General features: G+C 29.8%; 8 protein-coding genes across 8 annotated transcripts; 2 read left to right on the top strand and 6 right to left on the bottom strand.

The window, feature by feature from the left end:
- Window positions 1-6345: 6345 nt before the first annotated feature.
- Window positions 6346-15248, bottom strand: LOC137826785 (phosphoinositide phospholipase C 2). The gene is made up of 9 exons (XM_068632922.1): window positions 14806-15248; window positions 13897-14093; window positions 9856-9991; window positions 9563-9769; window positions 9219-9406; window positions 8969-9086; window positions 8442-8585; window positions 8019-8105; window positions 6346-6889 (listed from the first exon to the last, which is right to left on the bottom strand). The coding sequence occupies exons 1-9, from the start codon at window positions 15139-15141 to the stop codon at window positions 6584-6586; spliced, it is 1719 nt and encodes a 572-aa protein (XP_068489023.1). The 5' UTR covers window positions 15142-15248; the 3' UTR covers window positions 6346-6583.
- Window positions 15249-18269: 3021 nt separating this feature from the next.
- On the bottom strand, window positions 18270-19461 carry LOC137826656 (protein ELF4-LIKE 1). Its single transcript, XM_090293437.1, is given in 4 exon segments — window positions 18270-18448; window positions 18488-18522; window positions 18525-18544; window positions 18873-19461. Coding segments are annotated over 4 exon segments (582 nt in total). The 5' UTR covers window positions 19319-19461; the 3' UTR covers window positions 18270-18367.
- Window positions 19462-20718: 1257 nt separating this feature from the next.
- On the bottom strand, window positions 20719-24600 carry LOC137826017 (elongator complex protein). Its single transcript, XM_068631855.1, has 9 exons — window positions 24232-24600; window positions 24061-24153; window positions 23762-23928; window positions 23535-23581; window positions 22546-22615; window positions 22125-22348; window positions 21945-22034; window positions 21442-21517; window positions 20719-21313 (listed from the first exon to the last, which is right to left on the bottom strand). Exons 1-9 carry the CDS (start codon window positions 24396-24398, stop codon window positions 21129-21131), a joined length of 1119 nt encoding a protein of 372 aa, XP_068487956.1. The 5' UTR covers window positions 24399-24600; the 3' UTR covers window positions 20719-21128.
- A 1569-nt stretch (window positions 24601-26169) lies between these two features.
- On the bottom strand, window positions 26170-30262 carry MIK (pfkB-like carbohydrate kinase family protein). Its single transcript, XM_068628948.2, has 2 exons — window positions 28976-30262; window positions 26170-26612 (listed from the first exon to the last, which is right to left on the bottom strand). Exons 1-2 carry the CDS (start codon window positions 29822-29824, stop codon window positions 26340-26342), a joined length of 1122 nt encoding a protein of 373 aa, XP_068485049.1. The 5' UTR covers window positions 29825-30262; the 3' UTR covers window positions 26170-26339.
- A 3718-nt stretch (window positions 30263-33980) lies between these two features.
- On the top strand, window positions 33981-37841 carry LOC137823711 (vacuolar cation/proton exchanger 3). Its single transcript, XM_068628947.1, has 11 exons — window positions 33981-34552; window positions 35089-35156; window positions 35255-35283; window positions 35382-35578; window positions 35748-35963; window positions 36112-36225; window positions 36365-36481; window positions 36574-36627; window positions 36717-36833; window positions 37383-37476; window positions 37567-37841. Exons 1-11 carry the CDS (start codon window positions 34286-34288, stop codon window positions 37599-37601), a joined length of 1308 nt encoding a protein of 435 aa, XP_068485048.1. The 5' UTR covers window positions 33981-34285; the 3' UTR covers window positions 37602-37841.
- A 2055-nt stretch (window positions 37842-39896) lies between these two features.
- LOC137826432 (ABC transporter G family member 31) lies at window positions 39897-52579 on the bottom strand. Its single transcript, XM_068632390.2, has 24 exons — window positions 52007-52579; window positions 51769-51889; window positions 51593-51681; window positions 51340-51424; window positions 50589-50751; window positions 50434-50510; window positions 50187-50331; window positions 49349-49650; window positions 48986-49267; window positions 46122-46438; window positions 45879-46039; window positions 45700-45803; window positions 45202-45358; window positions 44808-44864; window positions 44569-44705; window positions 44098-44430; window positions 43727-44017; window positions 43551-43634; window positions 42613-42746; window positions 42165-42392; window positions 41620-41791; window positions 41449-41536; window positions 40759-40925; window positions 39897-40417 (listed from the first exon to the last, which is right to left on the bottom strand). The coding sequence occupies exons 1-24, from the start codon at window positions 52336-52338 to the stop codon at window positions 40136-40138; spliced, it is 4308 nt and encodes a 1435-aa protein (XP_068488491.1). The 5' UTR covers window positions 52339-52579; the 3' UTR covers window positions 39897-40135.
- Window positions 52580-56366: 3787 nt separating this feature from the next.
- Window positions 56367-61176, bottom strand: DDB2 (damaged DNA binding 2). The gene is made up of 11 exons (XM_068628691.1): window positions 60740-61176; window positions 60545-60635; window positions 60163-60290; window positions 59467-59589; window positions 59280-59368; window positions 59026-59146; window positions 58542-58633; window positions 58110-58239; window positions 57746-57994; window positions 57457-57653; window positions 56367-56957 (listed from the first exon to the last, which is right to left on the bottom strand). Exons 1-11 carry the CDS (start codon window positions 61001-61003, stop codon window positions 56750-56752), a joined length of 1692 nt encoding a protein of 563 aa, XP_068484792.1. The 5' UTR covers window positions 61004-61176; the 3' UTR covers window positions 56367-56749.
- A 3779-nt stretch (window positions 61177-64955) lies between these two features.
- On the top strand, window positions 64956-69184 carry CPT4 (Undecaprenyl pyrophosphate synthetase family protein). The gene is made up of 3 exons (XM_068628692.2): window positions 64956-65475; window positions 65788-65855; window positions 68544-69184. The coding sequence occupies exons 1-3, from the start codon at window positions 65098-65100 to the stop codon at window positions 68989-68991; spliced, it is 894 nt and encodes a 297-aa protein (XP_068484793.1). The 5' UTR covers window positions 64956-65097; the 3' UTR covers window positions 68992-69184.
- The last annotated feature ends 2905 nt before the right edge of the window (window positions 69185-72089 follow it).

Genomic DNA, 72089 nt, shown 5'->3' on the forward strand with positions numbered 1-72089 from the left:
ATAATTCTGAACTGTTGTCTAATTGCTAAAAAAAATTGTTGTTTTTGACCTTTTTTACACTAGTGCCTAGATCAAGTCGACCTAAGACAAATCGGATTGGTCTAGTCTAGCTCAAGTTCAAGTAGGCTATGTCAAACTCAAGTCAAGTTTGAACTACATCAAATTGATCGTATAATATTTTGTTAAATTAGGTCTAACCAAATTCAAACTGAATTATGTTAATATAGATTAAATCTAATCCAAAATAAAAAAGGTTGAATTGAGTGAAACTCTGAATAAATTGAATCATATTAAACTAATCCTATGTTAGTTAGAACGAGTTTAATTAGACTTATCTTAAGTCAGATTAAATTTGATAAATCAAATTTATATTGAATTAAGTCAAAATAATCAAACAGAATTAAATTTAATATAATTTAGAGTAAATTGAAAAAATGAAATGGAATTTAATCTATATTTCATAGGAATCTATTTTGTTAGAGAAATCTGGATTAGATTTGAAAAAAAAAGCAGTAGATGATCGCCTTGAGAGAAATGAAGTATTGATTGGTTTAACGATAAGATATGTATCTGGGTCGATGCGAGTGATGTGACTCCCATTTTCAACATCACAAACACCTTTAATGGTTCCAAAATATCTCATAAAGAAAACGAAAACGAGCACATTCTTTTATCTCTTCTGCATCTATGCTCTGTGTTACACTGCAATTTTAACTATGCAATTTTAAATACATTTATAAATTTTAAACTAAATAAATCTACATTAACATATGTGCTTTTTATCTTCAAAAACTATTCTAACAACTTATAATTACTATTTTCTAAATGTATTTAATGTGGAATTTATTCAAAACTATTTTCAGTGAACTCCATATTCATAACTATTTCGCCAATTTTATTCACAAAAAATAAAATGAATATACCACTTTTTGAAATATTTTTACTTTTCAATAAATGATCTACAAGGAAAATAATTAATTTCAAAATAAATCAGAAAAAGCGTTAATATTTCATTAGAAAGGACAAATATTAATTATTTTTATTTTCTCATAAAGCTAAAAGTACATTCACTGTATCTCTCTGAAGAAGGGGAAAGAGAGATTGAAAAAAAAGGTATATAATAATTAGAAGAAGAAAAATAAAAATAGAGACTTCAGAATTTTTTTCTCGTATAAAAGAAGAGATTTTTGTAAATGTAAAATAAATACTTAATTATATTATAATAGTAACGTTACAATACGTCAAGACATAATTAATTATTATTACTTCTTTTATTATTTTAAAAATACTTAAAATAAAAAATAAATATAAATAAAACGTTAATAATACAAAATAGTTTATTTATTTCCTAATTCAAAAAAGTTAATTTTATACTGTTTTTTGTTTTTTGTTTTAATCCAAACACAATATTAAGGTATTTAAAAAAAATAACATTTTGCATAAAGAGATGAAATTTTCTTTTATTCCTGCAGTTCCATTCTTGTGTGGTAGGTTCTGGATAGGAATGTGAAATAGTGGGTTTCAAAAGATGAGTTGTAATTGTAATAATTAATTGGACCATGATAATAAAAATTTCGACAACTAAGATTTTTTTAAAATAAGCAAATATATAGAGTTTTAAAAAATAACCATTAGTTTAAAAATATTAAACTACAAGATATTTTAATTAAATTAGTGAAAGCCCTTTTTTATTTATTTTGCATGCCTGTTTTGTTTTAAAAAGTTAAATATGATACTGTGTACACATGTGTGTAATAATATATTGTAAATTTATTAATAGATAATAACATTTATTTATTTATATTTAAAAATGTAGGCATTGTACTTAGAAAAAAGTAAAATTCTTGGACAATAATTGTTAACAAGCATGAATTTGAAATGTAGTTTGTCAACTTCCTTATCATTTTCTTTTGTCATTATTGTTGGTGAGATGTGCACGTGGCACCTACTGGTTTGCTTCGTCCATGGAAATTCATTTCCTAATTATCTCCTACTATTCTAATATTGTAAGGATTGCTTTTTTGAATATAAATGAGATGATTCAAAATAAATGACAAATATATATATATATATATATATATATTAAAGTTAATTTATTTTTATTCAATTTTGAAAGCTCTATTTTAAATATTTTTTTACTTTCTTATATTATTATGAGATATATATTTATCATTTTTTAAATTTAAAATTTTATTCTTAATTATAAAGACTACATGAAAACTATCAATTAGATTTTCAATGAAAGTAAGTTTTTCAAAAGAAATTAAAATTATTTTGTGTTTTTTAATACATAAGGTTGAATTGTAAATGTATAAATAATCAAATTTTTAATCCATTTAAGTTTATAATTTAATTTTTGAGTCAACTTTATAAGAATGGGTTAGAATGTCTTAATTTTTGTTTATTTTAAAAGTATGTGTTGGTTTAACATGTGTTGGACGATCACTATCTAGTGTATAATTAATGATAAAAATGTTTAACATGTGTTAAACAATAACTATCTAATACACATTATATGAAAATTATCTAACATGTGTCTGACACATACCATTTAGTGTATAGAAGATGAAATCGTCTAATAATAGAAGATGAATAATTGTGAAATAATTTATCTTTACTTGATATACATGTTATTAAATAAAAACTCTTGAATATAAAAGTTTAAAATAATAATAGGTTAAAGAAATTGATTTATATAAGTGATTATATTGAAAATTGAATAAGATTTATATAAATTCTCTTATACAATATAGTTATTCTTTGAAAATAAATATATAGTATATAAATTCTGTATTCTGTTATTAAATATTTGAATCAATTGGATTAATAGATAGACGTTTTAAATTGTACTGAGGAAATACATATTTAGAAGAATTCAATTGAGAAAACAAATTAAGTTTGTATACTGTTTTTTTAGCACTCTATGAAATATAAATATGTATATATTATGGATGAGTTTGTGTTTTAATAATAAGATTATATAGATAAATATGTGAGATTTGATGATGAGCCTATATGTACTTTTAAAATCAAATTTATTTATTGCCAATAAATGCATCCTCTACCTTTATCTGGGAAAGGAGAATGTATAATTATCATCTTTCCCAAAATATGGATTTATTGAGGTATTTTGGTCAAAAGTTGTTGGAATAATGCAAGTTGGTTGAAAAACTTTTATATTTTGTCCCAAATAGGTGAAACAACGTGAAAAAGATGAAGAAGCAATGGAAAATAATACAATTTTTTAATTTGTTTGAAATAATTTAGAATTTTACATTTTTTTAGGGTTTTGGAATTTAGAATTTTACTTTTTTTTAGAATTTTACTTTATACCTACATTTTGAATATTTTGTATACTAAATTATTAATTATATTAAATTAGTGATTTGACCATTGTGGGTTGAATAATTGATTTGATTACTCAATGATAATTGATTTGATTACTACTATAATTTAATATGACCTTGAGAACGGTTGAAGTCTTCTTCTCCTTCCTTCGGTCGGTCAGGTGACTGGGTGGTGAACTGGGATTCTTCTCGTCCTCCTGCTTCTCCTTCGGCAATCAGTCTCGGTCAACACCGGATGGTGGGATACTTGCGAAGGCACTTCGACGCTCAAGTCAGTAAAGTGGGTGGTCAGCTCTCAGGTAGGTGAACAGTAATAAATGACATACCTTACTCCTTGGGATGCGTGCTATTTATATTATTCTAATGGGCCTACCTTGTTGGACCCGTTTATCGAGGGTGGATACCGCTTAGGGTTGCATTACCTAATTCCTAATGATAGATTAACTTCACTGATGTTGCTTTGAGCGTTAACTGTAATAGGGGTCGGCCGACGGCCAAATCATTATGGCATGGGTCGGCCATCGGTCATTTTCCAGTGGTCTTAATTGTCTCGGCCAAGCCTTCTAAGGTCTCGTCCTCTCGGCCAAGTCTTCTGAGGTGTCGGTCAGGTTACCTTGGTCTCGGTCAGGTGGACTCTTAATTGTCTCGGTCAAGCCTTCTAAGGTCTCGGCCTCTCGACCAAGTCTTCTGAAGTGTCGCCCAGGTTACCTTGATCTCGGTCAGGTGGACTCGGTCTCGCCCATACCGGTACATAATATAAAGACGAAATTATACTACAATTATGGAATTCCTATTTTCTTTATTTATTTGAAATTAAAAAAATTGAGAACAAGTAAGAACAAACACCAAAATAATGTTTTTTATTAGTGCAATAAATGAATTTAAAATTGCGTATGCTTTTAGTCATGTATGTTAGCACACCCCAAAGAAATAAGAAAATTTGTATTAAAAATAGTTTGAAATCCTTTTTCTTTTGTATTTTTTATATCAGGTTATTAAATTAAAAAAAATATTTGATTTACATTTATTATATAATTATTAAATTATCTTTATAATTGACTTTACATTACTAATAAAAATACATGTGCCACATGTTCTGTAGACGTGTAATCACATTAAAATATATAATTTTATTATTTTTATTAATAATTAACCAAAATAAACAATAATACAATTTCAAAATTATATAACTTTATTTTTAAAAAATAATTATTTAATTATTTTAGAATAAAGAAAAGTTACTTAATTATTTATTTTATTAAATAAAGAAAAGTTACTTAATTAATTGGACAACTTTAATTTAATAAAATATTATTTATTTGTTTATTTATTTATTTAACAAAATAAAAGATTTAGTAACTCTTTCTTATTTTAAAATAATTAAATAACTTATCTTATTTAAAAATAACGACTACATAATATTTTTAATACTATTTTTATAAAATTATATATATATATATATATATTTTAATTAATTACTGCACTCTCAAACTTATAAAAATACAAATAGGTTAATGTAAATACATAACAAAATTCGAAATAAAGAAAAAATTATAAAATTAAATACACTTGTATTTAAAACTAAACAAACTTTAATCCCTATACTTTTAGTATAATTAAGATTTTTTTATAATTGTTTATAATCCCTATACTTCATATCATAGTCCAAAAATCTTATCGTAAACCAAACCCACAGAAACGTCCAAAAATGTTATCGTAAACCCACTACATCCTCTTGAACTTCTTTATTCGAAGTTTGAACCTTAAACACAGAAGAAGAGTTCATAAAAGTTAAAAAAAAGGTTCTCATTGAAAAACAAATGACTTACTCTCTAATTTTGTTGTGGTGAAAACATTGAAGTTTCAACCGATTTCAACAAATTTAAATTTTATTTTCATAAGTTAAAATAATTTTATATATGAGTTAATTTATAAGAGTTTTCAACTTAATTCAAACACCTTTCTAAGATATGTCCCACAATATTTATTTCATGCCATCGTTTTAGCTTGCAACTTCTACTAATAATGATGACATTTCATATTGTAACTAGTTTTTCTCAATGTTATTATTTGCATTTCACCAATCATTCATCAAATATTATCAACCAATAATTCCCTTTCAAGTCCAAGAAACCAATATAACAATAATTGTAATAAATATGCTAATAATAATAACAACAATAAAATATTACTCTCATTATTCTAATAAAGAAAAATATATAATAGCATGAATACAAATTTTGTTTGGGAAGGAAGGAAATTTTAAAAAGATAAAAAAATAACCTTTTCATAAGTAATGTATGCATAAATTAATTTGTAGAAAGTTCTTCAAATAACTTCTCATAAATAAAATTTAATTTATAACAAAATATTTTTTTTCATATTTTCTGTTTTAGAAGTTATTGTGGGAACATTTGTTTAAATATGTCCTTAATATAAAATTTCATCAACACATGCAATGATGCAATAAATAGGGATCAAATAATTTGCTCTTTCAAATAACTAATTTTGAATCACTATTATTAAATTTGGATTTTTAAAAAGGCAAACTAAATTTGGAATAAAATTTAAGAACTAGGTGTTTAAAATTTTATTTCATTTTCTTCAACGATGCAATAAATTTTACATTTTCTTCATTATTATGTGTTGAACTAATACAACTGTATAACTCAATAGGAATGAATGATGTTGATTTTTGTTTGTAATATTGCTTATTTTTTTTATAACTATAGTGTCGTGTTATTCATTCTGAATGCAAATAAATTGTTAAAAAAAACAAAAAATTAGAATAAAATGCGCATATTAAATGCTTTAGATAAATTTCTAAAAAGAATAACATAATAAGTGCACATTTTTAAAAACTTAATTTAAAAAAGAAAACCCTAATTTTTTTTACAACTTAATTCAATTAGGCATGATGTTGTAGGAAGAAATAATAGTCTTGGAAATATAAAACTTCAAGAAGTACTAGTTTATGGAGATTCAACTAAAAATTAAAGAGAATTGAATATTATTTTCATATATTAATTGACATTGTTGATCTCATGCAACATTTTGGAATAAACTAAAGTTTGTGATTAGATTAAATAAGAGTCTTGTACAGTGAAACTCAAACCATGTAGTGTTATTATTATGAAGAACATAACATAAGCATTGATTGGTGAATCATAAGAATATAAAGAGGATTAGTTTTTGTGATTAAGGAAAATGGTTATGTGGCATTGGTATAGGGAAGTTTATAGAGTGTGATGATGGAACTGAAAATGGAGGAGAAGCTTAACAGAGTTGTAAAGTTCACCTTTGCGATTGCGCAAACGAACAGCACGAATGCCTTGTCTTAGTTGAGAGACAGGTAAACATGTCTGTCCACCAAAGTCATGTTTTCCAGAAAAATCACGTTCGACAACTTTGATGTATAGAAGAGCCAATTCAGGAACTGTGAGTCTAAAACTGAATTGCTGATTCCACACTGGTACCCAATCATCTTCAATTGTACTTGTGTATTTCATATCTTTATCAGCTTCCACACCATGAATACCAATCTGCACATATATACATATACAAGTAAACAATTTCAAGATGTTAAGTTAGTCCAAATCACTCTACATGAACACTACTGGTGAATAAAGAAAGTATCAATGTGAAAACAAATATTAAATTGTATGATTGTTTGTTTCCCGTGATTTTCTTTGGGTTAAGTTAGGAGAGTTCTATATAGACATACATGAGAGTAAGTCTAAGGTTATGTTCATGTATAAGGGTTGAACCACTCCTACGGGTGAATAAAGAAAGTATTGATGTGGCCTAAAATATTAAGTTGTATGATTGTTTGTCTCAGGTGACTTTTTCTGGGTTAAGTTATGTGAGTTTTATGGAAAATGATTGTTTGACACCCATTGTTTCACCCTACACCCCACTAAGTATTAATATTTTAATCATTTTTAATTTTAAAAATTATTTTAACATTTTACATTTTGTCTATATTTTCATTAAAGATATTTTTTAATTTCTTTAATTTTTTTTATTATAGATATTAATATTTTATTGTGGGTGTAAACTGGAGTAGGGTGTCAAAATATCATCACTCGAGTTTTATATAGGCATACATGAGAGTAAATCTAGTGAAGAAAGTTAAGGTTATGTTCATGTATAAGGGTTGGACCATCATAAAATGTTTCATATTTATTTATTTTTTATTGTTGATAAAAAAAAAACTTAATTAAGATATACACCTAAAATAATCATATACTATAATATTATTTTTAATATGTAAAAGGGTTTGATTTAATCAAATTTATCTTTTTGTTATTAAATAAATTAAAATGAATTTTTATTCAAAGGTTAAAAAATATTTATCCAAAATTTTAGAAATAAAAAGCATAATTAAATAATTTTTTAAGATTTTTAATTTGGAAGGAGATAACCAATATGAATTAATCAACTTTTTTTTTCATCATCCTAAAATTTAACTCAACTCTAAAATAGACATCATAGAACGAGATTAACTCTTTAATTAATATTATATATAGTATTTTAATAAGAATAAACTATAATTTTAGTCCATATAAAAATGTATATGATTACTGTATTAGTCCATATAAAAATTAAGAAAATTTGAAACAAGTCTGTAGAAAAATTTAGTTATTTAATTAATTTTTTTTAAAATATTACCTGTACACGGAAGTCAGGAGGAGAATAAAAGTCAAAATGCGTTGGGCCGAAATCGGAACGCCACCCATCACCCATGTATACCAAAACCTGCTTTATCAGAATTGGATAAGACATTAAAAAAGCCCATTTCTACCTGCACCCCATACTTTTCTCTCCCCACCTTCGTAATATATAAAAATAAACAATATACCAATATAACAACTTATATTTCATTTGAAACTATTGTTCAAATTACACATATAAAATATGTAATTTTAAATTTAGTTTTGCATTATAAAATTTAAAATATAATTGAAATTAGTGAAAATTACATTTACACAATTCACAATTATATTATGAATTAAAATAGAGAAGGATGATTGGAAAGTTAAATTAATGGTTTGATTTTTGAAATATAAATAATATGTCTGTTTCCTTGTTCACCTGAAGAGTTGTTTGGACTTGCCGAGATGCTTTTGGATCAAAAATGTCGTTTTGATTCAGCAATATGTCTGGTTTTTTAACGTAACCACAGCCACCATTGGCTCTGAACATTCCTTCCATGTACCTAAGATAGTGTCTTCCTCCCTTAATCAAAACAAAACAAGTTGCAAGCCAACATCAAAATCTCCATCATTTCTATTCATAATTCTAAATAATTCAAAGTAGAAACCCAATTTCTTGGCATAAGCAATAAGAATATCAAGAATACTAGTTTTATCTAATGCCATTTTAGACTTTTCTCCTTGTTGAAGATCCCACATCGACTAGGGATTAAGACATTTCATTGTATATAAGTGAGTGTAAACCTCAACCTTATGAGCCGGTTTTATGAAGTTGACTTAGATTTAAAGTTCACTTCATAATATGATATCAGAGCTATTTAAAGCCTATTCTAGGATAACTGGGTTTTTTTTGTATATTTAAAAAAAACTTATTTTTATTAAATTTAAGAAAAACGAAAATCTAACCTGCATATTAAATGCTACCATTTGAGCTCCATGCATCCACCCAAGCATGGGATCATAATTAGACGAATCAACACGAGTACCCTTTGGATATATTCTAAGCAAATTTCTTTGGGTGAATCTGTGTGATGGAACAATATCAACAAATTAAATCTTTTATAGACTCATTTAATTGAAACTGGTTGACAAATTTTATCTTAAGAATTTAAAAACATATTTATTGACTAAAACATGTTAAGGTTTGATTAATTACCTGACAATGTCAGTTCCATGTTTTTTTGAAAAATCTTCAAGTTCTTGCTCACTCAAGCTTAGGCGTCTAACTTGGTTATGATCAACCAAACATTTTTTTAACTTACCTTTAGGCTTCCCTGCACGAATGGAAATCAAATTCCCATATTTAGGAGTATCATCTAAACCATCAGAATCATCTGAATCATCCTGACTCAACAATACAACATAAAAAATCTTATTACAAAAGGATGATAACATATATTATGTGTTTTTTTTGTATCAATATGAACTAATTTAAATAAAATATTTTAACCAAAACTATTTATCATATTTAATGCCAAAAGTTATTAAATAAATTTTAACCTTGTAATTGACTCTAGATTTGTCATGATCTTCCTCAAGCCTCTGTGGTGTTTCCTCTAGTGTCTTTTGGTCCTTATTTTCAGGAGATTCAGGTGGTTTAGTTGAAATCAGAATTTTGTTCTTCAATTCTTCTGGAGAAGGGAATTCCCTCATTTGGTGTGGATTTTCAGGGCAAAATAACATCTCCCCAAATATGTCAATGAGCATCTATATTCACTAAAAATGTTATTAGGTTTTTCAAACCATGATAGTTAGACCTAACCTATATTTCATGTAACATGTGTTAGACGAACCTTAGCCACTTTGTCTTGAAGATGTGGAGTGATATGGTCTTCAAAAGTTATAACAACAGGATATGAAGAGGCAGAAAATGCATTGTCCTTAATGGCAATCAGACAAGGTCTCAGTTTCACTGAAGAAGTCAGAGTCCTACACTTCTAAAGAAAACCAATTACTTTCATACATATACGAGTAGGACCAGTACAATTAGTTCAGTTAAGTTCATCAATCTAAAGAAATACTGATTTGGTTTCCTTGAGGTTTTGCTTATAAAGGGGTTGTTGGAGATTATTAGTCAAAAAAATGTGCTATGAATAAAAAACATGAACATATAAAGATATTTGGAATGCGTTTTTTTTAATCAGTAAAGAATAAAAATAAATTAAAGAGATAGTTAAGGGGTATCCCAACCTTTATACAAATGTTTTGAATATGTTAATACAAATGTTTTTATACAGTTCTATATCTTTCCAATGTGCATTTTCTGTGTTTTTTTTTATCAGCAATAAACAATGAATAAATGTGAGTCACTTTAGGGGTGACCCAACCCTTATACAAAACATACGACCTTTAACATTTTCTACAACACACACCCCGCCAACTCCTAAAAACTTAAAAAAATCCGAAAAGAACCACCTACAACCCTCTATGCGCATTTTCTGTGTGGTAAACATTTTTTGTGAGGTCGTGAGGTTTAAGAAAATTGTGAACTCTACTTCACAAGGTAAGGTTAAGTTATTGGTTTGATGGTTAGTGCCAATGTAATTCTAATTAAAGTGTTTAATGTAATGTGTTGATCTCCTTTTTCATACTATGGCTGAATAATTCACACTAGTATCACTAATTAGATACTAATTTATAAATTTTATTAACAATAAAAACTACTTTAGATACTAATAACTTTTTTAGTCTCTAAAATAATATATAATTTAGTCCATACATTTACTAATTATTTTTTTTTTAAAATTAGTTTTTATTTAATGATTTTATTTGCTTTGACAATATTGACATTGACATTTTCATGTAATTGCATTATTTCATTCTTAGTGTATGTAATTAATTGACCCTAATATACTTAGAAAGTCACATGTTGCTCCACTATTTGGTCGGTGTTTTAGTTGTTAGTCATTCTCAAGTATCAATACTCAAATGCTACAAAAAGTTTGATACAAATAATTGTAAGCATTACATTGGAGTGCTTTCACCAATTCCACTATATTCATCTACACACTTTAGGGGATGAGTTTAGGGTTTAGGGACGAGTCATAAGTCACTATAAGAACAACAATCATGCACTTCTACAATGATGATAAATATTTCCTTTACATTGGATTCCATTATGATGTTGTCATCATGATTGGCAATATCCTTTACAATTAATTCTTAGAAAGATGATCTCTTGCATACAAAACCTTCTTTGAAATTGAGTTTTTATGTGCATGAGATTCTTGTAAAAATTGTCACTAAACAAATGCATGACCTTGTACCCGATTTTGTGTATCAACTTTCTTCTTTGTCTATCACTAGGGAAGTGTTGTTGGTACTCAAGTATTAACCTCATCACTTTTTCATAAGTTTTGTCTTTGAGTTTTTCATTTATGACTTGATTCAACATTGTGTCTTAATGGATGATTTCATCCATTGTATGAAAAATTGAATTGAAAGAATAATATTGTGGTGAGAATTTGATGACATTGCAAAACTATACATATTTATAATGATTTTTTTTTTATAATGGTTAGTTTTATAACAACTATTTTTTTGCAATAAATATTATATTTAAATAAATATTTGTTTCTACCTAATGTAGTCAAAATACTTTTCATGGTCTTTAGATTAGTTTTTATATATGTTGGGTATGTCTTTTGTGAGGATTCCAAATGCATTTCTTGTAACTTCTTTAACTCCATAAATTCATCTAATTTTTTGTTTTTTTCTTTATAGTACTTTTTACATATGACAAACATATCATCATGTGGATTAACGTTTTGAACTTACTTTTCCTTTACTCTTTCTTTTAGAGCCTTTTGTCCTATAGGGAGAGATATTAGTGAAGATGTGTCAAGTTTATCAACTTAAATCAATGTTTGTAGGTTAGAAGATGATGTATATGCACGTGAAGAAGAAACCATGGATCTTTTTGAAAAGTTATCCACAAATATTGAGTATCATTTTGACTTATCACTCCTTTGATTGACTACTTGTTTGTAATATGTGTTAAGTTTTTGAACTATAAGGTGTAGTTTGTTTTATCGAGATTTTAGTTAATTCATTGTCCTCTTTTTGAACATGTTATGATTGTCATTGTTGTATGCTACTTTGATCCTCTTCAAATTTATGACTCTTTCTGAACATGTTATGATTGTCATTGTTGTTGTTGTATGCTACTTTGATCCTCTTCGAATTTATGACTGATAAACTCTAATAAATGGATCTTTCGATACATTCAATTATGATTGAATTAGAATTGTGTTGGACCAAGAATGATAGATGAGATTTTGTTAGATAGAATTTCAATGCTCTCATCAAGTTAGATGGTATCAAAATTGATTGGTGATTTTGCTTGGTTGGAGGTAGATAAAGGAGGTTCTATATGTTAATGAAAGTGATATATTACTCATGTTTGACATGAGTTGAAATGGGAAAACATAAAAAAATTGAACATTGTGAAGAATGCCTCCTCTCATTATCCTGTTATTCTTCCTCTTTCCCCCTTCTCGCCCTTCTTTATAATTTTTTATTAATAATAAAAACTATTTTAGATACCAATAATTATTTTAGTTTATAAAATGGTATCTAATTTAATGAATATAGTAACTAATTATTTTGGTCTCTAAAATTAGTTTCTACTTAATAATTTTTTTGTAATGAATTGTGATTCCTCCATAGAAGTTATGACCTCTTTGCATCTTAGGTGAAAATCTAGGCGTTTTAGGTCTATTCGGTCATCGAATGAGGAGATTGTAGGTTCAAGGTTATTTTGTTAATTTTGTTGTTATTTATTTCATGTTTCATGCTTATACGTTATTCTTCATCTTTGTTGATTTATTTGATTGTTCATTCTTATTCTTCATTAGAAGACAAAGTTAATTTTTTTTATTAAAAAAAACTAATTAAATTAATTGGAATACTTTAAGAATATCTTAATTCTTATACAAAAGACTCCTACAAAACATACTTTCCAAACTTACAACTCAAAAAATTCATCTGGATATAAATTTTCCAAGATATCTATCAAAACACAAATCCTCTTATATTAGTATTTCTGAGAAAAGACGAATTAGAGTGAGAAAAGGCGTATTAGTTCATATATATTTGTTGAGTTAAGCTATCACAAAATGGATTATTACTCATAAGATGATGTTAATGATGAAAGATAATTTTGTGTTGTTTAATATTTTTTATATATTGTTGCAGTGGTACTTTTATTACTGTACTACACGTATTAATTTGTATATGATGGTTGTTTTACTAATGTATTATATTATTGATATTTATTTTTCAGTTTTTTAAAATTATACACATATAAATATTTTTTTTAATCTTTAAAATAATATTTAAATTAATTAATATATTTTTTATTTAATAATTTTCTAATAGTATCAACATTTTTTTAGTGTTTTTTATATCAATAAATTAATGGGATAAAACATAAAAAGAAAAAAGAGATCAAACTATATTGGATTCATTCATACATGAGTGAATAAGGGAAGAATATAAAGAAACCTAAAACATCAGAAAAAATTTAACTGATATAAAAAAAAAAAACCAGATATATCAATTGCCTAATACTCTTAGCTGGTAAGCAAAAAGAAAACCCTAAAAAGTAGTCTTAAATCATTAATTTTTATTTTTTAAACTTTGTTAGGGTATCTTCATGTGTTTAGGTAGAAAGCTAATAATATCCTTTACCTTAGGAGTAGGACAATGATTAGGTAAACATTTTGATGAAAACAATACTATTAAATGTGAAGATCTAACATTGCAGAATTTGTGTAGGCAATGGTAGAAAAATGAAGCAAAAATATAGTACTGAAAGTTATATAAATTCATACCCTCCATGATGAACTAGCACATCGTCGCCTCTGGAATTTGGCCATAAATCTAGCTCAATTACTCTCACTCCTTTCTTCAATGCCTTTATTATCGCAGAAGTGCTGCTAGCACTGCTAACTTGATTTCCAGTTAAATAGGAGTTGTGCCCTGTGTACAAGAAATAATGAGCCAAAGGAGCATTCATGTCATGCTGCACCTGCAGATCAAACACACACCACTATCAGAAAACTTCAAAGATATAAATTATGTACCACACAGACACTAATACGATACAGACATACACTGATAGAACACAGATACAGAAATACGTATATACACTACAAGAAAATCATGAAATAGAAACAAATTTTTAGATACCAAAATAATTAATTACAATAAGAACTAAAATAGAGAGCATTTTAGAAACTTAAAAAAAAAATTGGTTTATAAATTAATTTATATTATTTTCTATTATAACGTATAAGCATGAAACATGAAATAAATAACAACAAAATTAACAATTATGAATTAGTTTTTGCTACCAAATTTAGAAACTAAATAATTGGTAGTAAAAACCTTGGTTGCTAATTAGATACCAATTTAGAAACTATTTAACAATACTAGAAAATAATAGAAACTAATTTAAAAACCAAATTTCTTTTTAGTTTCTAAAATGGTCTCTAATTTAGTTACTATTGCAACTAATTATTTTGGTTTCTATTTCATAATTTATACAAATTGATTTCTATTTCATAATTTTCTTGTAGTGATAGTTGTGTTAGAATTATCAGAAATCCAACAACATTTTACCATTACGTATCCTACGAGTGTCGTGTCTAATACATATGTCCGACACTGACATGTCATTTAAAAGAAGTGTCCTAGTCTGATACGATATAAGATCATCATTTGAAGAGCATGAAAAATACCTGAGTAAGGGGACCATTAAGGTCACTTAAGAGGTAACGGAAGAAGGCATCAACATGAAAGCCTCTCCTTTGAAATATGTTGTGATGATGCTTGAGACTGTCAAAAATGGTCTGAGCACGTGTGGTGATACCTTCCTCTTCTTCTCCTTGATATTCAACCAAGAAATTGCACATATTATCCATGCTCATCACTCCATTATGTGAATACTCTTCAAAAATAGTCTTGATTTCATCTGGGGGTTCAGCCACTTTGAGCCTAAACATTCTCCTGAAACAGAAACAGACTTTGAAGTGCTCTTTAGACTTATGAGAAGGGTGTCTGATTGGGGTGGCCATTGTTGTTTTGGATAATGTCAAATTGAGGGGAGACACACAGAAAAGAAAGGTGCACCAGCTTTTGAAACTCACTGGGAATGGCTTCGACCCTAAGTTTGAATTTATACTCATACAATCTTCATAAGGAACAAGTACAAATTTAAATATGTTGTTTCTGCTAACTTTATCTCTGTAAAGAAGAAAGAGATTGCTTTAATTTATGCATTGTTCTTTCTTTTACTATACATTTCAATAACATCTCAATAATCTTATCAAACGTTAGGAATATTGACATGGATGTGTGGGAAAAGAAATGTATTAGAAAAAGCAAATTACATAACTTAATTTTAATGATAAAATATTAAGTTCAAATATTTTAATTAAAATATAAATTAAATTATTCATAAAAAATAATAAAATATAAATTCTATTAGTATTTGGATAGTAAATCTAATTCAAATTAAGAATATCTATATATAATTTAGATTTTTTTTATAAAAATATTTTCATGTTGGGAATCATTATACAACTTCACATCTCAACTAAGTTGACACCTTTAACAACAATTATCTGTCATCATATGAAAAAAATATTATTAAAAAAATAAAAAAGAAAGAAAATACAAAAATATGGAGGAATTAGACTAAAACTCACATATTAACAAAAACGATACGTAGGTAGAGTATACATATTCATGAAGAATTCTAATAATAAACTATATTGGAAGCCTATTATATCAATGATATGATTCTCTATGAATAAATTATAAATTAACCAACTTATCATCACACATATTTTTTTCTCTAGGAATATAAGTAACTCTAAACCTGATTTTTTCACATTAATTAAGATAAATATTTCATCGATTTCGAAGCATCCAAAAAACATTTGTTGTAACGATAAACACAACACAAACCAAAGCAGAATCACATTCCAATAAGACATAAGTCTCATCTTTTGAGCTTCTATGTATAATTTCATAAAATTCAACAACCAGAACAGTTTGATTTCTAATACATTATATTTTATTATGATAATTGAATATGTTGAATGTAATATAAATATTTGTGAATAATTCAACAATTATAAATGATAATAATTTAATAAATCTTTGTTTCTATAGTAGGGATAAGTGTTGGCTTATCATATTAAAAAGTTGTCTTTCTAAATCCAATTTAAGCTTATAAGATCTTGTAAATGTGAGATGCACCGCTATAATTTAATTTTATATCTGATTAATTTAAAATCTCTAATATGTTGATTGAATGGAAACAAATAGAAATCATTATAAAGCACTTAAAAAAGTATATATCATGATAATGTAGGTAACACAACTTAATTATTATATTGTAGTAACTTTTTAGTCTCACGATAACACCTAACAAGATAAAAACTCACAAAAACTTAGAAATGTTAGGGCTAGATCACTCAAATAAAAATGGTGCAATTTTCTTTACAAACTACATATATGCACAATTTTTAAGAAAATTAATTATGGTAATAAATAAGTCGTGATTCAAAAACTATTTTACAAAACAGATTTTATTCTCAATAATATTTTTTCATTTATTTTTTTATGTTAAAGTCTTATTTGTCATATGATTTTAATAAATTCTTTTAGAATTAATTTGAAATTTGTGTTACAAATCATGATTTAGTTATATATATATTTTTTAATTTGGGTGAAATCGTACTTGTAACTACAATTTAGTGTTTTTAAATTTACAGTAAACTTGTGCTTATAAACATAATTTTGAATTTTCATTTTAATTTACACTAAAGTTACATTTTAAAATTAAAAACATCCAATATTGATCAACATTAAAATCATTAAAAAAACATCCTAATTTTTTTAAAAAAACTAAAAAATACATTTTCAAACGAGTTCTAAATAAATTCGGAAATAAACTCGTGCGATAACCCACAACTTCAATATGAACATAAAAAAAGTGTTTTGTTTGACTTTTTTTAAAATTGTCATGTAATACTTATTCATTTATATAATTTAAAAAAAAAATATGTAGATAAGTATTATTTTTAGTAAAATTGTAACATTTTCATGTTTTGTGAGATGTTACAGGTTAAATATAAATAGAGATAACGATAACATACAAATTTTGTATGATTTTAAAACCAAATTATACATGGAAAAATAAAATTTAAGTATACAAATTTAGAAGAAGTCCGTGGGGGAATACTTATGACAGGTATTTATTTAAATTTTAGTATTATTTTTATTAGACTCAATTTAACTCCACGTCACTTGGAATTGTGTTAGGTTAATTGGTTTTTTTATTTTTTCTAAATGTGTCATTTTTAAATATTTTTTAACATAGATTGTATTGTTTAATATTAAATGATTTAATATTACACAAATAGATAATTAATTAATAAAATAATGAAATACTTTGAATTTTATTTAATAATTGATCATATATATATATATATATATGATAATATATAGTCATATAATTTCGATATCTATTTATTTATCTATCTATCACACATCATCTAATATCTTTTTGAATTAGATATCGAGATTATCAAGACTTTTAAATCATAAAGCTTTCTTCATTGTTTATTTGATTGTCATAAACTTTGTCACGTATCCACTTTCAAGTTTTGCTTAAAGCTTGTCAAGAATACATTTTTCCATAGACTTCTCCCAAAACTCCATAACCTAATTAACAATAACAATACTACACTATGCACATTTTTCATCATCACATTCTCTGAATGTTAAACTTCGAAGATATCATAACTTTTACTAGTTTGCTATGGTAAAATCTTATTTAACATAGAAATATAACAATAAAAAAGATGGTTGACTCTAAGAAGAATCTCTGTTATTATGGAAATAATTAAAGATTTGTTTGAATTTTTTTTACAATCCTATGCATCTAACTGGATTAGAATATAAGCAGTACAAGATGTGATAAGAAAAATTCTTCTATCATTAAAGTTTAAACATTGTTTTGGAATTAAAGCTCAGAAACAGATAATTTAAAACAAAGGCTATCATCATTCAGTTCACAGAAACTTCCCAGAAACAACTACTTTAGATTGCATTGAAGCTCTACTTACCTATTTGATGGCGAAAATCTGAATTTATATCCTCATAATCAACCAGTAACCTCAAGAACTATATATGGATCATCAACATAATGGAATAAAGAATAATAAGAATGATAACAAAAACATGAAACAATAAGCTAGTAGCTGACATTACTGGCCCTTACAATCTTTATCATGGTGAAAGCCGAAACACATGTTCAATCCCTGTCCTGTTCCCTTTCCCCTTCCCTGCTTCTCAGTTCCACAGGGCCTCCTTCAAACAAAAAATCAAAAATCAAAATCAAATAAATACCTCATATCTGCGGGTGGATCAAGTTCTATGCATTCCGGATCCATCAATTCAACCATCCTCACAACAAAGAAAAACAATAAGACACAATCAGGAATGAGGACACAAGACAGAGTTCTCAATATTCAAGTCACCACCTCCACCACAAACAAATCTAGAAAATGATCAAACTCAGCTCATTTTCTTTTCTCCAAATAGAATCACTGTAAAACTCATATTAACAAAAACCGAATCTCTCCATTCCAAATATCACAAACTACTTCACATGATAACAAAGATACTAGACAGTGAGCTAGTAGCTCAACAACAATATATAGCACATCACCCTACCCCAGGATTCATTGCACAATAACACTAATATAACATATATAAGGTAACAAATAGTTACTCCGCTTTCCCCTGCACGTGCTCAGAGGAATCGTCCTCCGAGTTTTCCGCCTCATCTTCATCCTCTTCACGGTCGCCATCGCGATTACCGTGGTTCACGGCGGCGACGCGGCGCTGGCCAACAATGTTGGAGAAACTCACAGATAAATCGGAGTAAATAGAGCGAACCTTGGAGATGTTGCCGTGGATTTGAGTCATGAGGCTGACATTCTTCACCATGCTGTCAGGATTCTTCAACTCGTGGTTTCTGTTCACTTCCTCGATCAACGCACGGTTTTCGTCCAGCACCGTCTGCGCCTGCCGGAAGCTCCGTGTGAGCATGTTCCAAACCTCGTCATCGGCGTCGAATTCCTCGTCGTCATCCTCATTGCCGAAGTCATCGGTTCTCTCTCCGGCTACCTTTGCGCGGTTGCTGAGCCAATCAGGCTTGGGGGCGGTTTCGTCCATCTCCGCGGAATCTTAATTTTCAAGTGCGATCAAACATTTGGGTGTTCACAGAAGAGTCTCTGGATTGGAGAAAAGTGTTTGAATGAAGTTTGTTATGGAGTTTCTTGCGACAGTGACAAGTTAGAGACCCAACCATCGCGGTTATCCTTATGAGTTTGGTAACTGATATTTTTTGGAATATTTTAAAGGAATAAAATATGCAGAAAAATAAATATCTTGGAGCTGCTGACGGATGGCACGAGAAAGTGTAATTAAAATAATTTTTAATGGGTTAAAATATGCAATTAAAATATGTAATTATTGGAGTAGTTTTTTTTATATGCAATTAAAATATATTTCTAATATTTTTTAAAATATTTTGTTTTTATTTTTCAAAAAGAACTTTTGTTTTATTACTTTAACTATCAAAATTAAGTTAATGATGTAAATTGAAACACTGATATTTTTTTTTCTATTTTGAATCATTGTTTTGATTATTTTTTATTGATTCAAGATTGATACCAGTGGTATGAAATTTAACTAAATACATGAAAAGTGAATATTGGGGACATTTAGAAACTAGAAAAAAAATTAAAAAATCCTCTTTTGACTGGGATAAGACTATTTTTTAAGCCATTCAACCATGTATTTATGACCCTTTCTCGAACATTAATTGGATTTCATAATTTTATGTAGGTGAATTTTATTAAATAAATTTCACGGTTATATTAAATAAAAAAAATCAAAATTACACCCTAATTAAAAATAATCATTTTTAAGAGAATAATCAAATTTGAGAATTAAAAACCAAAAGAAAACTTTTGAAGATAAAGAACAAAGCAACGATAAGAGAAAGCGAAAAATAATCTTTATTACAAGTCGCTTCTTGTTTTTTATTGCTTCCTTTGTCAATATGTATCTAGAATACATCACATAAAAAAAAGTTTAGTGTTGCTTTCCCGAGACAAATTTTCTACATATATTTAAAAGTTTTAAGAAATAATAGAGAAAATAATTTTTATTAATTTTATCATTTTGAATTTAAGTATTTTGAATTTTTATACTTTTGAAAATAAACAATATATAACACTTTTAAAACATGAAGTATGTATAAAGCGTTTATAATTTGTAAAGTATAAATATATCTTTATAAAAAAAAAGTTTCCTCATTATAAATCATGTCAATTTATACATAGTATCTTAGGGACAAGTGTAGAAGAACTACATAATCAAGCTGTTGAGTTATATTTTAGAATACTTCTTAATTTGTCTAATCATAAACTACCTACATCCCCCTTTTAAGTGAAATTTTAGAGAGAAAAACTATTTTTTATTTATCGATTTAAAATATCTTTCTTTAATATTTCAGATTACATAATTCCAAAATCTTTTTTTAAATTCGTAATTAACTTCTAGATTAATTAATACAATAAATATAGATTGCCTTCCAGAATATATAATCCAAAATATATCTAAATTACATCATCCATAAACTTATCTCCAATCCAAAAAAGACTTCTGGATTTTATAAATCTAAAGAACACTTCAAGATCCGAAAACATCTTCCAGATTATGTATGGAGGTTCAGGAAGAAGCAGTCCTGATTAAGTTATATCCAAAAGGCCCTTTAGTCAAGTTCCAGTTGGCTGTACAATACGATGGAATACGATAGACTGAGCATTTCACTTTTCTTCAACTAAACAGTAATGGCATTTCACTTCTCTTCAACTAAACAATAATGACATTTCCTTCACATTTTGTTGTCATAAAACCTAATCTGTCCTTCAAGTCAACTAGGGGATACACACACATGTTACCAACTAGAGTGCTTTCATATATCTAGATCGTCATCCGGGTCCTCATCAGAATCTGGCATCTCGTCATCTGAATCACGAAAATATATAATCTCACCCATGGCAGAATCCTCCTTTTTACCACTTGAAATGGGATTTGCCTCACTGTTGCTCTCTTCAAGGGATCTTCTACCATCATAAATTTGTATTGGTCTACCGTTTCCTTAAAGCATAAAGAGCTTAAGTATAAGAATTTATATGTTTCCTTAAAGAATAAAGAGCTTAAGTATAAAAATTTATATATAACTGAAACGATGTAAAAAAATGAACAAATACAGATCAATTTCATACCCTGGTGTTCAAAAGGAAGCACAACATTTGACCGATCAATTCTCTCCTTCTCTGACAGCTGGAGATTGAATTGTACCTATTAAAACACATCAGGATTCTTAGTATTATTTATTTACAATCAACAAAAGGGAAGCAACTCCATATCACAACGCATTTGTCACTTGGTCACTTCTGGTAGTTTCCAAATAGGGTTTTTTCTGACTTTAGTTATGTATATAACATATCCTCTGTTTCGAGTAGGTGTACAAAGTCCTTGGCATGTATATTCATTTCTTCCATTGAAGTTAATGTCTATACCTATGTGACACGTCTGTGTACGTGATAATTGAAATTATACATGTATTCTGCTTTCAGGGACAAAAATGACACCACCACACACTTTGCTTTCAAAAATTAAAATACCTAATTACAAACAGGTTGTTGGTACTTTGGCTTTTGCTTCTAGTGACACGGACATAACATCATGGTACCACTTTTCCATCTACAGGAAACAATAGACTAACCTTTGGCAGTAGGCCCGCAATGGCTGTTCCATCCACTGATGAAACAGACGCAAAGCTGATTCCTCCAGGCTCAACTTTAAGTTCTTCACACTGGATAAAAGAAGAGAGATATTATATCAGTGAATCAAACTTGTAAAATTGTCATTCCGGATAGCTTCTAAACAGGAAGAAAGAGATCACCGTTACTCTAACTCGTCCATTTCTACGTTTGGACCTGACATTAAACTTTCCCTTGGTAAGGTTTTGCTGAGAAAAGGAATCGCCTAAAAATCCTTTCTGACCATCTGCAGAATGATGATATGGGTCCACACTGGCCACCATGGAGGACATGTACTCGAGAGCAGCCACAGCCCTCTCCTCATGAAGGTCAGAATGCAATAATCCAAAAATATTTGAAACTTGATCTGCAACAATAGGACAGAAACCAGTGTAATGAAGAAATCGTTGATGCATCAAGTCAATCCACGCCATAAATTTTAGTTGCTGAAATAATCAACTATCCCACTTGTTCAGACAGTGTTAAAAATTTACTCAACTAAATAACACCTGATTACACAATACAATGAAATAAACTTCACTAAAATAGTTCAGGAGGGAATACCATGGCCACGCAGATCACTAAGAAGTCCTGCAACTGACTGCAAAGATGCATGCCTCAACAGTACACTAAGCTGATCAAATCCGACAAGAATTCATTAGGATTACAATTTACAAGTACACAAACTAATAATACAAGAGAAACCAACAAACCATAAAGTCTTTAAATAGAATATTCCACAAATCCTTAAGCAGGAAGTACTTTGTTTTTCTTAATGACATGTTAAAGTTCACTCTGGAAGTCACTGTATAATCTTCTTGCACAAGAAATTAGGAGTAAAAGGAAAACGTACGCACACAAACAGGTTAGATTATTAGATGCAGACTACTGGGAAAAAAGGTTTTAATACAATAGCTATATAACTGCTTAACAGTTCATTTATTTCCAAGAAAAATTTAAAGAACAAGATAAATTGATGCATTCCATCCATGATTTTCCTGTTTTTCCCACGCCTTTTTAACTTTCAGGAAGCCAACTTTAGAATTCAAATCATCTTGTAGCTAAGATTACCATGCAAAACGAACTGAATAGAATATTAAAATATCCAAGAGCTCTAAAGTCCATGTCACCCTTTGATGTGGCCAAAGTTAACAAGTTCCTATCAGCTGAATTAATAACTATTGAAGCAGTATAAATCTTAGAAGGTAAGCCCACCGACTCCATGCAGTGAAATGAGAACCTATTATTCAAAATTGGTATAGAAGTCATAGATAAAATGCTTTTATGGCCATTTCAAGAATAGCTGTGCTTGTTCCAAGGTTATTTATTTCCATTAGCGGGGAAATGAAACAAAAGAAAAAAAAGAATTCTCTTAAGTTTCAATAAAAAAGTATTCAGGAACTTATTCATGCAACATGTCCAGATTTGAGGCACAAAGAATATTCATTCCCAAGACACCATCAAACTAAATTAACTTCATTTAAAGTCGTGGCCATGGTATTTGCTTTGTATATCTTTTATCTTATTTTGACATTCACATAATGAGTACTTACCGAATCTATGGCAACACAGAAGCGGGCTTTATTTTCTCCAACCAAACCTGAACGAATATGAATAACAAATATATTCAAAAGAGAAATAGCTTTGTAAAAAAACCGTAAGAATTAAATCCATCAACTGATGCAAAAACGTTTACTTAGTAAAATAAACAAGACAAATTATACGCTAACTTTAGCTGCATAACAATAACTTTAACTACATAACAATTTATCTGCAATACCTCTACCCAATTCAGTGATTACCGAAAACAACTTATCCACATCCTTCACGGTTTTAAAAGAAGTAGTAGGAAGTGAAATTTGGGGAGAACAATCTGTAGCATTCACAGATTTTCTTGTCTTATCCTTCCAACCAAGAGGATCAGTATAACAATCCAAAATGTGAATCCTGCAAAATAACATTCCATTCTGAATTCAACAAATCCAAAAATTATCCAAGATTGAAAAAAAAAACCAAAAAAATAAAAATGCAGTTAAAACAACAAAGAGACATTTTAAACATTAGGTTCAAAACATTTACCATTTGTTAGAAGCAGCAACATCCACTCCATTCATGTTTAACAAAGCAGCATAGAACGATGGACTCCGAGAAAGTGCAACAATTACTATGCCCCTATATAAAAGAATACCCAGCTTTGAGGTTAAAAATACGAAGCGTTAGATAAAAAAAATTGGGGGATAGTAAACTGACTGTGACTGGGATTTTTGAGCGATGACGTGTGAGGAGAGTTGAAGGAGAATGTGAGAGAATACATGGAAGGCAAAAGGCGAAGCGAGAGAGTCTTTGATAGTGAGTGTAGGTGCAAGCTCTCCCTCTAACGCTCCATCCCTCAGTGTTCTACAAATCGAATCTGCCATCTCTGTGGTACGGAACAACTGTTACTCACGGCGGCACGGCGGCAACAACTGTGAGACGGAATATGTATAGTTCACAGTGAGAGGCGGCACGGCGGCGCAACCGCGATGAACAGATTTCGAAAAGATCAGAAAAAGAAAAGTGCGAAGGCGTGGACGCCTTTGTGGTATTCAATTCAGTGATATTCTCTTTTAGAATGTGGTTGAATTAATTTTATTAAAACTAAGTTTAATAATAAATTTTAGATTAAAAATGTATAATTACAGTTTGTGAATGAATTACTATTATTAACTTAATTAAGTTTAATTTTTTTGATAAATTTAAATATTTTTAACTGAGTACCTAAAATTTGTAATAGACTTTCTTTTATTTGATTTTGTCATAAACTAAATGATAATTGTTTTTCATCATTATTATTGTTTAGGAGTTTTCATATAAAAAAATAATTTAATAAATTTTAAATATTTAGTATATTTGAGTATTTTTAATTAATTTTTTATTAAAAAATTGTTCAAAATATGTATATCTTTCAATTTAGTTTTTTTTTTCTTTACAAAATGTTATTTGTTTATATTTTTGTTTTAATATTTATTTATAGTAATTTATAAAACAAAATGATGTTATTTTTTATAAAACTAATTAGGATCTCAAGACACTATAACAGTTACATTATTACTCGAGTTGCCAAACAGACATTCAATCGAAAAATATATAAATATTTAGTATTCAATAATAGAATAAAAATCTTTAATAAAAATTAAATTAAAAATACTTAAATTTATATGAAAGGTTTAAAACTCAATTAAATCATTTTTTATATCATGTGAAAGATACTAACGTCAGCACACAATAAAAAAATATACAAAATTTAAATATATGAAACTAATTTTTTTTTAATTAAATTCAATTAAAAATACTTAAATTTATATAAAGTTGAAATTTAATTAAGCTATTATATCCACTAAAGTTTTTCAACTATCTAACACTGACACGGATAGTATCATTTTAAGATGTAAGACACGAATCTATATATTATATAATTATAAATTATATAAATTAAAAATAGAAGTTTATGTGCATAATTTTGTTTTATTTTTTTTAAGCAGAAAGATGTTTTTTATGACATAATAAAAATTTATACAATAAATTTGAGTTTTTGAAAAATTAATGTGTTAAACCCATAATAGAATTGTCAGAAATTTAATAAATATTTTTGAATTGAACACTTCACCATGTCCTACAAGTGTCATACAAATGTCGATGTCCGATACGTGTGTCTAACATGAACACGTCCTACAAGTGTCATACAAATATCGATGTCCGATACGTGTGTCTGACATGAACACGCTATTTAAGATAAATGTCCGAGCTTCATTTTGAATGACTAATTATCTTTAAGATTATTTTTAAAAATCTTCTTTTAAATCTAGCTAAATCAATTTTTAATGACTTTTAAAAGTATTTATTTAAAAACATATTAATTTATAATACACTAGTGAAAATACAAGGATAAATACATTGATAACACTAAATTATAAACATCTTTAGCAGAGTTACTTTACATAAGCATTGATAAATGTATTATTTTCAAATGAGTTCTTTGAAAAAAATTACTTGTACGAGAATATCTCTTAAATTTTAAAAAATTCATTCATATAAACAATTCTCATCGAGATGACTGTACCATTCTTCTCTCTTTCCTTGGAAGAGAAACTCATCAGAAGAAAAGGGCAAAAATATGAATATGGCAAGGCATACAAACACCAATGATACTTAAATTTCTTGATTTTTTAAGAATAAATTATTAGTAATTTAGTATAAGCAAAACTACAAATTAGGCTGCACCTGAGACTTGGTGTAGAAAGGCACCATAAAATGAAAGATTCCTATTTGAAAGAGAAAATGAACATTGCATTGAGATATGGAACTCCATCCATCCCATATCAGGGTTTTCCATCAACACTTGGAACTGATTCCTCGCACACAGAGTTCAGTGGAAGTCTTGCCTTCAGATTAGTTTGCTCCAACACTTTATGAGAGGTTAGTAGAACCTGTCCAGATTCTTGACTCTGACATGTAATTATGTCCTTTGCAGTAACAAGAGATGAATGGAACTGGTCTTGCTCATGTGGCTTCCAAATCCCAGGGCACTCATCTCTACTTTCTAAGAAGGGAATATCCTGCACCTTCCTTTTTTGCATCTCATCCTTAATCATCTGAAATTTTGTATTATACTAACAGAAGTGAGGGATACATCATTGCCTATGTTTTTACATTGCTAACATGAGCTGATGAATATATAAACAAACACCTTCAAGTCTCAAGTATCCACTCTTCACAATACAGAACAAGAATACAGCACTAATTCAGTGACAAACACAAGTAACCTGCTACAGACCAAATCTTCTCAGGCATATATATGCTTATGATCATTAACTTCTATTTATTGCTGCCAATAAACTCTTAATTTCATCCTTGAAATTATTGTCTTTCCTAAACGGTTCCTAAAGTAAATGAATTAAGTAATTCTCCAAGTATTAGAAATCATGATAAATAGTCCTCTGAGTAATGAAAAATTCATCAAAATTAATAGCATTGGTAAAATATACCAACTGGAGGAGCTAAAGTGGTGGTTTATTCTTATTGCTGCAGATTGCAGACACTTTCTTTGATCTTGCTAAACCATTTTTTCCCAATCTCCATTCAATTCTTCTATGATATTAGCTACATTTGATGTGTGTTTTCTTTCTTTACGTCGACTAAGATAGTGGTAACCATAGAAAAGAAATAACTCAAACAGGTGTTACAATTAAACGAATTCAACCTCTACAGAGTAATCAATCAGACAGACGCCAAATAATTAAGTTCTTTGGTGAACCATATTGGAGATTGAAGCACATGAATTACTTAAAATTAACCTTTCCAAGGCTGCAGGATTTGAGTTTTATTAGGTGTTTTGGTTTCCAGTTTTAATAAAAAAGGATCATAAACACTCTAAACAATTTTTCTCCCGAGATATAATATCTGAAATATTTTTATGTAATACAAGGCAAAGAGATATTAGTTCTGAGATAATTGAATACATGTAATACTTTTGAAAAACACGCAACATAAATTTGCAATGATCAACTTTGAAACACAGAATGGCATAAAAAGACCCAATTTGCTCATCATTTTTAGTCATTAACAGTATGTTTAGAATATCTAAAATGAGATAGATTTCACTTATCTTTTATTTTTTAACCTGTTTATGTTTGGCCTAACCTTTTTTGGCCAATCGATTATTTTTTAGTTTGCTTTACACCATATTAGATTTTTTCCCTTGTCCAGGAGTGTATACTAGTGGGCTTAGCTTGACCTGTTCATCCAGAAATGACATGGCATTTTGGAGTTTGGACTCATAGCCCTCTTGCTAATATTACCTTTTTGGCTCAAGATGTGCATTAAAATTATACAATATCACGTGTTAGGAAGAACATTTGAAAGGCACAGAAGCAACCATACAATGCTTTAGAATTGATGCACGTATGTTGGTGAGTAACAGGGACCCAAACACGCTGATAATCAAATAGCCTATGTCTAATTATAAAATGCCCATGATGAACAAAATGTTTCATTCCTTGCAGAATAATACCAAGGAAAACAAAAGGCAACACTGATAAGTCAGCAATTCTGACATGGCATAGCTAGCAGAATCACTCAATAATAAGTAGCAGATAGCACATCCCAAGTTTCCAACAAACTGTAACATTGATAACTTATAGATTGCCATGAAACAAACTCACGATATTTTTAAATGGAAGTTCCACTGATAAGGATAGCCAGGTTCCAAACAGATCATGAGTAACAAGGTACACAAAAAAATAACACGTAGCACTCCTAAAGTTTTATCAGGGCTCAAATATAAATCTAACTATCTATTTTATTCATAAAAAAAAAAAACATGTCGATGTTTTTTAGTCAGCTATTGTTAATTTGTAGATGTTTGGTTGTTGCTGATAAATAAGGTAGGTGTTTTGTTCTCTCTTCCCCTCTTCTTTCTCTTTCTGTTTCTTTCATCTTTCCAACCTAAATTCTATATCATAGAACTCCTAAAATTTTCTCAGAGCCACAAACATAAATTTAAATATATATTCTATTCAAGACAAGAAACAAGGGATTTTGAGGTTGGAAAGGTCTGAATCTGATACAAGGTAAAGCTAAAAAAAAATGTCAAATTAATCAACAACATTCATCACTTCCAACACACCTCCTGTCAATTCATGTCCAATTCAGAAACCAACACTTGACCTTTCAAATCTATGTTTATCTCCTTGAAAGTTGCCATGGAAGGTTGTGCCTTCAACTGGGACCAAATTAAGAATAACTAACATAACATTCTCAGCTAACAAAAACAACAGAGAACCCCTTATCCTAAGGGTAGTATCCTACAAACAAGGGTTACATTTTCATCAACCCATTGCCCTTCTGTATTTCTTATTCACTTCTACTAAACTACGAATCCAATAATCCAAAATCACTTGTCAAACTAACATAGTCACAAAACCAAATGATGAAAAAAATATAGTGAGAAACAAACCTGAAGCAAGGTGGAGTCAAGCTTAAGGGGTCCCACTTGCGCCACGGCCAAAGACCCAAAGAAGTTTCCCAAGAGAGCCGCATCAGGCACGCTCAAGCCCCTCACAATCCCAGCAGCGAAGCCGCCGAGAAAACAATCGCCGGCGCCGGTGGGATCAACCTGATCAGCCTTGAACGGCGCGGCCCGAAACGCACCGTTTTCACAAAAAACCTCGCACCCATCCTTCCCGTGCGTGACGACCACGCAGCACCACCTTCTCGCCTCCTCCACGTCGATGAACGGGGCCTCGTCGGCGGAGGCCTTGAGGAACGCAACTCGCGGCAACAGGTGGAGGAACCCGCTCTCGCTGAGCGCCACGTGGCTAACGCGACCGTCGGAGGGACTGAACCTTCGAATCAAACCCTGAACGTCGACGAACACGATGTCGCAGATCTCCAGCATCTTCTCGAGAGTCTCCGGGAGAATCTCCCCGCCGACCCCGACAGCCAGCCCGAACGCGAACCGGGTCTGGACCGGGAGGTCCTCCGGTCGGATAGTGTCGCAGGAAACGACGCGGTTCAGGAGCCGGTCCGGGTTGCCCGAACTGAAGTGGGCGTGGAAGAGGGTGGTTCGCGATGTGGGGATTGTCAATGGGGGGTGCAAAGATGTGGCGGCGGCGTAGGCAAATTCCGGGCCCACCTTGGAGACGGTGTGGAAGGGGAGAGAGAGGGCGTCGAGGATGACGGAGATGAAGGAGGCGGCCCCGCCCAGAGTCTCGGCAGATACACGGCCGTGTCGGTGGAGGACGTCGTGGCAGTAGTTGCCGACGAGAAGGCCGCGGCGGGGAGTGGTTGTGGATTCCGTGACCATGAGGAAAGTGGAGGGTCGATCATGGACGAAAATCAAAACTTTTTTGATGGGTTGCGATCGTTTTGATGCAAAAGTTACACAAAAATGAGAATCAGAAGAAGTAGAAGAAGATGATGAAGGGTTTTATTATGAACAGTGCAGATGTGAAAGGAGATAAGCGCGCCAAAAACACAGATTTGGGTGTCACGCTATGGTGATTCCACCGCCCACACCAAACACCAAATCGTTCTCACTGAATATCGTAATTCTTCTTTCTCTTCTTTCTCTTTTTGGACTATTTCAATATTTTGAATTCCACGTCTGTTTAAGCAGACACGTTTTTCTTTTGTTTTATCAGTCACCAAAAACACTGCATTTAAGTTTTATGCATACTGTAATAAACCTCCCTAGACATCGCTATGAACAAAATCACAAGGTTTTTCATAATCCTAATGCTAATAATAATTGCACAAAACCAATACTCTTGAATTGGTATTTCGATAACAACTAACTAAATTCCATAAACAAACTTCACACCTGTTGTATCTATAATGTTATTGAAAAATTCTCCCTTTTAAAAACTATTTTCTTAAATTTAAACCACAATAAAAAATTATTTACACAACTAAAATATTACTTGTAATAAAATTAAAAAATTAATTTATTGTTATAAATACAAAGTCTTTTTATAGATTACTAATATATTTTTTATCTATATATCATAGTATAAAGAGATACATCATTTAATAACTTTTCTTGTTGTCTTCTTTTAATTGAATAATTTTACTTTTTAGTAAATAAAAAATATTTTTATTTATTTATTTAAAAAATACAATTAAGGGTAATTTATTTATTTAAAAAAATAATTTTACAATATATATATATATATATATTATTAGTGAATGTAGGTAACTAATGTGCACTAAGTATGATAATAGTAATGATTTCCCAAGTCTTTGGTCACAAAATACTTTTAAAGGTTCTATTCACTTATAAAGTATCCAAAATATCATGAATATCAAAGGTTGTGAATATTGATGAAACATCACCATCGCATCTCACAAAACTTGTGAGAATCCAAAATTGCAACCTAACTCATAAAAGACTAGAAAAGAAAATATAAAAAATAAATAAACTTACTTTATCTTAAACTTACTTTCTCACTGGTGTTATTTGATCGAAAAATGATAAGATCAACTCCATAATCTTAAGAGAAGTTAGATGAAATTTAGAGAAAAATAATTTGGACAGTTTTTTAATGATAAATAGTTAAAATTTTAATTTATACACTTAACCTAAAGATAGAATTTAAACTTTTATTTCTTTTCTTTAAAACATACATCTAGTAACTAATACTAGATATCACATTTACAAGTTTTCTGGATAGCACTTTTTATTTAATGACTTCTTGTTGACTTAGAAATAAATTGGATTCAATCAACCACTTTTTAGTTTAGTTTTAAGTTTGAAAAGGTAAAAAAATTTATGATTCCATCATACATGATTGAGTTGCGAAAACTTTTGAATAGGTATCTTACATCTGAACTGAATTCTTTCTGGTTAAAGAATTTCTTTCTAGTTGCGCTGGAATAATTAGGAGATTCTTTAGAAGAAATACGAAGTTTTGCTTTTGGTAGCAACATGTTATGGGGTGGTGGTCCCGCTTATGGGGTCAAATCCATATGTTTATTAACTTAGAAGTCAAACTTATCAAAATTTGTATTTTTAATACATTTTAGTTAATAATAAATAAATTATTAAAAGTAAAGTGCCAAAAGAGCTATTCATCATCCCTTAATTTTAAAAATATTATATTAGTTAAAATTAATTAGAAATTACCTTTGATAAATTTTACCTCAAAAATAAAGAAAAACCGGGTTAGAAGAGATAAAACTTGTAAAAATTATTGATAATCAATCAATTATAGAAAGATAAAAAAAAATTGTATGGTTAGTATTTATAATAGCTTGATTTAGTTTTAGTTCAAAATCTATATTTTTAAAAGAGAAGAATGATATATTTTCATTTTGTTCACCACATTAACATCTCTATTGTATATATGTGTAGTTTTTATTTATTTTTTATAAAACTTATCATATTATACATCAATATGAAATTAACATATCAATTAAGCTGACACCTAAAGTAATAACAATCAATAAGTAAATATATAATAAATATGAAAAAAATAATAGTAAAAAGTTTACATATCTAATTATTTACAATATATTTTAGAAACACACATTAAATTAACTATCTAATCTAACCTCATCCAAATAAAATGAATCGTGTTAAATTTTCTTTATGATTTGGTTACATCCAATAAAACTCAAACTAACCTAATTCCCTATAAGTTTATTGACCAGTTTTGTATATCAAACCTAAAACTCAATCCAACTTAACAACTATATAATTATTCGTTATTTTTAATTTATTTGAGTTATGATACTTAATTTTGTATCTATAACCTTTTTTTTTTAATTTTACTTAAATTATATATAATCCGTTTTTTAAAATTATCTAAAATATAACAAAATAAATGTTTAAAAATTATACATTTCAAAAAATGTTTTTTACAATTTATAACCTAGTTGCCCAAATCAAAGCCAACTTGATTTGGCCTACAAAAAATGAGCTGAGATAGGTTGATCTACATAAAACTTGCAGGCTACTATACCTGACTTTTTCTTCCTGCACCTCCATACCTTCTTCTCTCATCTCCATAAGTTTCCAAATTTCTAAAAATACCCTTTTATAATATTCCAAATTACGTAATCTAGAAGTCATTTTTCAAATTTGTAATTAGTTACCGGATTACATAATCCGGAAGTCATTTTTCAGATGCATGATTATTCTCCGGATTACATAATCCGGAAGTCTTATTTAACTTCTGGATTATGTAATCTGGAAATCTTTTTTCAAATGAGTTTCCAAATTACATAATCCAGAAACTACTCTATGGAGGTGACACAAAAAGAACAAAAATGTATTTTCATATTATGTATAGAGGTGACAGAAGAAGATATGGAGGTGCAGAAAGAAACAGTCACTATACCTACCTTGCCCAACATAACTAGGCTGACTCAGATATATGAAAAAGTGTCTTTTACTCTCTACACCCACAAAATTACTAATTGCACTCCATATTTTTTAAATAACAATTCTACCATTCACAATGGTGACTTCTAGATTATCTCTTCCAAAAATATTCTAGAATAGGATTTTTAGAAAAATAATTGCAAAACATATGATATCTTTTCTAGAATGAGTTTTTCAAAAGAAGATTTATAGAATAAACTTCAGAACAAACTTTCTAAAATATATTAAATATTTTTTTGAAACAATTTTTAGGACAAGCTTTTCCGAAAGATTATTTCAACACAAGGTTTTTCGAACACGTTTTTCATAAATTGAGATGCAATGGAAAATAAAAAAGAAATAATAACGACAATAGTGCATTGTAGGAAGGGAGGATATTTTAGTCTTTTTACTGTTAATATATGATTGCAATAGTAATCCTAAGATTGTAAAAATTAAAGACAAAGATAAAAAAAATTCTATAAAAAATATACTACTAAAAAATCATTAAATAAAAATCAATTTTAGAGATAAAAAATAATTAGTTGTTATATTAATTAAATTAGATATTATTTTAAAAATTATAAATATCTAAATTAATTTTTAAGTTGATTTCTTATTACTTATCAACATTTTAACTAACAATAACAATAGTGTCAATAATGCAATGCAATCACTTTGCTAGTAATATTTGTAATTCAAAAAATTGAATTGTTCTACCTAAGAAAACTTTATATATATATAAAGTGGATTCCAATAAGAAAACAGAAAGTAACCAATTTCTCTTACCTAAGAATTTTCCATTAATGCAAGGTTAAGCAATGCAATGCAAAATGACAAAGTATATAATAACAAAATAGAAACGACAAAGTATACAAACAAAGCTGAAATACTAAAGGATATGTGTAATGAACATAGGAAGATTCATGTTCCATCGTTAATGTTCTGTACCAAAATTGTTCCTCCGTTAGTGCCTCATAACCATAACTACATACATAATTCATGCTTCAGCCAAAGCAAGTACAAGGCATTTTTCCTCTCACCAAAGTAAATAATTTTGACACTTTTTCTTCATTCTTCTCACCACTTTATCTTATACATAAACAAAACCAACAGCATTACTCTTCATCTGTAGGTGGCTTAAGCAAGCAATAGATGGCGAAAATTCCGAGAAGCTTCATTGCACTTCATGGCTACAGACATTGGAAAGCCACCTTGGTTATGTGTATACAATGAAACCACCAAAACATTTTCACTCTACACAACACAACACAACTCAATCATCCTAGTACTCCATAACACATTCAACTCAATAACGTTAACAACCTTCTTGTCCTGCATATTTAAGCTAACTCACACTTCACCACCAATATAGAAAATAACTCTAACAGCACTCTCAAATTTATGGTCATGAGCACCTACTCTGAGGGCACCACATCAAGACCAATGGCACCCACCATGGAGGATGAGGATTTGGAGAACAGCAATGAGAAGACAGCAATGGTGAGAAAGAATTCAGAAGTAGTTGTGGTGGGAAGTAATAATGGCCGTGTACAAATGCTTAGGAATGTCATGACCAATTTGCAAGTGGTGTTTCTTGGTACTAAGCTTCTTCTGCTTTTTCCAGCAGTCCCTTTGGCTGTTGTTGCAACTTTTTATGGCTTTGGAAGGGTGAGTGTTGTCTATCATCATTCATGCAAACTGTATTTTTCTTTTCTTATTTTCATCTCAATTTCCACATACATATGCTATTTCTAAACCTTTACATATAGCTTTGTTACCTATTATGATTATGAAGAAAAGGGTCATGTTGGAAGATTCTACAACTAGAGAGTAGAACATTTCATAGTATATAAGTGAGTGCAAACCTCACCTTATAAGCTAGTTTTATAAGGTTGAATTAGGCTTAAAGTCCACTTCTTAATATAGTATCAGAGTCATTTTGAACCTATCATAGTGATTGTTTGTTGAGTTTATCAAGCCACCTGCTATCAGCCAGTTATCAGATCATTCATAATATATTGTCACGGCACAAGTTGGTACTCATAGTATATAAATTGGAGCAAACCTCACCTTATCTTATAAGCTGATTTTATAAAGTTGACTTATGCTTAAAGTCTACTTCTTAATATTTCATCATATCATACCATATAATTAAATCTGCATTATTATTCATAATAAAATCTAATTTCCCTTTTGCCATGTAGCCTTGGATTTTTGCTTTCAGCCTCCTTGGACTTGCTCCTCTAGCTGAACGTGTCAGCTTCCTCACTGAGTAAGTTTTCAAGTCACTTCTAATCTACAAAATCCCTGCACTTTTTTAACTGTTTCTAACTTTTTCTTTTCTTTTCTTCACTTTTATTACTCTTCAAGGCAAATTGCATATTATACTGGTCCAACAGGTACCGTAATTCAAACTCCTATGTACTACAACTACAAGAAATTTAGCTATGCACTGAGATTTAACATATTTGGTTTTGGTTTGTGGATGTTAATTCAGTTGGAGGGCTTCTTAATGCAACCTGTGGAAATGCAACCGAGATGATCATAGCATTATTAGCACTTCATCAGAACAAAGTAAATGTTGTGAAGTTGTCCTTGCTTGGTTCCATTCTCTCAAACCTTCTCTTGGTTCTTGGAAGCTCACTCCTCTGTGGTGGTTTAGCCAATCTCAAGAGAGAGCAAAGATATGACAGAGTATTCATCACTTCTTAATCTACCCTTTTCTTATAACAATTATACTAATTACCAATTACTTTTTATTGAATGATCTGTTAAAAAAAACACATTTAACCAATCTTTACATTGTTTATCTGAATTTTTGTTCTTAACTAATTTGCTTTGATACTTAACTGTTGATGAACAGAAACAGGCTGATGTAAACTCACTGCTTCTGTTGCTGGGGTTGCTGTGCCATTTGCTGCCATTGCTGTTCAGATGCGCCTTAGGAGGGCCCCATCATTCCATAGCTGCTAACATTCTTCAGTTGTCCAGAGCAAGCAGTGTTGTTATGCTTCTAGCATACCTTGCTTACATCTTCTTCCAGTTAAAAACTCACAGAAAATTGTTTGATGCACAAGGGGTGATTATTTATATTTTACCTTTCACTGCATATATATTTAGCCACATCAATTCAATGTATATACTTAATTTGATCAGAAAAAATATACCATTCTTTGAAATTTTGAAATGTTGAGTATGCTCAAGTTAAGGATGTGTTTGTTCTACAGGAGGAGGAAGATGAAGAGAAGGCAGTGATAGGATTTTGGAGTGCATTTACATGGTTGGTGGGTATGACATTGGTCATATCTTTGCTTTCTGAATATGTAGTGGGAACAATTGAGGTATCTATCTATTTATATCTATATGTATATCTATCTATCTATATGATTTAATTAATTCCAATGATTCTCATAACCATGATTTTTTTCATGCATAAATAAGATTAACTGTTATATATAATCCTTTTTTGTACTTAACTAGGCTGCTTCAGAGTCTTGGGGCATTTCTGTGAGCTTCATTAGCATAATTTTGCTACCAATTGTTGGAAATGCAGCAGAACATGCTGGTTCAATCATATTTGCTTACAAGAACAAGTTGGTAAGTTTGTCAATTTATTAAACATAGGCTTGAGCTTATTAATTGGCCTTAAAATTAATGAATGGTACTATGTGGTCAATAATATTATGCAGGACATATCTTTGGGAGTGGCTATGGGATCTGCAACTCAAATTTCTATGTTTGTGGTAAGGCTGAATATGACCATACTTGGAACAGAGACTAAGATGATAATTACCAACAAAAATTTGATCATGCAATGATTAACAAATTTCAGGTTCCATTAAGTGTGGTTGTTGCATGGATAATGGGTATAAGAATGGATTTGGACTTCAGTCTTCTTGAAACCGGATGTCTTGCTTTTACCATTATAATCACTGCCTTCACTTTACAGGTATTTTTTTTATCAGTAAAAAATAATAAATAAATATGAATCATCTGATGAGGATGATCCAACCCTTATACAGAAAAAAAAAATAAGACCTCACTCCACATTCTATCCCAAATTCCCAACAGAAACGACCAACAAATCTTTATTTTAAAAAATAATCAAAGAGGTTCGCTCTTGACAGCCGTCAGAGTATATCATCACAACAAACTCCAAAATATATACAAACATAAGCAGCTCAGCAAAAGTTAGCCTCCAACACTACAATACCTTTTCTTTTAATTCTATATACAAATAGTACAACACCTTAACAAATTAGGAACACAACAAAAACGAGTCATATTAATATTAATATAATGTAAGACCAGATGTTCCTAATGCAAAAATCCCTTCACTTTTTAGGTATACATATATAATATCTTATCATCACATATATATATATATGATGTTATGTTGTGTTTTGCTTCTTTTAATAATATATATATATATATATATATATATATATGATGTTATGTTGTGTTTTGCTTCTTTTAATAATATGATTTGTGGTCATAGGATGGAACTTCACACTACATGAAGGGAGTGGTTCTTACTCTATGTTACATTGTGATTGCTGCATGCTTTTTTGTTCTCAAAACTCCTCTAACTGGTAAGTATACATATATATATGTAATGAATATTGAAGAGTTTGAAATGAAGTTGATTCTTGAATTAACATGGTTTGAATAATATGTTACAGGCCAAAATTCCATGGCAAACTTTGGAGATAACTAAACCTTGTCTGAGAGGGATGAACTGCAAAGGTGGATATTTTTATTGACTGTGTGCCTTTGACAGAGGCTTTGAGCAACATCATAAACTACAAAAGTAGAGATTAATTTCAATGCTTTATATAATAATTCTTTCTTCATAAACATTGACTATTTGGGTTTTGAAATCACACCCATGTACTTTTAATTTCATCATCTTCCATCCACCAATGAATAAGAATTTCTTTTTTACACCATGTCAAAATATTTCTTAATGAAGTTGCCTTTGGTTTATAAAATATCAAATTTTCTAAATTCATCTTCTTACATTCATCAATTATATTTAGAATCAGTGTATTGTGTATCACTTTCCAATTACGAAAATCGTGGTAGCAGTAACTTAAACCAAAGGTTTAAAACTAATTTATTTTAATCTCCCTACACAATAATGTAATCTATTTTAGTTTAGATTTTTTTTTCTACCATATAAACTTCGTGACTAAACAAAATTAAAAATTATCTGTATAAGGGCTAAATTAAAGATTGTTTAAACTAGTTTTTCTAATTTTATTTTTTTTTGGTTTTTCTTGAAACATCTTTATTTTTTTTGTTGCGGGGTTTCAATATAATTTTATTTTAGTCTTAAATATATAAGTTAAGTCTCGTGCGTTATGTAAATTTAAATTTTAACGAAATAAAATAGATATCGAAAATTTGTTAATTATTATTTTTCTAAAAAGATAATTTAGTAGGTGACATAATTTATTTAATTAAATTGATTTTTTATATAATTAAATTGATTTTTTATATAATTAATAAGAATTTTTGTAAAAAAAATACGATTAACCAAGATGCCAATTATGAATGCAAATTTTGATTTTCTCTAAGAAAAACTTTATGCAACTGTTTTTAATCGTTTGTAAAAGTATTTTAGAAATACTTTATAAATAGATAACAATACAATTTTTATATGGGTTCATCTTTGTTATTGAGAATATATCCACTTATTAGTAAATACACTAAGTTCTATCAATTTTGCATAACGTATTTCTGGTATTTATTCTAAAGTTATTATTAATCTCTTAAGTATTTTAATTGTTTCTTTAAGTAATATATTAAAGTATTCTTTTTAATAAGTAAGGATAAAAGAAACCCAATTGTTCCATTTCTAAACTGCTCTGGTTCCTAATAGATATAAGGATTAGATTTTTTTTCAATCCAAATTTTGTAAAAATCAGTATTAAGAGGATTTAAAATCTCTGCAAATATGTATAAAACTATATTACAATTTTTTTTATTAATAAAAAATTATACATGAAATTAATTAGAAATATTATATATGACAATATGCAATTTACTAGTAACAAAAATTTTGCATATCAATATTATAACTTATTTTTATATAATAAATATAAGTTTAATTATTATATACACTACAAAAAAATCATTAAATAGAAATCAATTTTAGAAAAAAAAATAATTAGTTGTTATAGTGACTAAATTAGAGATCGTTTTAAAGAATAAAAAAAATTATTGATTTTTAAATTAATTTGTATTATTGATAAATAGATTCTAAATTTGGTAGTAAAAACCTTGGTAGCTAATTAGATACCAATTTAGAAACTATTTATCAATAATAAAAATTAATTTAGAAACCAATTTTTTTTAATCTATAAAATAATCTCTAATTTAGTCGTAACTAATTTTTTTTATAAAAAAAACTAAAAAATTCATGTGAATATGGACATTGAGAAATGTTTAACGCTCCTGGTGATGAATTCAATTAAGAGAGATGAATCAAAAGTAAAAGTAATTTAGGTTTTCACCTAAGGAATTAGAGTTTTGGATAAATTTGATGATTGGTGTTAATGTTGAAAGTGAGTATTTGATTGAATATCACATTGGAAGAAGACACAGAGAGGTATTCAATTAAGTCCAACCCCAACAACATAGTTGACTCATAATTCATTGATCTTAAATCTTTTAGTGTATCTCCTTTAAAATATAACAGCACCATCAAAATGCAAAAAACTAAAGCAAAAAGGTAGGGAAAGGTGGTAAAGTGGTGTGAAGGAGAGAAAAAGTGGCCGAAAATGACTTCCCAAATGGGCCTTGGCTTCAAGACCAAGTGAAGGAAATGGAAGCGTTTATTTAATACCCAATTAGAATAATGTGCTTATTAAGGGAATCAAAACTTTTAATAAGTAATATATTTGTTTTTAATATCTTAAAATGTAATATCAAATACTCTTTCCCATGCAAAACAAAAACTATCAATCTTATATGGTAATGTAAGAGGTGTTTTTTTAGAAGGGTTGAGTAACTCTCAATAACTCCAATTTATTTATTTCGATAAAAAAAAAAGAGAATTACTGAAACAGCATACATCTGAAAATTCAGAATTGGAATTGGTGGGGAAATTAGCAAAAAGAAAAAAGAAAGAAAAATGTGATCTGGCGAAGAAATGACATTTTATTGAATAAACAGCGTCAGAATTATGGTGTGATATTAAAGAGCTGTTTAATAAATTCTCTTATCTTTTCTAACTATATTATCCACTTATCTCTTTTGGAAATTCAAGACTTTGACTGATACTGCGAAAGAGCCAAAGAAGAGAATGATAAATCCAAGAAGCACAATAACTGAAAGCCCCACAGCTGAAAATCCATTCACTTCAGTCTCATATCCAAGAGTCACTGATAAATACTCTTTCACACTGCCCTCGAATCCAGGTCCCACTATATTGGTTTCCACATCACCAAGCTGAGATGTTATAATACCACGTAACGTCCATGCAATTGGGCAGATATAATAGAACCAAATCCACCACCCGGGAATACTCTGAGACATTGCAACCAGTCAAGAGACCTTAATTAGAATCCAAGAGACAAACCACAACTTTTCATGTTTAAATGAGACATCAAACTAAATTTACTTTAGCTACAAAGATTCATTTCTCTATTTCTTTCTGGAATAGTACATGTAGAACCATGCATGGGAATCAATTGCTCTCAAGAACAAAACATACTTAACGAAACCATTTTACCAATTACTGCATTTACAGAATCCAATTCTACTGCAGTATCAACTATATAATTCTGGATTAAAAAAGAGCGAGTTAAGGGGCCGGGGGAGATATAACCCAAACTAGCTAAATGTTCTGCAAGTGTGAGATTACTCACCGATTTTGGGATGAGAAAACCTGAAAGTAGATTCCACAGGGAGTAAAATGCTGAAGAAATAACAGCTGCTAGATGTTGGGAAGGTGTAAGACCAACGGCCATCATGCCGTAAAAGGTGAAGTAGGTGAACGTTAGGAACATGAACACCAGATAGAGAAAAAACTTTCCTGCAATAAATAAAAGAAATGATCCACTTAGTGACAGATCATATTCACATTTAACATCTAAATATGTCATTTACAAAATCTTAAATATAGTTTATAACAAAATTTAAATGTAAACATGTCATTTACCAAGAAAATTAAAGAAAGTTATAGGCACATGCACCTTAACTTGATATTAGCAAAATGGAATATAATATAAGTGAAACTACTAGAGGGAAACTTCAATAATAAGATATTCAACCAAAAACAAAAGGCAAAATCCTTATTTAACTTTTACACTTCAATATTTGCTTATGAATGGAGGTTAGCATCAGTTATCTATTTAATTAATGAATCTTATTGTTTGGTTCGTGTTTAAGTACTTTAATCTGTCTTCTAAGATCAAAACCAATAGCATTTATGGAATGACAAACGAAATACATTAGGTTTCAAATGTAAAAGTACTGTCAAAATTTTTGGAACTACATATGAAAACATATTTTATCTAAAGTAATAAATATCTACAAAAGTAAAGCTGAAATATTACCAGGTGTCCTTTCAAAATTGATCATGAAATATGTGATTATACCAAATACTATCGTCTGAACAAAAATGTATGGTACCTCTATCATCCCCTGTCAATCGTATTAAGCAATCACTATGAGCAATGTGCAGTATACATCTAAGAAGGCTTTAATTTTTAATATTATAGACTTACCTGGGCTGCCGCATAAGCGAGTGGAGAGTACATACCAGCAGCTTTCTCTCTATAAAAGACAGTCCTTTCTATTGAAACAATTGGCTGTACAGAAGAAGCGTTATTTACCCCAAGAAACATGCATGCAGAATAAAGAGCTCCCATAACCACGAACAACTCTTGAGTTGAGTCCCTACAGAATAATCGCAAGGCAACTGTTTTATTAGTATAGGGGGGTAGAGATTAATGTCATCATATCTTAGAAAGTCATTTATCTTTAATTTAATTTGGTAAAACCAGTCTAAGATGATTATAAAACCACATATGGTTTTAAACACATAAATGTTGACTTTAGGATAATCACCGGACAGCGGGGTCAGTTATGTGTGATTTTGTTTCATTGTTAAATTAAAAGATCCCAAGAAATAATTATTTCATTAAATCTCAGTCCCTCGCCTGCTTAAGAAGTCCCATATTTTTTTATTAAATTTCGGTCTCTTCTTTAGTTTAATGTTATATTTTAAAACAATCCCCTTTACAACAAATGATAATAAAAGAGCGGTTACCTTTTTGAGCCAACATCCCAAAATACGGTACCAAATATCAGAGCACTTATTGTGGTGAAGAATAACCTCATTGCATTATACGCTGGACTTCTCCAGTATACAAGATTTTGTTTCCACAAGCATCGTAAAAATTGGGAAAACAGATTTTGTGAATACATGGTATCAAACTTCAGTGGTTGAGATCCTGCAGGAGGTTGTCCAAATTGCATGATAGAAGACTCCACCCCCCTGAGAAAAATATTGACTAAACAGTTTAATCATTCATCTGAAAATAAATCTGTCCATTCTGCCTCCTTTAGCTTTAGGGCTGTATAAAACATCATGTTTTGTTCCCTTTTAAGAAGAAGTCCATTTTATTTGTAGCATCTCTCGCCAACCTAATCTTCTAAAAAGGAAACCGAAAATTAACCTCAGAAATAGCACGTAAGAAACTATAAATTAGAAGCACCTGTATTGATCCGAATTCTTGTAAAGATCTGCAAAATCTACATTAAGTTTCTCTTCAGTAGCAGGCGTAGTAACCTCAAGCACCCAGGTAGCCGGATTGTAGCCATTTGGAATGGGGGGAATTCCATTTAGTCCCTGCAGAGCGGATACGAAAAACAACCACAAACCAAGTAAAGAACAAACGAAGCACATTTGCATATTGACATTTGTTTTAACGAAGAAATCTAACATAAGAGCTGATCAACACTAAAAAAGATTCCGCATTCTCTGTCTTTCCCTTTTCTTCTGCATCACATATTTCATCCCAATAGGATCTAACCCTGTCAATTAGTATGCTCTTACCAACTCTACTTGTTCCTCCTTTTATATTAAATAAAAAGTAGAACAAGTACCAAGAAAAATCTTCAAAATTGAGTACAAGTGTAAAAATTGTAAGTATCTAACACGAAAAAATTCATATCCATACAAGACAAACCTAATTTTTATTGTCTAAGTTTTTTTTATTAGCAATAAAAAATAAAATAGAATAAATGGAGCACTTGGGTGCTTTACACAAGTGAACTGTACGTGGAGAGCTCAAACTAGACCAAAATGACACTGCTGCTGTTGTAACACGCTGCAGCAACTTACATCACATACAGATACAAGCATAAGGCCACAGAGAAATCACAATACATGTTACACACATAAAATTAAATGACCCCTTTCACCGTGTGTCCTGGGTACTCCCCACAGAATCCTATACCTTCAATCATACTTGCAAGACCCTCTATCAGCTACGCCATTTACAGATGCATATCTCCTAGGATGATTCGATGGAAAAGTAGGATGCTTCCAATTAGACAATCAGGTATAGACAGCAATGAAAGAAATTACATAATATGCAATATCACTCTTCTAGCAGCAGACTAATAATACAGAAGTAGATTCCAAACTCACCTGAAAGTAATCTGTCATTATCTGAGACTGAACACCCAGCTTTCCCCCATATATTACTCGTCCGCCACGTTTCATAAGAAGTAACTGGGTAGAGAAAAAGTTAAGCTTTAGACTCTGATAGAAGCTATTGCATCATTAGTTATCAAAACAGCTGAAAAAGATTTAATTAGACTAACATCATCAAATGCTTCAAATATATCAATACTTGGTTGATGTATGGTGCAAACCACAGTTCTACCAGTATCAACAGTATTTCGAACAGCTCGCATAACAATAGCTGCTGCACGTGCATCAAGTCCAGAAGTAGGCTCATCCATAAAAATAATGGAAGGGTTTGCTACAAGCTCCACTGCTATTGTTAATCGCTTTCTCTGCTCGGTTGATAAGCCAGAACTACCTGGCATACCAACCAAAGCATTCTTCAAAGAATCAAGCTCCACTAGTTTCATCACTTGTTCAACAAACTCCTGTAGAATATTCCAGTGAATTGAAAGTTTGGAAATAATTCAGCACTATAAGTTATATCATTTGTCATGAAACAACTTACAAGTCTTTTAGGAACGTCAACTTCCCTTGGAAGGCGAAGAGCTGAAGAAAACAATAGTGACTCCTCAATTGTTACTTGAGGAGAATGTATATCATTTTGTTCAACATATCCTGATACTCTGGCAAATGTTCGTTGCTCTTTTGGGTAACCCGAAATTTTAATGTCCCCTTCTATGTACCCTCCAGTTTTCCTACCAGCCAGTACGTCCATCAAAGTGGTCTTTCCAGCTCCACTTGAGCCCACTAATGCTGTAAGTACACCGGGAGAGAAAACACCACTCACGCTTGTCAAGAGCTGCAACCGAGTTTCAGGTACGCCTTGCTTGCTTATCTCCTAAAAAAACAAAAATTCTTTTAGAACTAGTTAAGTATAATGAAACGACCACTTCTATATTTTGTGGTGAGTACGTCACAATATAGAATAGTGCATCAGGTAATAAAATTCGAAATTGCCAAATTACAAATCCCCCACCTTTGGCATATCAACAAAATAATTGACATTGTGGAATGTCATTGTCAGTGGTTGAAATGGAAGAATCATTCCTTTCTTATTACTGTCCTCTCTCGCGGGTTTGGCACGGGTACTCATTTCATGGACCTGATTACTCCCTGAAGAACCCATGTAATGGATAGTGAGACATTTTTGGTCAGTAATAATACATTATGACTCTCTGGATAATTTGATCATGCAAAAGTTTGGCGGGTCGTTACCGGAAGATTTCTTTTCCGAGTCATCGTCTGGAATAACTGTTCGTGCTTTTTGTGGGGCTTCATTAAAAAAATAACGAGACAAAAAGAAGGGGATTAAATGAAAGGTGGTGATACTTTGACACCAGAAACAATAAAATACATCATTCTACATACCAAAAATTATTATTTTAATTATATTTATTTTGTTTTTTAATTTAAAATATTATTATATTATTATAAGTCGGTGTCAAAGTATGTTAATTACGGCGTTAACAAAAACTTTTACTAAATGAAAATAACTTAGAATATTTATGACTAAAGAAACTTCCAGCCCAAAGGGAATAGTAATTAAATTTCAAGAGAGAAAACATGCTTTTAAATGGAAAAATAGTGGGAAATATTATTGAAAACTTACGATTCAAAAAGGTCAAGGCCACAGTGACCATGTTGTTGAAAAAAAGCGAATAGGCAAGTACAACTGCAACACCAATCCAATACCAGTAGTCAACAGTTGGTAGGTTGTTTGAGACTAGGACATTGTATCCAACTCCGCTCGCCCCATTCTCGGATTGCTGCAGACAGTTTACACTGTAAACCATAAATATATTCGATAAACTCTTCCCTGATAAAAGTTACATAAGACGTTCTACTCCTTCCGTTTATGATTTTGATGAGTTGAGAGGGTATTAAAATCACTACAACCAGGTGATCAAAAGTTTACCTTCTTCCACTCATTCTTCGTAATTAAATTAAGTTTTAATACAAGCCAAGGAAATCCTATGCCTTTACCGTGCTTACAGCAGTCCACAAAGCTAATTGTAAGAAGGTTCTAGACATAAAAATCATTCTTGACAGGTTAACTCTTGGGGTAGGGTCAGCACATGAATTCATAAAGTAAAACCAAATGCATTACCTGCATCCATCTTGAAGCAGTAAATTCATTAACTGTTATAGCACGTTGTCCGTAGGTAAGGGGTGACAACCAGTAGCCCCAAATCCACCATGGTTTAATCATTGCTGAAGGAATAACAGCCAAATCACTACTAAAAACAATATCGTTAACTTTAATATACAATTTACGGTGTTGCCTACCTTTAGGTATTATAAATCCTCCTAATAAGAATACAACAAGTAGTGAAGCTGATCCATATGTATTGGCAAGAACCATATCTCGTGCAATAGCAGCCATCATACGGAAGAGACCTAATGCCATTTGATGCATTAAAAAAAGTAAAAGCATGTAGCGGAAAAACCTGAAATATTTAACAAAATTCAATTATTACGAGGGTTGAAAAGAAAACATGCAACGTACAAAATTGTATAAAATTAAGATACCTTCCCGCTGATGGAGCAAATCCAACACTGTAATATACAACAACAGTCCATATAACAGCCTCAATAACTGAATAGGGTATGCGTAGAACCCAACTGGTAACAGACCACGCCCATGCAGGATAGAACAAATTATCTCTTTGCTTATAAAACACTGGAAGCCGACTTATCAAGAGTGGTAGCTCAGAAAATCCATTAAACATCATGTGAACCAACCCAAAAAATAGAGCAGAAAGATAAAGGCGTCCGTAAACCTCATCTGTAGGATGTAACCTTGTTCGCAGGAATACTGTACATGTGACAAATCCAACAAAAGCAACCTTTGCCAGCAAAAAAAAAAGAATTAAATGTAAATACATATGGACCAAAAGAGAGAAAATTGTGAATATTCAAATAGTTCAAAGAAATTGAAAACAAATATTGAGAAGTTGCAAATATTATGAAGTTTAATTTCTGTTCACAATAAGTATATAAAAAATATCAACCAGTTAAAATTAGAATTTATATAACTTTTAAATAGTTATTACAAAAACTAACAAACTAATTATTAATCGCATACACGGGCTTATATTGTGTTTTACCTCAAATTCTTGTATTTGACACATGCACACACAAAGGCAATTGCAGTGAATATAACTTAGGTGTCATGCAAATAAAAAAAAATCATTTTTTAATTATTTTTAATTTAAAATATTATTATATTATTATAATATATTGTCAAGAAGATGTAATTTAATCTTTCTTGTGTAAAAGTAATCTTTTCCTAACTTATATGACCTGAGTTAACGTTATTTATTTATCTAACAGTAATTTTTGGATTTAATTAATAAATTATTATTTTTATCAAAAAAAAATTAATTAATTTTAAGTGTATCAACCTTTGTACACAAACAACCAATTCAACCATTATGCTTTGAAAACATATATCAGAATTAAAAACAAGTTCTGCAAACTCAAACATACCAAAAAAAACAGCATAACTAGATAGTTGTAACAGAAATAAAGACCTACTACCGTTTTTACATGATTTAATTAATAAGTTATTTGAATTATTTAAAAGTTTGAATGATTTTTTATGTTTTAAAATATGTTAATGGGGTTAACTTTGCAATCTATTAACTGAATCTTACTCTGAGGATTTAATTATAAACTTTTTATATATTAAAAAAATTAAATATATCATATTAAAAGAACTCGTAATTCAAGAACTTAATTCTTAATTTAATTAATTTGTATCATCCATCTTTTTGAAAAAAAAACCGCCCCTAAAGCATATAATTAAGCTAGTAATCATATTGTCATGAAAAGCATAAAAAATTGCAGTGTAACTTAATCATGATAACAATCATATTTTCATGATAGAGTACTTGTACAGATATTATTACCAAAAAATTATTGTTTAAATTTATGGATTAAAGGATGAAAATTTTAAAAACAATATTTTACTTTTTTTTCTTTTAGGAATGATAGGGGTTTGACTATCCCATTTTTATTTCCAAAATAATTTTTTTATATATTTATTGGATATGAATCTTTTGCTTCATTTTAGTGGAAAATTCGTGTTTGTGTCTATTTTTTTATTGTTTTAAATATTAATTAAATATTTTTTATAAAAAATAAAACTAACAAAACAAATATTTTTATATATTTAATATAAAAAATTATGTCAAATATCAAGAAAAAAAAGTTATAATTATATAAATAACAATTAAAACAAATCAAACAAATGATATAAAAAGTAAAATAATTAAATATATAACTTAAAATTTTGTTACAAAACTAAAAATAAAAAAGTTAGTAAATTATTTAAATTAGCTAATATAATAAAAATATTTTAATAGTTTAAAACAAGAAAGAATATAAAAATGAAATTAAATATTAGAAAGAAAATGTCAAAAATAACTGAATCATGCTTATCTGGGTAATTATTATATCTCAATACAGTAGAACGCCATACAGAGGAAATTTAACTACGATAAGTCAAATCTTAAATTAGATTTATTAAGACAGACGAAAAATACTCAAAGACACACTCAATGTGATATATATAATGCCACTGACCTACAACAATGGACATGCACGTGAATCCGTAATGAAAATGATATAATGACAACTTATTCCAGTATACAATTCTTTTTTTTTATCTAAAATTTTAATTTTGATATAAAATGACAAAAATACCATTTTTTATATCATAAATGAAGAGTTGTATAATGGCTCAAATTGTCCATATATCATTATTCCGTAAAGTGCGGTATATTTTCTGCCCTTTTGTTTTTGTTTTTGTTTTTTATTTATTTAATAATATTAATAATAATTACAAAAGGGAAATATGTTATTGTAAAGTTTTGTGCAATAATGATACAAATATTTAAATATAATTTTCTTTATATTTTAAAACAAGAAATAAAATATAAATAAGATTTTATGTTTTTAATTATAATAAAATACAAAATAAAATGTATTTTCTTATATTGAAAATATCCTATATTTTTATTTATCTAAAAATATTTTCTGTGTTCCTTAATAATACAGTAAAATAAAAATAAGAATTTTAGTTATTTATTTGGGTATATGGGCGTGTGTAAACTAAACTAGTTAACTAAAAAAAATATGAAAAATGATTTTTTAACACCTTTTTCTTTTTTCCAGATTATACCTTTTTTTTCTTTTAAGTGTTGGATTACTTATGTGATAGAGGTATTTTTTTTTAAAATAAAAGAGACAAGATAGATGTTATTTAGTGCATCTAATAATTAGTACTAAAAAAATATATGATATTTTGTGTTTAGATTCCAAGTATACCATGTGTGATTTTCAATTACTAAACTGCACCAATATAAGAATGATAGAATTTTCAAGCGTACCTGGCAGGTCCTAAAAATATAAAGAAAGCTATGCCTTTTCATCAAAAGTAGTTCTCTTGCAAAGCAAGCTTTAGCAATATCCCATCTTGGCACGGCATATTTAGTTCTAGCCAAAGCTGAAGGATGACCTTTTGATTTATCATATGGATGACTTTGCAAGGATTCCACATACCTTCCAAATTTGGAATTTTTAAAGGCTTTTGCAATTTCAGCAACTGAGACGAACGCATATGGTTTTGAAGGATCTGCCCAGTATTGTGCTTGATCCTTTTTAGATGTCACCTGACAAAAGAAAAGAAAGTACTCGAGCAACATTTGATGGAGACATTTAATTGATCATGAAAATATGTCAAGAAGATATACCTCCTGTAGAAAGTCAGCGATTCCCTTACGAGGTGGAAGTTGAAAACCTAATGACTGAAAAAACTCGAGCACGTCTTCTCGAGGGCCTTGATATACAACGTAACCTTCTGACAGAAGCACCAGATCATCAAATAGCTCAAATGTTTCAGGAGCTGGCTGAAGGAGAGCCATGAGTACTGTAGCATCCATTTGATGAACAAAGTTCTTTATGCATTTTACAATCTGGAACGTAGTAGAGCTATCAAGACCAGTTGATATCTCATCCATAAATAGTGTTTTTCTTGGACCAACAATCATCTCTCCTAAAAGATACAAAACAAGAAGTCATTGTTTGCTGCAAATGCATGGACTTAAAACACAGTTAAAATATTCAAAAAATCGTCATTTTTGAACTATCTAGAAGCAACTGACTAACTAGTAACTACATACTCAATTGAAAAAATATTTGCGTCAGTTCAAGCAACAATGCAATAGCCTTTTCATGGAAAAATAGCTTCAACAAATATATGTACGGTTATTCTTTTATCTGATGCTGAAACAGAGTTTTAGCCGAAATCTCTACTTGATTCCTCCGTGATACATTACAGTTATCTTGCAAATTCTAAGTTGTTGATCAGAGATACAACGAATTTAATGGTAAAATACAACTTCACCTTATTGAATTAGATTTATAAGATCAGTTAGATTTAAATTCCAAAAACAATATAATATAATATCATTAAAAGTATATCTTAATCAAGAATTGTATCTTTCGATATCGGGTCCTCGGCCACTACAGAAGCAAAATACTAAACATTCTGACCTCATGTATCATTGTCAGAGACAGAGAGGGAAAAACCTGTTGTAACTCTCTTCTTTTGGCCGCCAGAAACCCCTCGCATCATATCGTTTCCAACTATTGTCTCTGAACATACATCGAGACCAAGAACTTTCAAAATGTAGTCAGTATTCACGCTGTGTTTTTTACCTCCGACAGATGATGCCTGTGAGGTTTATCAAATTTCAACATCAGACATCAAGATAGCCCATAATAGACAGTGAAGGCACGCATCATGATTTTCATACTAGACATTTAGGATAATAACCTTCATAAACGCGTCAACTTCTGCACTAGGTCTTACGTTCCTTTCCTTTTCCAGGCGGCCAAGTTCACTTGTATATGCTGCGAGAGTTAAGCACATTTGTACAAATTTAGTTGTCAGATATATAGAAACTCTTCAATAATTCAATTAATGTTTACCTGCAAAACCTTCTTCTGCGCCTTGACATCTAGCAGCAAAATCCAAACATTCTCGTACTGTCAGTTCTGCAACGTGATCATCTGTTTGGCTAATGTATGCAGAAGTCCGTCGAACAAAAAACTCATTCACCTCGTGGCCATTGTATGTTACAGAACCAGTTTTCTGTGCAAACATATCAGCAAGAATAATGTATTATAAAACGAATCCTGATACCTTGACTCTCCCTACATTAAAAACACATTGCTAACAAATAAATAAATTAATATTTTAACTATTTTCATTTTAATTTAAAATATTATAATATTATTACAAAGGGTTGTTAAATAGTGTTATTTACTGTCTAGTTTTTTTTTTATCAGCTTTATTTATTTACTGTCTAGTGTTAACAAAACTTTTTTCCTTATAAAATACACACGATTTTTTTCAGAAAGTGTTTGATATTTTTGCCACCTTTAAAAAAATATAGCCAATCAACAACTAAATTAAATAGTTTTTTTGTTAAAGTAGGTATTGTTTAACTAAAATTATTATTATTATTTAAAAATTGTCAAAATATAAAATTTGAAGTTTTTGTTTCTTATTTAATGAATATCTTACAATTTTATTTCTAATCAATTTCATAACTAACAATAAAAAATATATTGAAAGATCCTGTTTAAATATTTTTTTCTACAATAGAATATGAATACAAGGAAAGAAAATAAAGTGTTTATGTATCATTATTTAAAATATACATATTTTAGTAATCACCTTGAGGGTTTTATCAAGCTTTCCCGCGAGAGCCAGAAGCAAGCTGGATTTACCTGCTCCCGGAGGTCCTAACAACAAAGTCATCCTGCGATACAGCCAAAAAGTAGGATAACAGTTACATCAGCGCGCGCACATGAAAGCTATGAACCGAACAAATAAAGAAGCATGCATCCGTGATAGTACTATTACTATCACGTTGCGAGCCGCGGACGAAAACGCGCGTAGAAAGAAGAAAGTAAAAAAGCACTGTTACCTTCCTGGCTTGATAACGCCACTGACATCGTTCAGTATGGTAAGGGAATGCCGTTTCGGTTGGCATAACCTCATTTTGGTAAAGATACCCTGCGCGGCAACCGCATGCAAAAGTTTGTTAGGATAGGCATCACTTTATAAAAAATACACTAGCGAAAACATAAAGACGAAATTAACCTCCAAGCAATCGCGAGAATAGTTGAGCAGTGTTGGAAGAGCTCTGGAACCGATTTGAACATTGGCAGAGACGTTCAGGTTCTTGAACCTCACCTCGATCTTCGGCACCTCCAGCCCAACCCTACCGCAGTCGAAAAACAGGAACAATAGCAATATCGAATTATAGATCAGTAATTTTGAAGAGTCTCAAACGCGGAAAATAGAAAAGAGAAAAAACAAACTAATCAGAAAGCGGAACCTGTCGAAGCGTTCTTTTATGGCGCAGAGGAGGCGGTAGTTGTCTTGGTCGGTGGTGGCCAGAGCTTTCTTCACGACGAGTTCGCGGCGAGAGCGGCTGAGCTTTCGGACGTCGACTAAGTTGTCGGGGGCGGAGGTTGGAGGTTGCGTACGGGAAGAGGAGGCGCGGAGGAGAGCGTAGTTGATGCGTTTCTGCGACGGCAACCTGGAGAGCGCCGCCCACTGCAGCTCCTCCTCGTCCTCCGCCACAGTCTCGGAGTTGGAGGCCATGGCGAAGCTCTCGCTTCCCATGGATCCTAATTCGAAGTATTCGCTTCCATCGGAAGCCGCCATTGTTGTTTCCGTAACAATTTCGTGATGGAAATTGAGAAAGTGAGGGAAGTGAGAAATTGTGAGTGTTGGGAAGTTTGAAATGTGAGAATTGGAACGGTCTCTAAAAGGTTGTGATGGTTAAAGTTTGTTACGCTCTCTAATAGGTTGGTGTTCTTCAACGTGAATCTGTGTGACAATTTGAGAGTGTGTTGTCCTATTCTTCCGAATTGCATCTTCTAATGATTGTTATTTTGTTGGTATTATGTGAACCACCGTTGAGGACACATCCACGCGCTATCTTCTCCTCTCATTCTCGTCACTCTACTTGACCATTGACGTTTATTTACTCCTTTGTTTTCTTCTTTTCAAAAATTAATATCAAATTATATATATTTTTATTAAATTATTATAAAAAATTTCGGATTTATTTAAAAAAAAACGTTTATCATTTGAAAGTACAATAATAATGATATAACTAAACATTAAAAAATAATTTTAAATTTAACTCAACTTCATAAAATCGGTTTAAAATCTAAATTTTAACATTATATCAAGTTATTTAAAGTTTATTTTCATTAAAGTTTGTTGGGTCTATCGTGTCACCCGCTATCCATAACATATATTTTCACGTACGAGTTAGTAATCTTCGGTGCGAGGGAGGTATGTTGTAGATCCACAACAACTAGAGATTAAGATATTTCATCATTTATAAGTGGATGCAAATTTCAATTCATAAAATTGATTTTATGATGTTAAGTTAGGTTTAAAGTACACTTCTTATCGTTTACTTTCATAATTTAATATTTTATGTGATATATATATATATATATAGAATAACATAATTTTTTTGTCAAATATTTTACAATTATTTGTTAATAATATACGAGTATTTATCAAAAACTTGACTTTGTGTGATTTTTTACAACTTTTAATAGAAAATATATATCCATATATACGATGAAGTTGATTCACTTTAATTATAAAATAATAAATAAAGTCAAATTAAAAATAATTAATTAAAGGATAAATATGTTTTTACAAAAAATATTATTGTATTTTTCAATTGATTATTGTGAGGATTAAAGTACACAGGTAAATAAATAGAAAAATAATAGAGATATCACTAATAAAGAAAATGAAGAAGCATAAAATGAATTTTATTCTTTTTAAATATTTAGCATAAAAACAATTACTTTTTTTTTAAATATTCACAACAAATAAGTAATTTCTTCCTGCAAATAAAGTCTATAACTTAAATGCTAGTTTTACATTCAAAATTTACATATAAAGATTATACATGTTGACATTCTGAATAAATTAAATGAAATTATAAAATAAGAAATATAAAGAAATGTGGAATATATAGTCAGGTTATAGGACAAGTTACAAATTAAAATTTTAAAATATATATACAATAAAATAACCTAAATTTTGGAAAAATTAAAATATTATGTTATAGAACGATTTATATTAATATATCAATAAATACTAATATAAATATTAGTGTATAGATTGCATGGATAATAAAAAATACTAAAATAAATAAATAGAATTAATAACTTAAAAAGTAAAAGAAAGTGAAAAAAATTAAAATGCTTAGAAAACAATATAAGAGATATAAAAGTTGAAAAAAAAACACTTTATTGATAAAAAAAGTATTTATTATTTAATTTGACAAAAATTTCAAATATGCATACGCATATATTAATTCATATTATTTAAATATATTTAAAAAAATCAAAGAATATACATAGTTAGTAAGAATAAAGAGAACAAAATAATATATTTTATTTTTTAAGGAAATAATCAAATTAAAAAAAAAAAAACTCTTTATTAAACTCCCGTTCTCACTCGTGCCCCCATAACAATACCAACACCTCCTTTTTGGTTTTGTTTTCATCTAATTAATTCACTCACGCGGATTGCACAAGTACACAGGATATACAAAATGGGTTCTTTAATAACACCCGTGAAGTTTTACAAAGTAATTACCTAAATCTCAATTTTTAAAAAAAAATATTGATAGTAAGTCGTGTTAATTTCAGATAACTTTCCATTCCAATTCGTGACAATGATACAATTTCTAAGTTCTGTTAGTGTGATATAATTTCTAAATCATACAAACATGAGATGATTTTAAATTTATCAAAGTTTGATGTACATAAACTTTGATTAATCTTTCATGTTTTTCTTTCTTTTAAATAGTCGTGTCTGTTTAAATCATATTACATGTAATTTAATTTAAGTTGAAGTCTTATCATGTCGGCACAACTTTAGTGTAAGAGGAGAAGTCGTGTCTATTCAAATCATTTTATTTGAACTGAAGTCTTATCATGTCGACACGATTTCAATTACTTTTATATTAGACTAAAGTTGTTATTACGAAGTAGACTTTAAGCTTAACTCAATCCCATAAAACCAGTTCATGGAGTGAGGTTTGCACCCACTTATATGCAATGAAATATTCTCATTTTTAGTCAATGTGAGATCTGCAATAGTTGTGCACCTTTGATACGACTTCTGCATTGGATAATATTCTTTAATTTTAATGTACAATATAAATTATTTGTATATGAAAATATTATTTATGAAATTAAAAACTAATGATAGGCAAAATGTTGGAAAATTGAAAAAAAATTGAAGCTATAAATTTTAAGACAGAATGTAACGCAAATTGGAATTAAATTATAATATAAACACTATTATATTACATCAAATAATTTTTATTATTTTTTACAAATAATTTATCTATTAGAGAAAGGTGATCTTTTATTTGTTTTTTAAGCCTTCTTGAAAGGTCATGTTTCAAAAAAGGGAAGGGATGAGAGTGGATCTTAGTTGTCAACTTCATTAGTGAGTCCTTGTAATTTATAGCTTATTTTTTTCAACTATCCTGCAAAATAACCAAACAAATATTAATATATAACATCATAAAACTAACAAGTTTAATTTAATGTTATCCCTAATTAAAATCTTTATAATAACTTATATATTTTAACATATTTTATTTTCTTATATTTTTTTATAAAACTATCTACTGGTCTTTTTTTTTTTTTAATGATTGCATAATAATAACTTTTACATTTCACAAATATTTTTTTAGATAAATAATTAATAATAACATAATCATTTTTATATAAAATTGTATGTATTAATATGAACATAAATAATAAAATAATTTTAGAAGTCATGTTAAGGATGTACCACTTTTAGTCTAATAAAAACAACTGAAGAGATACCACATCATTTAAAATAAAATAAAAAACACATCAAGATTAATCAAAATGGTGAGTGAAACTTTACTTCTCTTACACTAAAGTTGTGTCATGACACGATTTCACTTTTTGATGACAAATTTGAAATATTTCTATGCTTGCACGACTTTTTCCCAATAAAGTTGTGTCATGTTCGTAGATAATTTTTTTAAAATATATCCATTTTTATAATTACTTTGTAAATTGCAAGAAAACCTACACAATACGGTCTTCTTTGGGAGAATGTTAGCTTAGTTTCAATGTTTTGTTTAATTAGCTTAGTGAGAAATTAGGTATTGATGTGTAGTAATAGTGATGAAAAAGGAAAAGAAGTCAGGTAATTTAGTTTAATTAAATCGAAGTTCATTAGTATAATTAATTTATTTTAATTGAATTAACAAAGGTTAGTAACTTACTTTTAGTGTAGTATTAAAATTGTTCTTAAATATAATTTAAAAATAATTTTTTTAAACAATTAGTTTAAAACTGAAAATAAATTGTTTTTAAAAATATTATTTATTAATAAAATTTATAAAAAAAATTAAAGAAAAGTTTAATAAATATAATTATTTTGAAAAATCAAATATTAAATATTGGAGTTAATTGGGCTTCTAATGACCCAAGAAAAACCTAGGTAGGTCATATAAGGGGAATTGTGCACTCCAATATTATAAACATGAAACTTCTTTTTTCATTTCCCTAACTAAATATTATAAATATGTGAATTTATGAAGCTCTACCCTTGAAATAAGCTTGCACCCTTTGCCCTGAAGCATTCATAGAAAGACAAGCATGGAGATAAACATGAAGAGACTATACCATACACATAAGCAAAAAAGGTATAATCCACCAAAACCTATAACTATATCCTACAATACTATAGTGCATTGTCTTCTAATATGATACACTAGCACTAGCACTAGGAACTACTAAAGCCAGATTGGTGGAATAAGGCTTGTATCTGATACAAAATTACCACTTCCAGAAAAACATAAAATCTTACACCTAGAGGAGCAAGCCAAGAATGTGAAAACATCACCCATCCAATTTCAAAAGGAGACAAAGCAAGAGGGGATGAGTTTGGCACCATACAGGGTTAGCAGTTGATTGGAAAAACTTCAAAAAAACTGAGCAAAAACTCAAAACACACTGCAAGGGCTGACTTTATAATTCAGTGTTTATCCTTTAGTCCTAGACAATTTCTTCCGCTCACTCTTTGTGGACTTGAACTTCTTGGACTTGCTGGACATGATATCATCAGATTCATCATCACTATCGCCATTTTTCTTACCACGTTTCTTCTCAGCCCTTCCACATACCACAATTTTTTCATCCTTCTCCTCAACAAGCTCTGACTTCTCTTTGGGCTTCCAAATGAACAGAGATCTGAAAAAGTTATGCCAGGTAAGTCCAAGAACCAAACCAAGTAACCATTATGACAGCACACCTAGGTACTGTTTGCTTTTTACATCCATCATTGAAGAAGTCATGTCTGAATCTAACAGATCAATGGGTTGTCAAAGCAAAAAATTGATAGTAAAAACATTGGACAGTTTTCAAAATGATGCTCATATATCTAACCTTGGTTGAGTGCAAACTATGTCACAGTTTAATACAATGCATGTGCATCATCTTTAATGACAATACACTATGGAGGAAAACAATGAATCTAATAGAGCTAGTTAAAGAAAACTTGTAAATTACAATTTCTGCTTTTGAAAATCATAAAGAATGCTAAAAGGTTAGAATTTCATCCTCAGATGAGTAAAATCTCATCAACCAATCAAATTCACTATCGGTCTATCGTCAAAAGAATTCATCACTTCACTAAGTCTTCCATCATTTTTATTATCCAATACTTTAGCATTAAAAAGAGAAGCCAAACCTGGAACTCCCAGTTGCCAGAATATCTTCACGTGGATGAAGCTTATTCACTGGACTGATCGTTGTGATGTTTGGGTCAATCACTTCAGCTACCAATTTCCCTGTACTTGTATCTATAAAATCAATGGGATGGAGGGCAGCTCCATTATAATTTTCACTTATATAACGACCAACAACAGCAAGGGACTCTGATGGATCCTGCAATTATATAAACCATACTGTTTCTATAAGGCAGAGAACAGAAAGGAAACATAACATCATAAACAACTGGAAGAATGAAATAAAATCACCTTTGGGTCCCATTCAGCTTTAAAGGGTGTCAAATGCCGATTGAAATCATGGCTATGTACAATTTCTCGGCTAGGAGAGTTCATATTACCAAAGATAGAATCCCATATACGAAGACGGTTGTCTTGTGATGTAGTGAGAATTTTGGTTCCAGATAATGGAGAGAAATATGCAGAGTTAACTACACGCTTATGCTTGAGGTCATAAAGGGATGATCCAGCTTCTATATATCGCAGGTCCCATATACGAGCCTAAAATATAGAAACCATTCACATTTCAGCAGTTAGCATGCCCAGCAAGCAATGTAAGTTCAAATATCAATTGAACAAAACAAATTCAATACATGAACAAAGCTGAAAAACTCACAAAATGATCATTTCCACAAGTCAAAAGGATGTCTGGTTGAATTGGATTGCAATGGATACCGACAACTTTTGTTCCCTTTTTGTGGATCAAAATTGCATTACCATTCCTGTGGTTGGAGCGCATGTCAACCCTACAAATGCCACAGGATGTTATGCAAACTCAGTTCATTTGTTTCACGAATGAAAAAGCCTTGCTATGAGAATTAGAGGGCTACAATTTTCATCCTTAACCCAAGAAAACCCAATTATAAAAGTTCTCATGTTATTGTCTCCCACGAAATTAAAACTATTTATAATGAACAAATCTGGACATGATGTTTGCAGATCTCATGTTCTCTAATACCTTCAGAATCTTAATGTACTCGTTAAATATACAAATTGAGCATAAAAACTAAATAATTTCAAGGAGAGGGGACCAAAAGAAGCTACTTACATGTAAAGAAAACCAAAGCTATCAGCAACCAGAACAAGACCTTTCTCACAGTTAATATCCATGCCATAGATCATTTTCCAAGTTTTTGAACCCTAACAAAAATAGCTTATACAAGTAAATTTTACTGCCAAATGTTAAGACAAATTTTTAGTTTTAGAGTATAAGCTAAAGCCAAAATATGATTCTGCTACAGATCTTTCCCATTAAAACTTAAAAAGCCGAAAGTTCAACCACTGCCCAGCATCTCCATCCCAAAAAAAAAGGAACACCGCAATCATGAGAACATTTACAATCTTACAGAAACCCAATTCGAATTGTAGGGCATGGCAGAACAGAAGAGAACATTATGACAGGTAAAGTGTCCAAATATGGAAATGATACAATTCACAAATAGTGCTCCAGAAGAAGCACAAGGGCATATGCAAGTACTTACACAGTTAAAGAGAGGTTATGAAATACGAGCAAAACCTAAGAAAATTTTTACCAGCCATCCATCAGGGTTCAGGTTCATTGGAGTAGATGATAGGCCTGTCTCCAAGTCAGTACAACTAATGGTTCCGTCTGAGGATGCAGAATAGACCATACAATCATTTGTTGGATTAAACCTACAAATTTTTCTATTTAGAACCTAATCTTTACACTTCAAGCTAAGACTAAGACAATAAAATAAATCCAAAGATTTGAAGGAAGGTAAAATAACAATTACAAGAAGACCATGGTTTCATGAAAACAACTTACCTCATATTGTTCATTAAACAAGAATGTATGTTCCCATAGACCACCTTCTCATATACCTTTCCAAAATCCCATACTCCAAGTTCCCCTTTCTTTTAGTATCAAAGCAGGAAGACAAATCAGTGGCTAAAAACAAAAGTAGTAGACAACCATAAAATTAATATCAACTGATGTAATTTATTATAACAACCTTGTCTCCAGATAACAGAATGTTATTCTTTGTCGGGTGGAACTCCAAGCATGTTATCCTTCTACTGTGATATCTGATGACAGCACAATTCACTTGGTCTGGGATCACATATTTGGGCTTGATCTAACGTAGAAAAGAAAAAAAAAAAGAAAAAATTATCATAATCAGAGCCCAAAAATTCCAGGATGTGTGATAAATAATAACCTTTAACATATAAACATAAATATTGTGAAGTCATAGATTGCCTTAATGCCAAAAATGTCCATAGAATATTATCAACTGTTGCAACTTGAAGCACATAGTTTACTACATAATTTGCAAGAAATTTATTTGGCTAAAAAACCAAAATATATTATACTCTTTCTTGAAGCAAAAATTAGGCTAAGTAAGAATGTTAAGGAGCAACACAATTATAAATTCCTACAAAATGTCAGAAACAATTAAAAAAATAACAGATACAACTCGGAAGATGAAGGCCACTAACTTAACTTCAATGTCGTAATTAAAAGTTGAAACACTGACTAACATTTCGATAGGCCAAAGTTCCCAACTCATATATGGTGGTTATTATCTTCACAAGTCAAGTATGGAATTGCCTGATCATACTAATAAAGTAAACAGCAAAATAAACAACATACACAAGCAACTCAATTATCAGCACAGAGCAAACTAAAGAAAAAAAAAAGTTAAACTTACTGAAGGAAGGGATGGTCTTAGCTGGCGTTCAAATACGTATTCCAAAGGTTTAAACGTTTTCTTACGGGGTGCTGGGACAACTCCATGCTCAGTTGAGACACGATGTGGGCAATTCAAAGTGGTGTGTCCTTCAATTCAAAAACGCAAAAGAGTTTAAATTCTATGCATGGTCATTCTGACAATGTGAGCCAATAAAAAACCATGATCATTAGAAATCATGTGATGAGTGTAAAAACCCTTTTAAACTGAAATTGCATACAATATTTAGTCCAAAAATCAATGGCTTAACAAGGTAAAACCATGCCAGAGAACAAAAAAATTAAGCAAATGTCACAAAGATAACCCTCCTAATAGATAAATGAAGAGTGACACCAACACTCACCAGGCTTTCTACACAGAAAGCAAGGCTTCCTGGGGCAATCAATATACGTAGCACCCTTGAACCCCGCTTCGTGACCATGCCTCTTACACACCTACAACACCACACAAGTTCCATTACAGTAAAAGCGTCCAACACAGAGAAAAAAAAAACAGAACTTTATGACAAACAAAAAACTTTAAAAAAAAAAAAAGTAACCTTGCAGACTTTTTTGAGACTAATAGTGATGGGGGCTTTCCCTTTTCTGTTTGCGTCCGAACCCACTTCAAGATTCTCAGTCTTCTCACTTGCAGTCGTAACCCCATCATCATCATCATCTTCTTCTTCTTCTTCAAGTATTTTTTCTTCTTCTTCAAGTATTTCTTCTTCTTCTTCTTCTTCCTCGGAAGAACTCTGTTCTGATTCAGAATCCCTCTCAATGAGAACCTTGGGAAAAGCAGTTCTTCGAGTAACGGGTGCCATTAGAGAAGGAAAAACCTTTGCAAATAGAAAGGCGCGGCGAAGGATGCTGAGGAGTCTGACTCCGTTACGGACAAACCAGTTATTTTACTGGCTTTCGATGGCACACGTACCGCAAAAGCATATGTTTTTCCATTTTTTTTTCTTTTAACTTGCAGGAGACGCTGTTTCACTTCAATATCTGTGTTTTTATTTTATTATTTATATATAATTATGTTTAATATTAAAAAATAAATAAATAATTATATGTATTTAAAATTTATTAAAACTAAATCCATTAATATTACATTTGAAGAAATACAAATTGCATCACCTTCCAAAATATTAATTTTAATATATTTTAAAGATATAAACCGAAAAATCAAGTTTTATTTTATCTCTTTTTAGGAGGGTAAATGGTGCTTAATTAGTGAGGTTTGTTATTATAGCTATATTGTATGTTGTTATTTGATCAAACAACTCTCAAAGTTAAATTTTAATAAAATGAATTTATAAAAAAAAATTATGATTCAATAAAATTTTATGATTATAAAACTTGATGCAGAACACTATTTTCTAAAAAATAATTGCAAAATTTAAACTTGTAAAATTAAATCAGCAAGTTTCACGTCCGTAATTATTTTAATGTTTGCATTTTTTAAAAAAAATATATTACATTTAAAAAAATAATAATAATTAAAAAACTTTCATAAATTTTTATTTTATTTTCACAATATTTATTTTAATATGGATTCCTAACATTCAAGACCTTGAATGTAAATAAGTCCAATTACATATCTCTCAATGTTTTAGTGAATTATCTCGCTATGAGTTGTGAAATATGTTCTAATAATATTATTCTTATTATTGTTTCGATTCATATCCTTAAAAATAAAATAGATTCATATTTAAGAAACCTTATTTTCCTCATATTTTCCTTTGAAATTCATCTCTTCCAAACAAAACATTTTGAATAAAACATGTATAATATAAAAAACTTTTTATTAATTATTATGTTTATAATGGTGTAAAAAGTAAAAAATAATATGTAAATTAGTGAAAAAAGGCTTTTGTCTCTATATATATATTAATAATAGTGATTATATAAAAATAATAATAAATAGTTACATATTAGTCACTTTTAATATTTGAATAGTTTTTTGTTTTTTATTTTAAAATATAATTAAGAGTAAAATTAGAATATTAAATGTGTATTGCTTTTTATATATATGAGAGTGGATAATATATTAATAAAAACATACATTATTCTTGTATAATCATGTTTATTTATAGTGTTTGAAATTAACTATCTCGTTGTGAGTCGTATTTAATGTGTACATTTGTTAAAATAACATTACCTGATTTGTCGAATATCTTTTATTTTACCTTGATGCATTAACTCCATGGGATTGGGTAGTCTCCGATACTAGGTGATGTGGTTCGCTCGACCCGACCGGTATATTATATAATTATATATATATATATATATATATATTATTTTATTTTTCTTTAGACAAAAAATATATTATAATTATAATTTTATATTTTTTTATAAATAATTAAATTCTTATTAAAAAATCTTAATGTTTCTATTTATTTTTTAAAAGTTGCTTATTTTTTATTTTAATAATGTGTTTTATCTAAAACTAGTCGTGTCATCAAATAAAATTTTTATTTATTTTCATAATTTAATTTTATTTATTTATCATTTTAAACTAATTTTATATTAATTTTTTTTACAATTTTTATTGTGTGTAATTTTCATATGTCTTGATGTAATAAAACATGGATCATTTCAATTTATAATATTAAATATTTTTAATTTGAACTACATAAAAAATTAAAAAGTAATCTAATAAATATTAAAAATAATGTAATAATTAGTTATTTTAATAAAATTGAAAATATGTAATAATAGGTAAATATATATATATATAATGGATAATAATGAAATAAAATTAAATAAGTTATATATAAGCTTTACTAGAATAACTTTTGTAGGTTATAAGGTAAAAAATTCTAAAATAATCTACTTTATATTCCTTGTCAAACTTTATATTAACCTATTTGACTTTTGTCATGCAACAAATGTCACCTCTAACCATCACTCTCCCAACAAATGTCCCATTTAATATGAACTTTGTAACATTGGTTTTGATATTAATTGTTGAATTGAATGTTTACCACTAAGAGAAAAGTTATAGTTACACAAGTAAGGTACATAATTTTCTATTTAAGAGAATTACAACTCAAGTAACATCATACTTAGTCACAAAACAATTGATATCATCAGCAATAGTAACACTTAGACCTCATGTTGTGGTGTAATAGGTTTCTACACTTGTTTTCATATGTATCCAAAAAATGTCTTCATACTTGAGGGTGTTTCATATTAGTGTGAAGTGTGTATGTAACTCAATTTTTTTTTTCTTTGCTCAAAATTAATATTGTTCTTGAAAAGTTATTCTTTTAGTGAATTAAGAAAAGGTAAAATTTGAAAAGTTATATTTTTAATATACTATTTGAGTCGTTCTTATTACTATACAACATATGGTTTGTAGTGTTTTTATCTATTAGGTTTGATTCTCTAAAATTTATGTAGTTTAAGAGTCTCATAGCCTTGAGAGACAAAGCAACTATAGGGAAAATTAATATTGCTCTTGATTTAAATAAGAGTATAAATTAAGAAAATATTTATATTGGTGAAAATACTCTTATGTGTGAATTTGATGTTACGTTCTATATTATGTTTCTAGTAGTAGTGTTATGTTTTTTTAAACTTTGTTTATTTAATAATATGATTGATCCATGAATTAGGATTGACGGTAATTAATTACTATTATAATGAAATAATTACTAATTAAAATAGGAACCAAAGTTGTTTTTGGGTCCATGTGGTGTGAATAAATTGAAACAATAAAATATCACAATTATTTAGAATAAGAATTTTGAAATTTCTTATTTTATTATTTTCATTTATATTTATGATAAATAAAGATGAGCTGTTTTTTCTTTTTATTTAATGATTGTTAGATTTATAAATTAATAGAAAATTAGGTGAAAAGGTGAGAAAATTATTTATAACCTATGGTTATTAGCACGGGCAGAGGAAGGGTGATAGACCCAACTACATTCAATCTTAATTAATATTTTATTTAATAGCTTTAATTTAATTTTAAATCAACATTAATTTAGTGGGCATACCTAGGCTTGAAAATTTGGTGTTATACTATCATGTTTTATTAGCAACAAGATATGTTTTTTAATGAATTCAATTACTTCAATGTTATAAAATAAGTTTACATAACTGATTTAAATTGATTTAAACAATGGTATTTTAAAATCAAAATAAACTATAATTAATTTAATTTTTACATGTTTTCTTTTAAGAAAAATAATTTTAGCTTTTGAATTCAATATACCTTGATCACTTTATTAAAAGTTTGTGTATTTTCTTAAAAGACAATTTAAAAAGTGACCGTTTCACTGTTTAGAGATATATAAAGTACAAAAAAAAGTAGGGATTAATGAGCCGGTAAAGTGGTTGTATTGATTAAATAATAAAAATATGTTTGTTTATTTGGTTTATTTATGTCACTTTTATGCATATTTTATTTTATTATATGTTGTAGTAATTTCCTTTCTTTTTAAGTGAAATTCAAATTCTATTGTTTTAGTTTTTTGAAATATCTTTTAAAAAAATAAATTTGAATTTCATTTTAAACTCAATTTTCCGACACAAGTGATCATTGTGAAAAGTATAAATAAATATCTTACATAATGATTTTAAAGCATAAAAAAAATGAATATTCTGTTTACACGAAAGAATTAAAAAGAAAAGGAAATTGGCACAAGAGACAAAAACAAGTACCCATCACCAACATGGACCATTCATTCGCTGCAGCACTTACCAATCGTGTTAAACGGCACCGTTTTGTTCCGAAGCTATTAAAAGTCACCACCAACACATTCATATGCAGCAGCGTTCCACCTCCCCTTATAAAAAACACTCGCCAAAAACTGAAAACATTAAAACAAACAAACGAAACCTTGTTCCGATTCTGGTACCGGGATAACCGTATCCCACTTCACTAACCCCATCTACACAAACAAACACAATGTTTTCTTTAAGATGCCCTGTTCCACTGCTCAACACGCCTTCTTCTTCTTCTTCTTCTTCTTTCTATTCTCGCTCTTATTATCCTCCTTGTCACCGTTCCCAAACACGAGGACTTGCGGTCACTAAACGTCGCACTGTCGCCGTAGAATCGCCGGAGCCTATCCCGGAAGAGTTGGCGGCGGAGCTGATGCCGAAGCACGTGGCGGTGATTATGGACGGGAACGGGAGGTGGGCGAAGTTGAGGAATCTGCCGGCGTCGGCGGGGCACCAGGCGGGGGTGCAGTCGCTGAGGAGGATGGTGACTCTGTGCTGCAGTTGGGGGATTAAGGTTCTCACGGTTTTCGCCTTCTCCACGGATAACTGGGCTCGCCCCAAGGTCCTTAACGTCTATTCATATCCAACATCGTATTTACAAGAAAAATAATATTTTCACAATTCTTGATATTCTATACAACTTCAACTAATTCTTGAAGTTGTATCCAAGTCAAAGTTGTAAGAGTGGTATAAGAAGAAGTATGATATTTATACAATTATATTTTTAAAATTTTATATTGTTTCATTTAAATTATATATAATTTTTGATAAGATAAGTTTAAAAATAAATATATTAGGAGTTATAAATTGTTTATATAAAAATTATGGAATTTGAAAATGTGGTTTTTCTAAAGCGTGAGTGATGGTGGTGCAGGTGGAGGTTGATTTCTTGCTGAGGCTGTTTGAGAGAACCATAAACTCTGAAATTGAAGCTTTTAAGAGGTACTCTACTACCTTAACAACTAAATTGTTTTCCCACTTTTTAAGAGGAAGAAAAATTAGATAAATTTTTAATTAATTTTTCTATACTTTATAATTAATTCATATGTAAAACCTACTTTATATTTTTTTTGTTTCTCTATAAACTAATTGTAGTTTCTAGAGAATTTTCTTTATTTTATTTTTTATAAGTTTTATGGAGAAATTTATTTTAAAATGTCAAATATAATTGTGAAGGTAATAGAAATATACTTAAATAAAAAGGGGAAAATATTTATATTTTAGATTGGCATTCAAATAATTCAGTTTACATTTAAGATTGAAATTCAAAATGTTAGATTGAACCATTTGAAAATTTTAATGGTTGGTTGGTGTGTGAACTAACTTTTTAATTGTGTATTTTATCATGCATTTTTTCAAAACACTTGAGTTCCAATAGTTTTAAATTTGATATAAGTTGTCATTTTTTTTTCAGTTTTTAAATAAAATAAATTTGTTAATATTAATTTACACGATAATGTATATCATGCTTTTTATTTAATATATTATTTTGTATGCATTTCTACCAGTAATTTATGTATCACACGAATTTAAATTATATTATTCATTACAATATTAAATTAAATAAATAATTATTGAAATATTTTAAAGATATTAAATATTATAACTTTAAAATGTTATATATATAATAAAAAATATAATTATATAAATAAAATATAATTTAGTTAAAATTTATTTTTAAATAATTTTCACAATTCATAAAATAATAAATTAAAATTAATTCTTTTGAGAATTGTATATAATTTTAATGACAAATTTACCAAAAATTAGATATAATTATACATTATTATGTTGTTATTTTAGTACTATCATACCATATTTTTTTTATCTTATCGTGTCATATTTTTTTAATTTTATTATATCATGTTTTTAAAAGTATTTAAAGAATCACTTAAAAGAATAAATATAATGGTATGAAAAAAATGTAAATAAATATTTTAGGAATAAAATGTAATCATAAATATTTCAAAGATAAAATATAATGGTATAATATTTTTTTTATGGAAAAATTAAAATATTTTTAATTAAATACGTGGGTTGGGTGAGAGATTTAAAAAAAAAGAGATTAAAACTCTAATAAAATTATTAGAATAATTTGATTAATTAAAATTGTATAATTTTAAATTTTATGTTAAAATTAAGAATTAGAAAGTATTTTCTCAACCACTGTGATGAAGTCGTTTTCCTATAAATATCAGTCATATTTTTTAAATTTGAATTTTTGTAGTGGCTGTTTTTAGTTGATGTGTGGAGAATTGTTTTTCTATGCTTAATTGAAATTATATAATTTTTAATTTTGTGTAAAAATTAAGAATTAGAAAGTATTTTCTCAACCATTGTGATGAAGTCGTTTTCCTATAATCTCAGTCATATTTTTTAAATTTTAATTTTTGTAGTGGCTGTTTTTAGTTGGTGTGTGGTGAATTGCTTTTTCTTGTATTAATATTATTTAAGGATATTTTTTAATATTCGATGATAATTGAAATGTTTTTTTTCTGAAAAGAATATTAAAATTTAATATATTTGGACTATATTATCTAAATAAAGTATTTTTTTTAAAATTTTTATGTTAGGAATTACTATGCAACTTGACATCTCCGCTGATCTCTCAAATAACAACAATCATCTGACATCACATGAAAAAAATATTATTAAAAAAATATCTAAAAAAATATTTAAAAAACTATACAATTTTGAAATTAAAAAAATAAAAATTAACATATTTAAATATTTTAGAAATTTTCATATCTAAAATATATTCTTAATTCTTTTTCAATATCCTAATCATAAAAGTTAATAAAATTATTATTATTGTAATATTTTTGTTGGGAAAAAAATCTTGAATGGTTTAACTAGTGTCACTATAGAACTTAAAATTATCTTAGTTGTGGAGGGTTCTATTTTGTATTTTTCCTAAGTTTTTTTTGGGTCCACACACATACATAAAGTAGAGACGTATTTTACAAAAACATCATCTTACAAACTCACAACCACCATAATCTTTTGATGACATCTTCATTCAAAGATCACACATTTGTCATCATAATAAAATATATTACGTACATATATCAATTAAAAAACAATAATATATAAATAATTTCATTTAAATATACAATGAGATGATAATTTTATTTAAGTTTAGTGTTTATGATTTTTCAATCATAATCGTCTTAATTTTTTTAAAAATTCTATTTCAATACCAAAATGATTCCCTCCATAATTAAAATGGTTAACAAGAAAATATGTTGGCATAAGTCTATCTTAAACACAATTCAAACATCTTTCAATTAAAAAAAAAACTATTATTCACAAAGTTTGTAGTCATTTATATAATATAAAATGTTCTAATTTCTAATTGATGTGAAATCTCCTAACACCCCTTCACATCGAGACTATATACTATGGGTAGCCTTATAACGATTCGATAACAGTTGATTTGATAAACTCAACAAACAATCACTAAGATAATTTCGAATATAAGAAGTGGATTTTAAGTCTAGCTCAGCTTTGTAAAATAGGCTTATAATGTAAGGTTTGCACTCACTTATATACTATATGAAATGTTTTAATCTTTAGTCGATGTGGGATTTCCAACAATGTTTATGACAACGTTTGTGGTTGAGTTTGCAGGGAAGGAATTCGAATATCTGTGATTGGAGATTCATCAAAGTTGCCGGAGTCTGTGCAGAAATTGATAGGCAGTGCAGAAGAGGATACAAAACAAAATTCAAAACTCCAACTTATTGTGGCATTGAGCTACAGTGGAAAATATGATGTTGTGCAAGCATGTAAAAGTGTAGCCAAAAAAGTGAAAGATGGTGATCTTTATGTGGATGACATCGATGAAAACATAATTGAACAAGAATTGGAAACCAACATCACAGAGTTTCCATACCCTGATCTACTCATAAGAACCAGTGGTGAGCTTAGAGTGAGTAACTTTTTGTTGTGGCAATTAGCCTACACTGAACTCTACTTTAACAGAGAACTTTGGCCAGATTTTGGAAAGGATGAGTTTGTAGAAGCATTAACTTCATTTCAGCAGAGACAGAGACGCTATGGTGGACGACATTCATAAACCATTTCTCACCAACCAATGTGCTGATTTCTTCATGATTCTTAGATCTTCTTCTAAACAATGCCACATTTTAGGCATAACAAAGCAACACCAAAAAAGATAGTTATATTCTTTATATTCATCAACAAACTACTCAAGAGGCACTTAGAGAATATATATAAATATATATATATATATTTATCTTATTTTATCACTTTTTTTTTCTCCTAAGAAAACATTGTGAAACATATAAACATAAACCAATGGAAACCCTATTTATATCATGGTTTTTGTTAATAACATAATTAAAACAATAATTATTATAATAAAAAATAATTATTAAGATAAGAGAAAGTTATTATAACATCTGTAAGAAATATTGTATAAAGTGTTATGAAAGAATATTTTCTGTTTTATTCAATCTGTCTTTCATCTATAGCAATGATACATATATATATAACCATAGCATTAGAACCGTACAGAACCGTACAGATTCTTTTTCTAACATAACATCTGTAATTAAGACTAATTATAGACCCATTAATAGTGATTATATTCCTATAATTAAGTCTAATTAATATTCCTGTAATTAAGTCTAATTAAGTCTAATAATGATTTTGTCCGGTAATATCTCCTCAAGTTGGAGCATGTAAGTCTTGAATGCCCAACTTGACCAAGATGGCTCCAAACTTTTTAGCACCGAGAGCTTTGGTGAAAAGGTCAGTTAGTTGTGTATGTGTGGGCACATAGGATGGAAGAAGGCGCTTGTGAATGATTTCATCTCGAGTCAACTTCAATGTGTTTGGTGCGTTCGTGGAAGACCGGGTTTTTAGCAATGTGAAGTGCTGCTTGACTATCACAATAAAGACGAATTGGGTCAAGATCAGGAACATGTAGAGAAGTGAGAATGTCTTTAATCCACTTTAATTCTCGGGTGGTCTTAGCCATTGATCGATATTCAGCCTCATCAGAGGAGGCAGAAACCGTTTGTTGTTTCTGGGTTTTCCAAGAGATTGGGGAAGTGCCGAGTTGAATAAACCATCCGGTGAGAGATTTCCGTGTCAGTGGACAACTTGCCCAATCAGAATCACACCACCCAAAGAGTTGTAAGTTGTTCTCTCGAGGTAGGAGTATTCCTTGTCCAGGATGCCCCTTTAAATATCGAACAACACGAAGAGCAGCTTGCCAATGCTCGGAGCGTGGATTTTGCATAAATTGAGATAAAGCTTGGACACTGTAGGCAAGGTCAGGTCGAGTGAAACACAGATAAATTAACCTCCCAACAAGTCTACGATAAGTAGCCGGGTCAGAAAGAAAAGAACCAGTAGCGGAGCTCAATTTGTGATTTTCTTCACATGGTGTAGTGGCGGGCTTCGCACCCAACAATCCGACTTCAGTAATGATATCTAAGGCATATTTCCTCTGACAAAGGAAGATTCCGTTGGGGGAGCGAGCAACTTCAACCCCAGGAAGTACTTGAGGCGCCTAAATCTTTCATATGAAAGCATTGATTTAAGTAGCCTTTAAAACATTGGATGGCAGTACCATTATTCCCTGCAATCACAAGATCATCAACGTAGACTAGCACAACCAACTGTATGTCATTATTATTGAGAGTAAACAGGGAATGATCCTTCGGGGATTGTTGAAAGCCGTAACGAGTGAGAGAAGAAGATAGTTTAGCAAACCAACACCTGAGGGCCTGTCGAAGGCCATATAGAGACTTTTGAAGCTTGCACACTGCCCCTGGTTGAGATTCTTGGAAGCCAGGAGGGAGTTTCATATAAACCTCATCATCAAGATCACCATGGAGAAACGCATTGTGAACGTCCATCTGATGAAGCTCCCAATCTTTTGCGGCTGCTACTGCTAGAGTTGTGCGAATGGTTACCGTCTTTACGACAGGAGAAAACGTCTCGTTGTAATCCAAACCCTCCACTTGATGATTGCCAAGAATTACCAATCGAGCCTTGAATCTTTCAATTGTTCCATCCGAGTTGTATTTGATTTTGTAGATCCATTTACACCCAAGTGCCTTCTTTCCAGGAGGGAGAGCGGTGAGTTTCCAGGTGTCATTGAGTTCGAGAGCATGAATCTCCTGTGCCATAGCATCACGCCACCGGGGTTCTCGGACCGCTTGAGAAAAGAACAGGGGTTCCTGCTCGGTGTGTAAAGAGGCAAGAAAACTTTGATGATGTTTAGAAAAGGAATCACAATTCACAAAATCATGTATAGGATACGAAACACCTGAGGATTCTGTTGAAGGAGGTGACGGAACAGAGGGGCTTGACGGTATCGTGGTGGCTGCGACAAAATCGCGTAACCGTACGGAAGGCAGCTTCGCGCGATGCCCTCGCCCAAGGGAACCGCGGCCGTCAGCGGTGGTGAAGAAACCGACGGCGCCGTCTCCGTCGGACGCGGCGGTGGATCCGCGGGTAGCGTCGAGGCTTCTATACACGGATCGAAGTCGTTGATAGTGTGGTCGAAGTCATCTGTGAGGGTAGCATCCTCCTTGGCTGGGATGGGAGATGCAATGGGTTGGTTGACGATGCATTCATCTAGGTTTGAGGAGGCAACTTCATGAAGAAAATGTGGGTTTTGCAATGGTGGTGCAGTGTCCATCTTTTTGGCTTCAAAATATGGAAATTTATTTTCGAAAAAAAATGTACATCACGAGAGACAAAGAAAGTTTCTGTTTCTAAATTAAATAATTTCCATCCTTTTTGGCCATATGGATACCTGACAAACACACATTTTTGGCTACGACTATCAAATTTATCTCGCTGTCTATGTTGATTATGAGCATAACATAATGAACCAAATACTCGTAAGTGCGCGTAACTGGGTACACATCCATGGATCACTTCATAAGGGGTTTTTCCTTTTAGAATGGAGGATGGTGTGAGATTGATTAAGTAGCCTGCAGTCAAAACGCATTCCCCCCAAAATTTAATGGGAAGATTGCCTTGAAACCGTAATGACCGAGCAACATTCAGAATATGCCGATGCTTGCGTTCGACGCGTCCATTTTGTTGCGGGGTCCCGACACAGGAAGTTTGGTGAAGGATACCTTGTTGAATGAAATATTGTTTTAGACACATGAATTCGGTTCCATTGTC

Source organism: Phaseolus vulgaris, chromosome 8 (genome assembly GCF_051622355.1).
Source record: "Phaseolus vulgaris cultivar YP4 chromosome 8, ASM5162235v1, whole genome shotgun sequence".
In the NCBI taxonomy this organism is placed as follows: domain Eukaryota; kingdom Viridiplantae; phylum Streptophyta; class Magnoliopsida; order Fabales; family Fabaceae; genus Phaseolus; species Phaseolus vulgaris.

Coding starts and splice junctions, on each gene's coding strand:
- LOC137826785 (XM_068632922.1), bottom strand. CDS start 15,141: ATGGCCACCCCAATCAGACACCCTTCTCATAAGTCTAAAGAGCACTTC. Junction 9,770..9,855: donor TTCAAGACAAAGTGGCTAAG/GTTCGTCTAACA, acceptor TAGTGAATATAG/ATGCTCATTGACATATTTGG. Junction 9,407..9,562: donor AATCTAGAGTCAATTACAAG/GTTAAAATTTAT, acceptor TTGTTGAGTCAG/GATGATTCAGATGATTCTGA.
- LOC137826017 (XM_068631855.1), bottom strand. CDS start 24,398: ATGGCAGATTCGATTTGTAGAACACTGAGGGATGGAGCGTTAGAGGGA. Junction 22,349..22,545: donor TAGTGATCTGCGTGGCCATG/GTATTCCCTCCT, acceptor CTATTGTTGCAG/ATCAAGTTTCAAATATTTTT. Junction 21,314..21,441: donor GCTTCCTTTTGAACACCAGG/GTATGAAATTGA, acceptor TTATGCTTTAAG/GAAACGGTAGACCAATACAA.
- MIK (XM_068628948.2), bottom strand. CDS start 29,824: ATGGTCACGGAATCCACAACCACTCCCCGCCGCGGCCTTCTCGTCGGC. Junction 26,613..28,975: donor TTGACTCCACCTTGCTTCAG/GTTTGTTTCTCA, acceptor ACAAAATTTCAG/ATGATTAAGGATGAGATGCA.
- LOC137823711 (XM_068628947.1), top strand. CDS start 34,286: ATGGTCATGAGCACCTACTCTGAGGGCACCACATCAAGACCAATGGCA. Junction 35,157..35,254: donor CGTGTCAGCTTCCTCACTGA/GTAAGTTTTCAA, acceptor TTACTCTTCAAG/GCAAATTGCATATTATACTG. Junction 36,482..36,573: donor TTGCTTACAAGAACAAGTTG/GTAAGTTTGTCA, acceptor AATATTATGCAG/GACATATCTTTGGGAGTGGC.
- LOC137826432 (XM_068632390.2), bottom strand. CDS start 52,338: ATGGCGGCTTCCGATGGAAGCGAATACTTCGAATTAGGATCCATGGGA. Junction 44,431..44,568: donor ATTTTGTTGATATGCCAAAG/GTGGGGGATTTG, acceptor TTGTTTTTTTAG/GAGATAAGCAAGCAAGGCGT. Junction 43,635..43,726: donor TATTTGAAGCATTTGATGAT/GTTAGTCTAATT, acceptor TTCTCTACCCAG/TTACTTCTTATGAAACGTGG.
- DDB2 (XM_068628691.1), bottom strand. CDS start 61,003: ATGGCACCCGTTACTCGAAGAACTGCTTTTCCCAAGGTTCTCATTGAG. Junction 58,634..59,025: donor TGAACCCTGATGGATGGCTG/GTAAAAATTTTC, acceptor TATTTTTGTTAG/GGTTCAAAAACTTGGAAAAT. Junction 57,995..58,109: donor CTTGTGGAAATGATCATTTT/GTGAGTTTTTCA, acceptor TCTATATTTTAG/GCTCGTATATGGGACCTGCG.
- CPT4 (XM_068628692.2), top strand. CDS start 65,098: ATGTTTTCTTTAAGATGCCCTGTTCCACTGCTCAACACGCCTTCTTCT. Junction 65,476..65,787: donor ATAACTGGGCTCGCCCCAAG/GTCCTTAACGTC, acceptor ATGGTGGTGCAG/GTGGAGGTTGATTTCTTGCT. Junction 65,856..68,543: donor GAAATTGAAGCTTTTAAGAG/GTACTCTACTAC, acceptor TTGAGTTTGCAG/GGAAGGAATTCGAATATCTG.